The sequence below is a fragment of the Eupeodes corollae genome, chromosome 3 (assembly GCF_945859685.1).
Source record: "Eupeodes corollae chromosome 3, idEupCoro1.1, whole genome shotgun sequence".
Lineage (NCBI taxonomy): Eukaryota > Metazoa > Arthropoda > Insecta > Diptera > Syrphidae > Eupeodes > Eupeodes corollae.
The window spans coordinates 129,131,371-129,190,441 of NC_079149.1; the positions used below are offsets into that span (position 1 = coordinate 129,131,371).

At 33.9% G+C, this 59,071-nt stretch overlaps 2 protein-coding genes and 1 long non-coding RNA gene across 4 annotated transcripts in view; 2 read left to right on the forward strand and 1 right to left on the reverse strand.

Annotated features, from left to right (window-relative positions):
- The window catches only part of LOC129949428 (V-type proton ATPase catalytic subunit A), a 16,377-nt gene extending 12,501 nt beyond the window's left edge, over window positions 1-3,876 (forward strand). For both annotated transcript variants that reach the window (XM_056060882.1, XM_056060883.1), the window contains exon 4: window positions 3,116-3,876. In XM_056060882.1, the coding sequence (XP_055916857.1) occupies window positions 3,116-3,208 (93 nt within the window). In that variant the 3' untranslated portion in view covers window positions 3,209-3,876. The remainder of the gene's footprint in view (window positions 1-3,115) is intronic.
- Window positions 3,877-15,977: 12,101 nt separating this feature from the next.
- Window positions 15,978-48,237, forward strand: LOC129951839 (protein YIPF5). The gene is made up of 7 exons (XM_056064189.1): window positions 15,978-16,106; window positions 16,211-16,403; window positions 16,490-16,680; window positions 16,746-16,780; window positions 34,317-34,427; window positions 39,358-39,542; window positions 47,916-48,237. The coding sequence occupies exons 2-7, from the start codon at window positions 16,294-16,296 to the stop codon at window positions 48,076-48,078; spliced, it is 795 nt and encodes a 264-aa protein (XP_055920164.1). The 5' UTR covers window positions 15,978-16,106; window positions 16,211-16,293; the 3' UTR covers window positions 48,079-48,237.
- A 467-nt stretch (window positions 48,238-48,704) lies between these two features.
- On the reverse strand, window positions 48,705-49,607 carry LOC129951840 (uncharacterized). Its single transcript, XR_008782241.1, has 2 exons — window positions 49,353-49,607; window positions 48,705-49,291 (listed from the first exon to the last, which is right to left on the reverse strand). It is a non-coding gene; the product is annotated as an uncharacterized LOC129951840 (long non-coding RNA).
- Between the last annotated feature and the right edge of the window lie 9,464 nt (window positions 49,608-59,071).

Here is a 59,071-nt window from a genome sequence, read left to right on the forward strand (position 1 = left end):
GAGAAAGCACCCTTCTCTATCAAGATCGGAAAAAATCTCATCTATGCTTTCAATGTCAAAAAAGGTTTAAGAGAAGACGATGCACTGTCATGCGACTTATTCAACATCTTTCTGGAAAGAATTTTACAAGACTCAATCGTCAACACTAGAGGCTCAATCTTCCAAAGGTCGGATACACCGATAATATTAACATAACTGAAAGATCAAAACGTGATGTCCGTGGCCCATTTTTGAGCTTTCCAAAGGAAGCGAAGATGGATTTATTGGGCAACCTTTAAACGACGATGTATTTGACAAAACGTCACCATAGAAAGCTAGGCACCGCTGTAAATTCAGATAACGAAGAAAAGATCTTGCCAATCGATGTTTCTTTCGACTTAAAAGACAATTGAGTAATAAAGTCTTCTCTCGAGTAGCTTAAGTCATCATTTATAAGATACTCACCATCCCTGTTCTCTTTTATGGCACTGAGGCTTGGAGCTTGTCAAGGCAAAATAAGAACGTCTTAGGATGGATGCTTCGAGAGAAAAATTCTTCGTTTGACTTTTGGCCGCGGCTGCATAGATGGGGAGTGGAGGAGAATATAAAACGACGAGCTGTACGGGCTGTTAAGCGACGCCGATCTAATCACACAAAAAAAAATCCAACGACTTAGATGGCTGCGTCATGTTGATCGAATGGATATCAAAGTTCCATCCTGTAAAGTCTTTGAATTCAATGCCGATACTAGAGACATGGGACAGTAGAGGACGCCGCAGGTGGGACAAAACCTCAGCTAACTTAGCGTGCGAAACGGAAGGCAGCTAAATAGAAACACATGTTGAATAAAGACCAAGCGCGTCCCGGTACGCCACATAAGGTGAATTCAACAATACGTCAATAACCAAAACTGTCATAGTTGGAATGATAAAAAACCTTAAGTGTAGGGTGACGTTGAGACACCCTTCCATCCGCACAAACAGTTCTTTCTGGGTTCGTGGAGCAGATGTTCCCTTGTAAAAACGATGCTCGCCGCTATAGAGTTATGATTACTGACTTTTTCGTTCATCAATTAAAAACTATGATATGCGGAAGCTTTGCTTTCTAAGAGACAGCGCGGCGCACCATTTCACACAGCTCGTTCCACAATTGATTTATGAAACGTTTGATTAACGCATAGTTACACTTACACGTTAGGGAGCCGTTAATTTGCCTCAAGCTTTGTGTGGCTCAACGCCTCCGCTTGACTTTTTTCTGTGGGGATATTAGTCGCTAGTCTACGAAACTACTGTCGTTATTTTTTTTATAATTTACATGCACCTAAGGGGTTATTAGTACCCTTTTCATGTTTATATATTTAAACACAGTGGGAGCGTTTGGAAAATAGGGAAGGATTTAAAAGGAGGTACCGGAGCACATTGGTCATAAAGTTCTGAACATCAAAATGGAAGGGAAAACAGAGTTGGCCAAAGCATTTCACATTCTCGATGTGCGATTTAAGAAAGAATCTCTATACTTGAAAATACGCCCGAAATTGAGCTCAAGGGTAAACTGATGAGCACTCCTGAAAGTGCGAGTATTACTGCAGAATCGTTTAAGGGATGGAATGCAACTGGCATTGGACAGAACGTTGTTTTAAAAAATTCGATAAAACAACAAAAGGCATGAAACATTGCAGCGGTGTTCTAGCGATGTACATGTTTCGGTTATAGTTCTGTCGCCTATCATTTTTAAAGCCCTTTTTTGAATTCTATCTAAGAGATTTAATCTTGTTTTAGGGGCACCTGCCCAGATATGCGAATTATATTCAAGCTTTGGACAGATGAAGACTTTGTAAATAACATCCAGATCGGAAGGGGTGAAAAATTTTTTGCACAGTCGGAGAAATCCTAAGCACCTGGTAGAATTTTTGGCAATATCAGATATGTGATCATTCCCTAAAAGGTGATCTGTGATACACTTACCAAGTACTGATAGTTGATTGGTTTCCTAGATATAAGTGCCACTCACAGATAGTGGCATCGGGAGTGTGTTTCGCTTTAACGCTTTGAGTTTTCGAAGCATTAAATTCAACACGGTTTTTGATTCCCCATTGTACAATGCTGTCGAAATCAGAATTTAATGAGCTTACCATACGCTGCCGTTTAAGTTCCACATCCGAAGGACAAGGATGTGAATCAAGAAACGAGTATGAGAAGCTGAGGGTACTGTCGTCGGTGAAACAGTTTAATGGATTAGAAGTGACAGACATAAGATCATTTATGAATACAAGGAAGAGAACCGGAGACAAAGCGGAACCCTGGGGGACACCAGCATTTATTTTATGAATTTCAGACTTGAAACCATCCAATACAACTTATATTGAACGGTTAGAAAGGTAATTTCTTATCCAACGAAAAAGATATTCATCAATACCAAAAGGCCGCATTTTCAATAAGAGAGCTAGGTGCCAAACCTTATCAAACGCTTTTGAAATATCAAGTTCAACAATCTAACTTTCTCTAAAACGATGTAAAGATTTCTTCCACTGTTTGGTGAGTTGAACCATGAGATAACCAGTGGACCTATTGCTACGAAAGCCACACTGTCAATCATTAAGAAGCTTCCGTTCTTGAAGATATTTCTTGCGCTGATAATTAATCCGTGTTTTCATGACCTTGGAAAGAAGGGACGTAAATGCTATTGGACGATAGTTAGAGGGAGAGGAGGATTCGGCTTTTTTTGGGACAGGCTGGAGAAATGCTATTTTCCATCCGCTCGGAAAGAGACCTATAGACTAGCAAAAAACGTTTGACTATTTGGAGGACAATATTTGAGACTACAAATGTTAGAAAGAAATTGATCCTCCAGAAAAGACTACGTCCGCGCCAGCCGTGAAGGTCATATGCCATATTTCATATTTAAATTATAATGGAAGAAGATTATTTTTCGAATGAAGTAACTTTGATGTCAATTTAAAAAAATCATCTTTCTCTTTTACATTTTCGAGACCTAAATTCTATCATCTTTGTAGGCAACTTGTAGGGACTTATAGATTCAATCGTATTTAGATCAAAGCATCCCCAAATCGTTTATTTTTTCACTAAATTAATTTAAATTCTAAACTTTCTGTTTTTCTATGTTTTTTTAATTTCAGGATCCAGTTAAGGATGGTGAAGCTAAAATCAAAGCGGACTTCGACCAACTTCACGAAGATCTACAACAAGCTTTCAGGAATTTGGAAGATTAAGCTCTCTAGCCGCGACGCAGCTCTCTAACCATCCCAGTTTACGTTAATCGTTACTTAGTTTTAATTGAAAAACCAAAAAAACAAACAAAAATCTCTCTACCATTAATACAAATAATTGTTCATTTAACAAAACAACAAAAATGAATGAGCCCATTAAATCCCTACCTACCTATCTAGACAAAGCCATATATAAACAAATACTGCAGCTGTATGTAATAACTATTTTATGTGTAAATTTTAAGATGTTTTACAATAATATAAAATAAAACAAAAACAAAAACAAAAAAATAGAAAATACAAATTGAAGAATCCTCATCAACGACACGACGCGACGTGAAATAAAAAGGAAGACGAAACAATAATATGGTAACACTAAAGATGTAAAAATAAAATGAATGAAATTATAAATATCTACAATTTACATACATATAAATACATAGTATATCAAAAATTTGATCGTTTTAAACGTAAAATTAATCATAATATGAGTAATATGTATAATTTAAAAATTGCATTCTTCTTCGATTGAGATTAGTTTTGTTCTATAGTTGTTGTTGTTGTTACCGACACGTGCTTGGAAATAAATAATAATAATTTAAATTATTTAATTTTATTTTGTTTGTTGTAAAGTATTATTGTAAAAAATAAAACTATTAAATTATTATCTATATATGTATCTATTACAAAAACACACAAAAATATATTGATGATAGTTAAAAAAAAAGAAAAAGAGTAGAAATTGTTGTAATACCGTAGACATTTTTCGTCGTTGTAGTCACATTTTGATTTGAAGGTTGAAGAAATTCTGCTCATTTATATCTGCTAAAGAAAATTAACAAAGCGCTAACTACATCTAGAAATCATTTTTTGAAACATTCCTTAGACGCAGTTCTTTTCAGTAGGTAACTGTCGTTTCTAGAATAATACATTGGGCTTCAAGACTAACTTTTTCTTTCTCATTTGTATTCACTTTAAATTTTAAAAAGAAGACAAAGCGGTTACTTGCTTTACTTTAGTTGGCGCTACAGCACCATTGTTCGCCTGGGCCTCAAGTAACAACTTTCGCCAACTTACTCGATCTCTAGCTTGCTGCCTCCAGGTTTGACTACAAAGTTGACGTGCGTCGGTCTCAACTTGATCACTCCACCGGAAATGAGGTCATTCCTCTGCTTCTTGTTCTCAGGCTTGGCGTTGAATATCTTACGGGCTGGAGCTTCGATTTTCATTCCCTTTACATGCCCTAGCCATCTTAAGCGTTGTACACGCAGTTTTTTTACCAGTGGCAAGTCGCTGTACAGCTAGTATAACTCTTGTTAAATCTTCTCCGCCATATGTTACTTTGCCTGTAGACACAAACCGGACCATAGATCGTACGCAGAACCTTCCTCTCGAAGATAGATACCAAGAGATCCTTCATCCGCCTGGGAGAGGGTCCATGCTTCTGCACCATACAGCAAGAGTGGGATGATTAAAGTTTTGTACAGTGTCTCTTTGGTACTTCGCGATAGGGCCTTATTCCTCAACTGCTTACTTAGGCCAAAGAAACAGCGATTAGCAAGGGTAATTCTACGTTTGATCTCCGCGCTGATGTCATTTGCAGAATTAACAGGGGTGCCAGCACGTAACTTGATACAACCGAGTTTAGTCGACACAATCGAGCATTGGAAGCACACATTTTGGTTCAATCGAGTGTCCCATATATGGTGTGTCTATGGTCCTCGATAGTCGATTGTTTCGCCAGATTTTGCAGCACACAAACTTCACATTGAAGTTTGAAACAAAAGTTTTCACTCGACAAAAATTATCGATATCGTCGGGAGTGATTTTTGTGTTAGAAAAGTGGAAAAACAAAATAATATGTTAATAAATAAAAAACAGACTGAGATTTTGACCAATTTTATGAGTTCCCACGTTGATTTAGAGAGGGGAATTCTTAAAACTGTCCAAGGAAGGAAAAATATGAGTACCATCAACGCAGCCCACCATTCCCGGTAGTTTAAATTTCCTATAGTAATACTCCTCCAAATTTAGAGCTATTAAATTTAATCCATTGCGGACAAAACTTATTTTCCACGAGACTCAACGTTCGGCAAAAGAACTTGGAAACTGTTGTGTGTGCCATACTTAGCAACAAAATTGTTCCAACATAGGTTTGGTAACTCCCACTGGCTAGGAGATTTGATGTGCAGTGCCCAGATAAATACATTTATTTATCACCTCGAAGTTGTACCTGTCAATTGTCACATTTTGACCATGTCTACAGTGTGAATCGACTCTATTTGACGACAGTAAATACTTCGTTTTGTCCTCGTTAATGTCAAGACACATTTTCTTTGCCTCAGACTCGACATAAGAGAAAGCGACCGTCACTGCTCGTTTGGTTCTTCCCATAATATCGATGTCATCTGCATATTCAAGTTATTGTGTGGATTTTTGAAAGATAGTGCCACTTGTATTGGCGATGGTATTGCGCACCACTCTTTCAAGAACAACAAGACAGCGCATAGCCATGTCGAAGTTCTCTGGTGGTTTCGGTCAAGGCTCTTCCAATTTTGACGCAGCAACGAGCATTTTCCAGCGTCTTCCTAATAAGTCGTATCAGTTTGGTTGGGTTACCAAAACTCAACATGGTCCGGTATAGTTCGTTCCTGTCTACACTGCCATAAGCTGCTTTAAAATCGATGAAAAGATAGTGTGTTTCGTTGTTATGTTCTTGGGTCTTTTCCAAGATTTGGCCACTGGTAAGGGCCAATTAGTTCGTCAGTAAATATCACTCTGGTCGGGTGGGTGGAACTCGTCAACCAAAAGGATTTGACGAGATCTCCGGATTTTTAGCATTGACTGCGTCTCGACTCCGCACCTACTTCCTGTTAAAACATCCCTCGATCTCCTCGACTTCACGCTGCTCATGGGCTTTTTTCTTTCTTCTGAGCAAGCGGTTCTCATCCCTTCTCTTGTCGACGTAGAGCTGTCGGGAAGATCATGTCCTCCTTTGCTGCCATAATCTGTATGCCTCCGTATTGGCTTTGTTTGCCTGAGCACATTCAGGGTCAAACCAGGGGTTCCTTGGTGGCGGCTGTGAGATACCTAACACCGCTTCTGCAGCATTCCTGATGGATTGTTTGTAAAGCTGCCAGTGGGTCCCTGGGCACATCTCGTCCATTGTAGAGTTTCTCGCAAGCTATAGAGATACTCGGTCGGCAAAGGCATTGGCGGTATCCTCCTGCTGCAATCTTCCAACGTTGAATCTTCACCTCGAGGTTGTTGTTCGCCTAGGAGCTCTCATGGATATTCGTACGCGCAGTTAGCACCAACTAGGTAGTGGTTGAAAACTATGTTGGCTGATCTGTACGTACGAACGCATAGTATGCTAGTGGATTGTCTTCCGTCAATAGCAACATGATCGATTTGGTTGCATGTTCGATCCTCGGGGGACCGCCAAATACCTTTGTGGATATCTGGGCGAGGGAATCCGGTGCTACTCAACACCATGTTTTTCTCGGCTAGGAAGTTGATAAGCCTGAGTCCGTTTCCATTCCATGACATTGCTCAAATGGTTTGACGAGGAGCTCATATAATTCTTCTTTGGCATTGTCATCCTTCTCTTCCGTCGGGGCATGCACGTTGATTAGGCTCAGGTAATGGAATTTGGCCATAATGCGGATTGTCGTCACTCTTTCGCTCACTTCCCGAAAGCTTACAACTCTGTGCCTTAGAATCTCTCTGACAGCAAAACCACATCCCATTAAGCGCTTCCTCCCATCGAGTAGACACTTCCCATGGTAGAAATCACAGCCTTCAATCTTCCTACTGCATCGCCCATTCCTCTGCTATGCTTTGCGTGGTCGGTTGTCCGTTTTTGTTTGCGGGGGGTTTGTCAACATTATCAGTCCGTTTCATTCTTTGTCTTTTCACTTTTTTTTGGGAACGTTCAATGCATTTGCGCTACACCATTGTGGGCGACCTTTGCTACATTAGTGAGCGTTTTTATTGACAGCTTATACTAAAGCGATTTTTTTAGCTACAGCTGCATCTCATTCTGTTCAAAGGGTTAAACAGAGCGAGAGACACATAAGGATCCTTCAATTCTTTAACAAATCCTTATAAAGAGTTGCATTGCTCTGTGGTGTGAGTGAATATGTAATAAATAATATCATGATGCGAGGTATATAGAGTGCTCCGATATTTTATAATCAATCGAACAAGGATAACGTTTTTAAGAGAAACTCATTGCCTGACATTTAATTTGGTTAAAGCTTAGCTCTCATTTTTTTGTACCAAATAACGATACTATTGATATCCTCTTGGAGTTGTAATTGATCGTATAGAGATTTTATGCTTTTAAAGATTTTCATATTCCGATTAGATTAAAATTTGACTCTATGAACACAAAGGGGTACATAATTGATAGCTTAAATAAAGAGTTAAGGTCCTAAATCACTACCTCCTGGCACTCCTGATTTGGCTATGAAAGAGTTAGGGAAAGAACTTCTGAATTTAACCAGATAAGACCTATTTTGAAAATAAGATGAAATCCATGTGACAAACTGAGGAGGAAACTCTGTTTCCTTAAATTTTAATGTGATGACATCATGAGAAAATTAGTCATAAGCCTTAGAATAATCGGTTTAAATATAGTCGAGCTTTTGACCGAGTTCTAAGGTATTTGAGCACTTGTGCAAAAAGTCAACTAGATTAGTAATTGCCCAAACTTTTTCGCATGTTGCTGGTTGCATAGGTATATATTTTTTTCAGTTAAAATTTAAAGTATAACAAACAACTTGTTCAAAAAGTTTGAAAATACAGGATAGTTTAGAGATTGGTCTGTAAAATAAATATCAGATTTTTGTTAACCTTTTTAAAGACTTGTGTAATATTGTTGGGAACGTGTACAACTGAGCTATGAAATAGTGCAAATATGCAAAGAAGAGGAGATGTTAATGTTGATTTACATTTTTTTCAAGACATTTGCAGCAATTTCATCTTGACCACGGGAATGATCATGTTTAAGGCAAAAAATAAGAGAGCTTTTATGAGATATTTGGCATACAACCTTAATGTTCAAGATTCTGTGGGATGTTTTTTTTTAATAAAAAAAAACTTAAATTGGGCTACGATCTACAATCTCTTACTTAAATGTTTCGTTTAAAAGTTTTTAGTATTCAAAAAAATCGAATTATATGTAAGTTCAACTTCCGTATATTAATCTCAAAATAACGCTGAAACATTTATATTAAAACGCTTCTTAACAGACAAACTCAAATGGTATAAAATGAATTTTTGGTCTTGTTACTATTCTGTAGTCTAAGGGTTATAACATCAAATTATAGAAATATATTGGAAAGAAAATACAAAAATGATTTTGAAAACTGATATTTTTGAGCTTGATTCTTAATCAGAACAAAAAATTAACTCTTAACAGAATTATTCAGATTTTTCAAAGCTTCAGATGAAGACCCTTATGTCATCTCATAACTATTGAGGAATCAAAAAATAATTATTTAATTTATTGTTATGGGGTTTTCCATGGGTAAATATAGGGTAAATTTTGTTTACAAAAAATGATTTTTGTTTTTCGTGGCGCATGTTGTTGTCATTGTATCAGAGTAACTTCGTGTACATGTTAACGAGTGTGGCAGAGCTGTCATTAACTAAACATTTTTAAAAACTGTATTACTGTACTTATTGGTACAAAGAGGTATAAATCTGCAGATTTTATCTTAAATCAAAAATAAATCAATTTATTTTGCGCCATACAATGTTACACACGGAAAATCCTATTAGAAACGTTGCTGTGCTTTACCTTAGATTCAAAAATATATTTTTGGTTGTTCTTGAAGTACTCAAAGATGCCTATTTATGAAAAACCTGATGAAATAGAAATATTGAACTTTTGTTTAGCTTGTAAGATAGAAAGTATGGCATTCCTACCTCAAGAAAATATATTAAAATACCACACTAACGAAATATTGCAAACGGGAAATATACCAACACAGTTTAAAAAAGCCATCATATATCCCATACACAAAAAAGGTAATTTAGCCGATCTACACTCTTCATATAAGTTATTCACTAGACTTATAAATTTTCGAATGACAAATTGGATCTAAAGAAATAAGGTTGATTAAGGAATGTCAAGCCGGATTTCGGAGCGGTTATGCAACCGTAGAAAATATTTTCATACACCAAAATATCACGGGTACATTTGTCGAACCAAACAAAAATTCGCCTTTTTTGTTGATTTCAAGGCAGCCTTCGACAATATCGATCGAAAAGCTTTAATATATAAGCTATATAACGCTGGAATGAGCATAAAGTCTGGAAGGGTTCTCGAAAACATCTATCAGGATAATCAATCGGTTTCTACCAGGTGGTATGGAGATAGATGGAGTTTTTATAAAGGCCCTTTTATTTGCAGACGATGTAGTTTTATTTGCGTACTCACCAGATCCTCTTTAACTTATGATTCAACCGTCTTGATTCCTTTCAACCTGGTATGGAATCTAACGTCAAAAATAATGATTTTTAAAAAGGGATCTGGCAGAGCTTACAGGTATCTTGTAGTCACGATAACTAACAATCTCAGCATGAAACCTCACTTGAAAGAAGACTAAGTAAAAGCTAAAAGTGCCATATCCGCAACCTGGAAATGATGTTTTTCAAATAACATAGTTGATCACAGTGTAAAATATAAAGTCAGTATCAATTCTGCTTATAACGTCAATGTGTATAATTTAATTGATTTTTTTTTTAAATCAATTTCTCTCATACTTAAAATATTGCAAAAAAAAATCCGAAGATATCAGTGATCCTAAAACCAATTTTAATACTAAATAACGAAAACTTAATCTAAAACCAAGAAAATTAAACAAAAACAAAACGGTTAACGTTGCGCTCTTAGATGAGTAAGACGTATTTTTCCTTCTCTAATTAGTCAAACCGATCCAAAATAACGAAGCGATTACGCAGCCTAAGCAACGAAGATCTTAGATCTTCAATCGCGAAAGTGCAAAAAAAAAATTCAATTATGTCAAAGCGAGGTGATTCATCCAGTACTAATTACTGGAAACCCTTGCAAGTGTTAAGTGCTAGTGATGACACCGGTGAGAATGATGATGACATGTCCCCGGCGGAAAATGTCACTAAAGCTATTGCCCCTCCTATTAAACTACTCCAAAAATCTACAGAGTTTGTTCATAATTTAATGAAAGAACTTAAAATAGAAAATTATTCTATAAAAAAAATATCCATTGGGATTAAAATTTTTTGTGAATGCATAACGTCCTTTAATTTAGTTTGCGCGGCATTAAAAGACAAGATGTGTCAATATTTCACTCACGACCTCAAAAGTGAAAGAGCGTTTAAAGTTGTTCTCTTTGGGTTAGACGAAGTAAAAATCGATACTCTCAAATTCGAACTATCTAAATTAGGCTTACAATGCAAAGATATTAAAATGGTTAAAAAGAACTATGACCATTATACTGAAGTGTTTTATATAGTTTTCCTTGAAAGGCAAAGTGTCAAAATTGCGGACTTAAGAAAAAATATTCGTCACGTTCTTCGTACTCAAGTTCGTTGGGAGTTTCAACGAAGACTAAAAAATAAAATTACTCAATGCCAAAATTGCCAAATGTATGGTCATGGTGAGAGAAACTGTAGTATCAAAACCTACTGTGCAAATTGCTCTCAACCCCACAAAACTACCGAGTGTACTTCTACAGGCATTTTCAAATGCGCAAATTGTAAGGGAAATCACAAATCAACTGATATCAGCTGTCCCCGTAGAGTAAAATACCTCGAGATAAGAGGTAAAACAAAATACAAGAGAAGTCCAGCAATGACTCACGCTCAGCCAAACCAGCATAGTAGAACTGTGCCTAACTACATGAGCACACATGATTTTCCTACCCTCCCAAGGCAGAATAGATCTTCTGTGCCTACAACATCAGCAACTCCAGCCGCTCTCCAAGAACGTGGACCTAAACAGCAGTGAGCCCAAAATGCAACCGTCAATGAGAGTGATCTTTTCACTCAAGACGAACTTTGCTCTCTTACTATGGACCTGATAACGAAGTTAAGTGTATGTAAAACAAAATTTGAACAATTTAATGTTATAACGCAGCTTGCGACAAAGTATTTATACAATCATGTTAAGTAAATCAAACTCTCTTAATGTTTTATGTTGGAATGCCAGGAGTATTCGTTATAAATGTACTGAGTTTTTCAATTATCTCTGTGATAATGATGTCGATATATGTCTTGTGTGTGAAACCTGGCTTAATAGTAGCATCTCTTTCTCACACAATAATTATTATTGTCATAGATTAGATCGTCATCGTACCGATGATGAGATAGGAGGTGGAGTTGCCATCGTAGTCAAAAAGAATTTAGTATATAATTTAGTACCAAACGTAAAAACTAATATTTTTGAAACAATAGGTATTGAATTAATATTGAATGATAATACTAAATTTAAAATCATTTCTATTTATTTTCCCGGGGGTGCTTCTAATGCTCAAATGATAAGCTTTTTTAAGAGTGATCTTAGAAAGCTTATCACCATTAATGACAAATTTTTACTCGGGGGTGATTTCAACTGCCGGCATCGAAATTGGGGTTGCAAAAGAGCAAAAAAGTGGGGAAATTTGCTACTGGATATCATTATGAGGTATCCAGTAAGCTTGCTCTATCCAAATGGGCCAACATACTTCCCAACCAACAAAAAGTCTTCGCCATCAACATTGGACATGATCATTACGAACTCGCCTGAAATCGTTACTCAGCCTGTGGAAATTAACGCTCTGAGTTCAGATCATATTCCAATAAACTGTGATATTCTTCTTAATAGTAAAATAAAAGATGTGCAATACCTAGATTTTAAAAATGCAAATTGGAATAGATATAGAACAAAAATCAAACAACACCTTAGAATTACACCCTGTGATATAGATAGTATAAGTAGTTCCCACCAAATTGATGAAAAAATAGATTTTTTTACAAATTCCTTACTTGAATGTGTTGAAGAGTCAATTCCTAAAAAATCAAAAACTACGAGAACATCTGTTCTTCCACAGTACATTTTAAATTTAATCAAGCTAAGAAATAGATTTAGAAGTCAGTGGAAAATATATAGACAAGTTAGTGATTTTAATGAAATGAATATATACACAAAACAAATAGCCTTCGAAATTTCTAAGTTCAGAAACAAAACATGGAATGAAAAACTTTGCAATCTCGATCCAAATTCGAAACCATTTTGGAAAATTGCAAAAGTACTTAAAAATAAAAATAAATTTGTTCCTCACTTAATACACAATAATACATTGCTAATTACTAGTGAAGAAAAGGCAGAAGTTTTTGCAGATTCTTTTGAAAACAATTTTAATAATCCGTTGATTAATGAAACTAGTTCAATTGATAACGAAGTATATGACACAATAAATGGCTTAAACCATACTAATGAATCCTTACCCACAGATGTCTTCGTTTCCAACGAAGACATAAAAGATATAATACGTAATATGCGTAATAATAAAGCACCAGGAATAGATTCTCTTAAAAATATTTACCTTAAAGAGCTACCAATCATTGGAATAACATTTGTATGCTTTATTATAAACGCTTGTATCAAGTTGCAATACTTTCCAAGTAAATGGAAAACCGCGAAAATCACACCGATTCTCAAACCAGGAAAACCACCAAATAACCCAAATAGTTATCGTCCAATAAGTCTGCTCAGTAACTTAAGCAAAATATATGAAAAGGTCATAAAAATTAAATTTCTGTATTTTCTTGACACCTCGAATGTCATACCAGACCAACAATTTGGTTTTAGACAGGGTCATAGCACCTCACACCAAGTCCTTAGAATTTGCAGACACATTAAAGAAAAAATGAGTGCAAAACAGTCTACAGGTCTTGTCCTTTTGGATGTTGAAAAGGCTTTTGATAGCATATGGCATAACGGGATACTTCATAAATTAAAGTTATTTGGTTGTCCTTTATATCTCGTAAAAATAATACAAAGTTTTCTCAGAAACAGACAATTTAAAGTAAATATGAATAACATACATTCATCATTAAAAAATATATCGTCGGGTGTACCCCAAGGATCAGTATTGGCTCCATTATTGTACATTACCTACGTAGCTGATTTTCCAGAAATTTGGAATTGCGAAATAGCAATGTTTGCCGATGACACCGCTATTTATAGCTCAAATAATTTTGGCCATGAAATTGAGAATGACTTGCAACATGGTTTAAACAAAATCTACGATTATTTTAAATCATGGTAAATTAAGCTTAATGCTGAAAAAACACAGGCCATGTTTTTCACTAGAAAAAGAAAAGCCTGTGCCTTACCACTTGGTCAGCTTAAAATTAACAATTGTGATATCCCGTGGGTTAATTCTGTCAAGTATCTAGGTGTATACTTAGACAAGACATTAACTTTCCGTGACCATATCACAAAAACCCTAAACAAGATAAGTATTACTACTAAAATGCTTTACCCCCTTATATGTAGGAAATCACCCCTGAGTAAATCAAATAAGATAATCCTCTGTAAAGTAGTTTTTCAAGCTATAATTTTGTATGGATGTCCAGTGTGGGGAACTTGTGCAAAATCGCACATTCAAAAGCTACAAATTTCACAAAACAAAACTTTGAAAATGATGGCAAATCTACCTTGGTTTTTTTCCACTCAACTCTTACATAAACAAACCGGTGTATATCCAGTTGCAAGAAAAATTGAATTTCTCAACCAAAAATTTAATTTAAGATGTAGCGATTCTAAAAATGTATTAATACAAAATTTAATAAACCAATAAATGTATATAATTTATTTATTTATAAATATACATGTATATATGTTTTTGTTGTATTATTATTTTTTTTTATTGTTTAAATTATTCATTATTTATTTATTTATTTTCTCATATGTTAATTAATTTATTTATTTATTTATATTGTCTATATATTTACTATTTATTCCCTGTTACAATTATTATTTAAAAATGCAAATATTATGCCCCATAGCCTGGCAATTCCTTTAGATCTTAAGTTTTATTTTTATTTAGTCATTTTTTCCCTTTTATATAAAACCCTGCATAAAACATATTAAATGAAGGTTTTAATCATAGTTTTCCTTCAAATGTAATTTCCAATTCAAAATATCTTTAAAATATTATAAAATTTTTCAGTTGTAAGATATAAATTAAATATCAAATCTCTGAGCAAGCTGCGTATTATAAAAACAAAAACAATAATTTGTAAAAAGCATTTATCTATGAAAATAAAATATCTATCTATCTATCTAAAATATAAAGTATTTCAAGCTGTATTTGGGTCTGTGATGTTGTATGCAGCACAATCTTGGGGGTACTACCAGTACGAAACCGTTGAGAAACTGCTAAGGTACTACGTCAAAAAATGTGTCAATCTGCCAAATACGACGCCCATCTACATGATAAACATAGAAACGTGACTACCACCACTTTTTATTAAAGCCTTAAAACTCAAGCGAAAGTTCTAGAAATGTCAGATTATTGACTTCTAAAAATAATTGCTAGAAAGACAATTGAAAGAAGAACTATTTGGTTTAAAAAACTAGAGGAGTTTGCAACGTACTGCTGAATATAATTCAATCTCGTGAAAGGAAATGGAAGGTAGGTACTGAACAGATGTTTTCCAAAACCTTATATCAAAAGTAGATGAACAATACAAAGCTGACTGTATAAGCTTAGCTACTGCATCAGTACACAGATCAACATACAGCATTTTAAATCATAATTTGTGCGAAAGAAATTATTTTCACAACGAAAATGTTCTACCTACCTATCGTCTATTTTCAAAATGAGAGGAGAGCTTATTCGTCTTAATTATATCCCCCACCGTCCAGACTTAAGCTTTATTCACATGAGCACGCCCAACGACCAACGAATGAACGAATATTCGTCGATTTTGACGTTTCATTCACATGAGAGTTTTTAATTCGTCGCGAATAAAGTTTGACTTTGACCACCGAAACTAAAAAAAGAATGATTTTTTTAGGTTAAGTACACGCGATTATTTTATTCGTTGGGAGTGTGGATAATGTGGAACGCAAATAAAGTTTGACAGTTCGTATCAACTTCAATTTTTTTCTCGACGAATAAATTTGTTTTCTTAAATTTATTAATATATGGTATTGAAAAGTAAAAGTTTGCATCATAAATCACATAGAAACTATATTGCTATCGTTTTGTTAAGGATTTGTGTTGAAAAAATACGAAGAATACTAGGAAGTAACAAATTATCAGAAGAAGAAATCTTAGCACATCTCAACTGTGAAAACAATTTAAAGCAACTTTTTTATTTTTATAAATATGCTATGGCTATGGCAATCAAATTATCAATGAAGAGTTTTAACAACATAACAAATTTGTATTTTTACCACAGTTATTTGTTTATACATGATGTTCTAGCAGATAAAAACAAACTTAATACTAAATGTTTATTTAAATGTCAATCAGGCGGACGGCAAAGCCATGCTTATCGATTTTTTGTAAAATATCAATCTAATCACTAACGAAATATTCATTCATTCAGAATATTTTTGATTTTGTTAATTTGAATATTGTATGTGAACTTCATTGGACTGGACTGAATAGAACATAATTTTCAAAGTAAAGGAACATACCTTTTGTGTGCAGCATGCCTTAAAAAAAAAACACTGTATATCCCAAACAAACAGTTCTTAGTTCATCTCCGAACCATCTGTCAAAAATGCCAACATCTGTCACTACATGACGTGGACTACCGGGAGTGTTGTCAAAATAAATTTGTTTTGCTGTTGTGTAAATTCACATTTCACTATATAATTTTTTAATTTTCGATTGAAAAAATATTTAAAAACCTGGTAAATAAGAAGAAAATCAAATAAAAACAAACAAACTTATCATCTCAATAAATATTTTATTCGAAACAAGTAGAAATATATAAAGAACTTGCGTTTATTTTCAGTGTACAATCGAAAACTGTGAACTACTTAGACCAAAACCAGATTTCCAAACAACTTAAAACTATTTCAAGATAAAACATAAACCATGGCATCACCTTATGGAGCACCACAAAACGACTATCAATGGGGAGGTGGTGGTGGTGGTCAGCCTGAACAAACCTACAATTTCGAAGTTCCCGAGTTTGGTCAAGAATTGTAAGTTCTCTTCATCTACTATAAGACTCTCAAAACCTTGATATCATCTATTTGTTGTTGCTGTTTTTCTATTTGTTGCTGTGCAGAAACTTCCAAACATTCGAAAATTCACAATCATCAGTGCCACCAAATTACAGTGCAAATTATTCAGATGTTGGCAGTGGAGTTGGGAGTTTCTATGATCCCAATGCATACGTGGATAATTCTTATGGACAGGAGAAAGCCTTCAAACCACAAGGTGGCTCAGATTTCGATGATGAACCACCACTCCTAGAAGGTAAGGAGTTTATTCAATTGTCTAGCAAACTCATAATATTAAAAAAATGTTATGTTCATTTTCAGAACTCGGAATCAATCCAAATCACATATTTCAAAAGGTAAGTAATAGTTTTATTTTAAATTTGAATTGCATTTTTAAATTCATATTTTATGTGTCTCACTGAACTTTTGCTAAAGGACTAAAGTGAATTTTATGAAATTTTATTTGTATCATGAAAGTTTTTAGAAAATGAGACAAATTCACAGTAAGAACCTTGAGAAAGAACTCGTGAATAGTAGAGTCTTTTTCCATAGCAAAAACTCATGGATATGTATTTTTATGATACTTGACTGGGAGGTCAACAAAATCAAAAAAATGCATTAGATATTTTGGAACAGTATCTTAGAGAAACAGAAGTGTGCTTTGGGTCAATTAGCAAAGGATTAGGTTAGGGTGTAGAATATTTTGTTCTACTCTTTAATGACGATAGTTTTTGTTATGATTTGTAATATGGTTAGTAAGGCTAGATTAATGTTGTTCATATCATATTCTTGTTTACTTAACCGTAATAATGTTAAAATAAATGAATGTGAAGTTAAGCAGAAAGGTACACCAAGAACCAGAAAGAAGTCAACCCAAGTAAAGTCGATCTAAGCCTTGCGAGCCTATAAATACCGTTGGCAAATCTATTTTACCAAATAAATCCTTGTAGAAATGTTGACCTATAATTTACATTACAAAATTAATGCATCCAAAAACTGTGTACGGAGTTCACTCTTTAAATGTTTTCGATTTCAGTTTCAAAAAACGAACGATTTTTTAAGGTCCTCGGGAACCATACTTCTCAGAAGGAAAAAGAGAGGGCATGAGAAGCGTGCGGGCGAAGATGTTGAGAGGTTTAAAAGCAGGAATGAATTTCGAAAGTTTTATGAACAGGTGAAACGAAATTCACAGGTAAATAAAACTAGAACCGAAGGCTGCAAAGACGAAAGTGGAAACATCATAGTGGAACCACAGTCAATGCTGAGGATTTGGAAGGACCACTTCTGCAGACTGTATAAAGCCGACGACGAACCGAATTCCGCTTTCAGGCAGGATGATCCATTCAACATAAACGACGAAAGCCAACAATCCCGTCCTCCCGACTTAGACGAAGTAAAGATTGCCATATCTAAGTTGAAGTCTAATAAAGCCGCTGGAGCGTATGGCTTGAATGCCCAGCTCTTTAAGGCAGCTGGAGATAAGTTGGTTAGGAGCATGCACCAACTTATCTGTAAGATATGGTCGGAAGAAAGCATGCCCGATGAATGGAACCTCAGTATTTTTTGCCCGATCCTGAAAAAAGGAGACCCTCTAAACTGCACCAACTATAGAGGAATCAGTCTGCTTAACATCGCCTACAAAATCTTCTCTGCCGTAATATGTGAACGTCTAAAGCCTATCGTCAACAACCTGATAGGTCCTTATCAGTGTGGTTTTAGACCAGGAAAGTCCACAGTCGATCAAATATTCACATTACTGCAGATCCTGAAAAAACCCAAGAACACCAAATCGACACTCATCATCTTTTCATCGATTTCAAGGCCGCATATGACAGCATCTACAGGGACGAGCTGTATAGAGCCATGTCTAGTTTTGGCATCCCAGGATGGCGATGGAGAATTCACGCTGCTCCATAAAGGTTGGAAACAACTTAACAGAACCTTTCGATGTCAAAAAAGGTTTTAGACAAGGTGATGCGCTGTCATGTGATTTTTTTAACATCGTGCTTGAAAGAATAGTGCAAAGCTCACATGTCAACACTAGAGGCAATATCTTTCAAAAGTCTGTCCAATTACTAGCATATGCTGATGACATTGACATAATTGGAAGAACTCAGCGTGGTGTCAATGGGGCTTTTGTGAGCATTGAGGCAGAGGCGGCAAAAATGGGTTTAACGGTTAATGAGGGCAAAACAAAGTACATGCTGTCGTCAAAAAGGACATACAACACCGACGCCTTGGTCAAAACGTCACGATCGACAGGCGTAACTTTGAGGTAGTCAAGGACTTCGTCTACCTAGGCTTCGCTGTAAACGCAGAAAACAACACCAGCGCTGAGATCAAACGCAGAATAACTCTTGCTAATCGCTGTTTCTTTGTTTGGGATAAGAAGGCAATTGAGTGGTAAAGTCCTATCTCGAAAGACCAAAGTGTCGCTATATAAGACCCTTATCATCCCCGTCCTGCTATACGGTGCAGAAGCATGGACTATGACAAAAGCGGATGAAAGCACCTTGGGTCGGTTCGAGAGAAAAGTTCTTCGTGTGATCTACGGTCCCGTATGCATCGAAGGGGAGTGAAGGAGAAGTTGGAACGACGAGCTTTACGGGCTATACAGCGACGTAGACTTAGCCAGAAGGGACTAAGATGGCTGGGTTACGTAGAGCATGGAAACCAGTGCTCCGGCCCGGAAAGTCTTCGAATCCACAACTACAGGACAGCGCAGTAGAGGAAGACCGCGGATCAGGGGGCGCACCTCAGTTTTTTCTTATACGTCCCGAAAGACATGGAATCACAAATTATAAAGTTCTTTCATGAAAAACTTTGTCATATGGGTGTTTCAAAATGTCTAGAAAAAAATGAAAGAAAAAATTGAAAAGTATGTACAAAATTGTGTTCAGTGTATAACGTTTTCTGTGCTAACACATTCTTCCAATCGCACTCTTCACCAAATTCCAAAAAGCCTTTACCATTCATGTTGATCATTTTGGACCTCTCCCGTCAATTATTTCTAAAAGAAAACACATTTTTGTCATTGTAGATGCTTTTACAAAACATGTAAAATTATATGCAGTAAATTCAACAAGTACTAAAGAAGTATGTGGTTGCCTAGATAAGTATTTTGAATATTATAGTCGACCTCGTCGAGTTATTAGTGATCGTGATGGAATTTATTTAATATTTACTTCAAAACAATATTGAACATGTTAAAATAACCACAGCCTCACCTCAAGCAAATGGCCAGGTTGAGCGTGTCAACCGCACTCTTAAGTCTACGTTAGCTAAAATTACTGAACCAATTCAACATTCCGATTGGTCAAAACTTTTGATAAGACTTGAACACGCTCTTAATAACTCTATTCATTCTACTACTTGTGTTTCCTCTTGTCAATTATTAAATGGTGTAAACCAACGTGGATGATGTTGACACACTTTCTGAATATTTAGACGAAAAACTATTTTTGACTTCTGAACATGACTTAGCTGCATTACGAATGAAAGCTTGCGATAGTATAGAGGTGCATCAACAAAAAACGTCTGAATACTATGCAAATGTGCATAAACCACACGTAACATTTTCATTTAAACAACAGCTGGTAGTAATAAGAAATTTATCCCTAAATTCCGCGGTCCATACAAAGTGCATAAAGCCCTCCCAAATGATCGATTCGTAATCAGCGATATTGAACATTGTCAGTTAACTCAAATTCCTTATAACGATGACGGTGTAATTGAAGGGATTCACATGGTTTGAATTCTAGTTCAGAAAGATATTACATTTAGATTAAGTATATCACATTATTTTAAAATAATTGTATTTTTTTTTGTTTTTATTTTATTTTTTTAAATAATTTTTAAATTTGATTGTAAAATTCTAACATTTACAATTTAATCGAGTCATTCGGAAACTCAGAGATCAAATAAAAATAACTAATATTTCTTAAGATTGATCTTTAATTCTGAAAAGGCCATAACAAAAATGTGAAATTTCTACCACCTTTACGTCAAGAATTTAACCATCAAAAAAATTCTATGCTTTAAAATTTATTCATCGAAAAAAATTTGTATTCTCTGAACTTTAATTTCGATTCATAAATTCATTTGCATCTCAAAAATAAAACCCACCGTTAATGAAAAAATGAAATGTTACGCAAAAACTTGTCCGAAATTTATTTCCAACATCGAATATATGAACACAAAAAATGTACTGTGCTTATTATATCTCGCATCGTGAGTTCTTTCGATTAAATTTGTACCTATAAATTTTGGGCACTGAAAAAATAACCCAAACTCAACAAAATAAATGGACAAACAAAAATTTTCCTCGTACACGTTTAATTTGTTGTCACAAATTAACAAAAAAAAAATAGTAAATACAAAATAAATAACAAATAAATAAATTGTTAAATATAAATAAATAACAATTTTGATAACAAACAAAAAATACAAAAAAATAACAAACATGGATGTGATAAAGGAAGGATTCTATCTATTTATTTCACATCGAATTGGCAATTTTAACAAAAAAAAAAAATAAGGAAAAAATATTTCCTTTACGCATCCTACTACCATCCGCCTGCCTCCTCTTGGTCATACATTTATTTCTGTGTTGATTTACAATTTATCAATGAATCCGTCCGTCCATGCAATCAATTATAAAGCAGCAAAAATATTTACTCCCGGAAATATCCTTTCGTTCGCACTACCTTAACTTTGTTTTACTCCCTACTAAATAAAAATATAAAAGAGTACAACAACAATTCCAGTATAGCAAACGAGTATTGAAAAAAGTATATTATCAAAGATTTATATTTATATGTGTTTTGTGAATGTTTTTGGGGAGTATAACAATTTCGTAACATACTCGCAATACCCGGGCTTACAATCGATTCAGGACACAGCCAGCTTTGGCTCTCGAATTTGAGTGCAATGAATTTAAAAATATACATTCATACATGTATTCGAACTTAAAACTCAATTCACATGGTACTGACATCTATTTTAAATCAATTTCGTTTGAATTTTAAACATTTTTATTTTTTAAGGTTTAGAAATTTGTTTTTTAAATTTATATTTATTATGTTCAGTATTCAAAAAATTGTTTGGATGACCCTAAACTTTTTGAGTGAGTAATAATTCAGGAAGTGCATTGCAATTGGAATTATTTGACTTGTTTTTTTGTTTTTAGGCTCAATCCAATCTAAAAGGCACACCATTCTTTGCTACATAAATCGTGCAGTTTGAACCCGATTGTTTTTTTGAAAATCTAATTAGGATTGGCCATTTATGGTTCACTTACGGACAAAATTAAAACTCCTCTAGCAAAATCAAACCAAAAAGAAACCAATCTTAGGTGGAACGGTCTAAGCGACTGTTTTAAAAGTATTTTACGGAGATCAAGGCCAGAAGTAGCCAGGATCACTGTGATATATACAAGACACTGGCCTATAGGCGAATATGCGACCATGTTGCGTATTCCTCATAATATCCATGACGTACTTATAAACTTACTTACTTACTTAACAGTCCGGGCGGACCTGGGCCTCAACCAACATGCGTCTCCAGCTCGGTTTCTAGCTAGTTGTCTCCAGTTTCGCACGCCAAGTCTTCACCCACCTGAGTGCGCCAATTAAGTCGCGGTCTTCCTCTACTGCGCCGTCGCTCGGGATTAGATTCGAAGACCTTCTGGGCTGGAGCGTTGATGTCCATTCGCTCTACATGACCTAGCCATCTGAGCCGATGGACTTTAATTCTTTTAACTAGGTCAGTGTCGCTGTACAGCCCATACAGCTCGTCGTTATATGTATCTTCTCCTCCATTCTCAATCTCTGCATACCGGACAAAAAATCACCCGAAAAATTTTTGTCTCGAAGCATCCTAAGACGTTCTCAACTTTCTTTGACAGGGTCCAGGCTTCAGTGCCATAAATGAGAACCGGGATGATGAGTGTCTTATAGATGGTGATTTTAGATGCTCGAGAGAGGACTTTACTTCTCAATTGCCTTCTTAGTCCAAAGAAGCAGCGATTTGCAAGAGTTATTCTTCGTTTTATTTCAGCGCTGGTGTCGTTGGCCTGTGTTAATAGCGGTGTCTAGGTAGACGAAGTCCTTAAATACCTCGAAGTTATAGCTGTCCATGGTGACGTTTTGCCCAAGACGTCGTTGTTCAATGTCCTTTTTTGATGACAGCATATACTTTGTTTTGCCCTCATTAACCGTTAAACCCATTTTTGCCGCCTCTGCCTCAATACTCACAAAAGTCCCATTGACATCAGCATATTATGCTAGAATTGGACAGACTTGAATATTTGATCGAATTCGGATTTTCCTGGTCTAAAACCACACTGATAAGGACCTATCAGGTTGTTGACGATGGGCTTAAGACGTTCACATATTACGGCAGAGAAGATTTTGTAGGCGAGGTAAAGTAGACTGATTCCGCCGTAGTTGGTGCAGTTTAGAGGGTTTCCCTTTTTCAGGATCGGGCATACAATACTCAGGTTCCATTTGTCGGCCATGCTTTCTTCCGACCATATCTTACAGATAAGTTGGTACATGTTCCCAACCAACTTATGTCCAGCTACTTTAAAGAGCTCGGCGTTCAAGCCATCCGCTCCAGCGGCTTTATTAGACTTCAGCTTAAGAGTGTGGTTCGTAGAATGATCAAAATCAAAAAGATCAATGAAGAATCGAAAAACCTTAGTATTTGTTAACACTACTGTCTACAGTTATAATATTATCAGATGTTCTTCGATACTTTGCAATTGCAATACTGAAGTGCCTTAGTTTAGCGAAATTTTAATTTAAAACTCTCACCAATTTCGTAGTTAATTTAATTTGAAGTCATTTTTAGTAATGGCGTAGTTTTTACTTTTCAAATGGTTATTTTTTAACCAAAGTTTTTTTTTAACCTCAGTAATTCTTCAATCCAGGAAATTTTTGTACTCCAACCTTGCATAGTTTCTAACTCTGGTTATTCTTTAACTTTCGTTTTTTTCAAACCCTGGTTATTTTTAAACCTTTGTAATTTTTCAATTGGTTTATTTTTCAATTAATTTTATTTTATAATCTAGGTTAACTTTAGTTATTATTTAACTCAGGTTATTTTAAAATCTAGGTTATTTTCTTAACCTGGATATTTTTTAAACTGTGTTATTTTATAACTAAGGCTATATTTTTAAACCAAGATCTCTTTTAACTCAGATTATTTTATAACCTTTATGTTTATTTTAATAACATTAAAAACCTTTGTTATTTTTAAAGGGGTTTATTTAATAACGCTGGGTTATTTCTTAAACTTCTTTTTTTGTAAGCCTGTATCATATAACATATTACCTGAGTTATTTTATGAGCTTTACTGTGTTTTTAACCCTGGTTGTTCTTTTACTCAGCTTTTGTTTAACCTCGGTTATTTTTTAATTTGAGTTGCTTTTTAACTTAACTTAACCTAGGTTATTTTTAAGTTTCATTTTTTTTTTAACCTCAGTTGTTCTTAGCCTCAGTTATTTTTCAAAGCAGGCTATTTTCTAACTCTGGTTATTTTGTAACCAAGGATATTTTTAAATTTGGCTACTGAGTCCTTAGCTTCGGTTAGTTTTTAATCTCTGATATTTTTAAATGCATGTTTTAACTTCTATTATTTTTTAACTCTGGTTATTTTTCAACATTGATTATTTTGTAACTTTAGTTATTTCTTAGTTTCGGTTATTCCTTGACCCATGTTATTTCTTTCCTTATGTTATTTTTTAATGTTGTTTATTCTTTAAATAAAGTTATTTTTTAACTCAGGTTATTTTGTAACCCATGTTTTCCTATAATGCAGGCTAGTTTTTAATCTAGGTTTTTTTTAAATCTGGTGTTATTTTTTATTTTCTAACCACTGTTATTTCTAAACCTGAGTTATTTCATAACCTGTGTTATTTTTTAACATTGGTTATTTTCTAACACGGGTTATTTTTCAACTTTGGTTATTTATTAACCGAAGTTCTTCTACCTGTCATATTTTTAAATTCAGGTTATTTTTCAACTTAGATTATTTTTGACTTTGGTTATTTCTTAACCTTGATTATTTTTTAACTCATTTTTTTTTTAAACCTAGATTATTTTGTAACCGAAATTATTTTTTAGCGCCGTATATTTTTAACGCAATTTATTTTTAACCCAGGCTGTTTTTTAAACCAGTTTATTTTTTAAACTATGTTATGTCTTAAGCCGGGTTATTTCTTAAACCAAGTTATTTTTGGAAACAGGTTTTTAAACATCTGTTATTTTTTAATGTGGGTTATTTTATAACCCTGGGTTTTTTCTAAATATCAATTTTGTACGCTGTATTATTTTACAAAAGACCTGCGTTATTTTATAACCTGGACTGTTTCTTAAATCAGGTTTTTTTGACCGTGGATATTTTATAACCAGGGTGATTTTTAAACCTCGGTTATTTTATAACTTGAATTGTGTTTTGAACTTGGTTATTTTCTAAGTCTTATTTTCTAACTCAGTTTACTTTTTGACCTAGCTTATTTTGTATTCTTGGTCATTTTTTAACTTTGACTATTTTACATTTTTGTACGTTTGTTATTTTCTAGGTTCGGTTGTTTTAAAGCCTCTTTTAACTTTAGTTGTTTTTGAAATTATGATTATTTTATAACCCTTTTTATTTCTTAACTTAGGCTATTCTTTGACCTAGGTTATTTATAATTGTTTGTTTTTTTTTTTCAACCTCGGTTGTTCTTAGCCTCGTTATTTTTTTTAACCGCGCTAGTTTCTAAATCTGGTTTCAATTTCAGTTTCAGTTTATTTATTTATATCTTATAAATTTGTGTGTTATTTTTTAACCAGGGACATTTTTGAATTGATGTATTTTTGAACCTCTGTTATTTTTTAACTTTGTTTTTTTTTTTAGATTCAGTTATTTTTTAAGTCAGGTTTATTTAAACCCGTTTTATTTTTTAAACTAGGTTTGTTCTTAGGGCGTGTTTATTTTTAACTTAGCATAGGTACTAACCTTGGTTATTTTGTAACCTGTGTTTGTTATTTTCTTGCTCTGGTCATTTTCTAACTGTTTATTTTTTGACCTAGGATCTATTTTAGCGTCGTTTTTTTTAACTTGGTTTATTTTACCTTTTGTTTTCGTTTTTAGCCTGAGATATTTTATAACCTGTATTATTTTCTATCCTGCTTTTTTTCAACCTTGGTTATTTTCTAACTCTGATTATTTTTTAACCCAGGATATTTTTTAACGGCGGTTATTTTTTAACTTGGTTTATTTTTTAAACTTGGTTTAATTCTATATCTGGTTATTTTTAAACACAGGCTATTTTTACCCAAGATTATTTATAATCAGTGTTATTTTTCGACCTGGGTTATTTTTTAACCTACTCGTATATGATTTATGTTACTTTTGTTGTTCTTTATTTTTGGTTATTCTTAGACTTTGGTTATTTTTGTGCTTGGGTTATTTTTTTAAACTGTGTTATTTCTTAATTCAGATTATTTTTAAACCAGGTAATTTTTGTACAAACCCACTTTAATTTTAAACTTTGACAATTTTATAACATTGGTTATTTTTAACCGGAGTTATTTTTTAATCTTGATTATTTCTTAGTTTCAGTTATTTTTAGCTAAAGTTGTTTTGTATCCCAAGTTACTTTTTACTTTTGTTAAATGTAATTTAAAATATTTTTTAATGGTTATTAACTGGGTTATTTTTTTTAACTTTAGTTTTTGTATAACTTGATCTATTTTGTAACCCTGATTATTTTCTAACACTGTTTATTTTTATACCCTCGTTGTTTTTTGTTTTTCAAAATGAAATCTCTTATGGAAAACCCTATACTTTATTCTTACGAAACTTTTATCCGAAATTTTGATAGTTTTAAAACATAACTTGATTAAAGTAAAAACCGAACTATTACTCTATAAATAAAAAAAAAAATTTTTTTTTCTGAAAACATGATAGTTTAGGTATGTTTGACGAAACCTCAATTTTCTGGGTGGAAACGCTTAAACACCCAACAATTTGGAAAAACACAAAAATTAATGAATAAATTAAAAATTGTTCACCATAGATACCCCCCTCGAACTCTTCTTGGCCACTTATGAAACTTTTTTAAAAAACACAATAAATAAGTGGTACATCAAAAAATCATTTTAAAAAACAAATAATAATAATGTCGATGATGATGATAACGAGCAATCAATTGAATACAAAATAATTTTCCTCTTAGTTATGGTCATTGAAACATCGAAACATCTGGCAATTAGTTCAATATTCAAATAAATACACTTTTTTGTTTTTAAATTGAATTCAATATTTTTTTATATTTACAACAAAATTACAAAAATAAAGAAAATTACTTTCGATTGCATATCAAAAACAAATAATGGGTGTGTTGGTTGTGTTCGTTTTTTCATATGTTTTTTTTTTTTAATCGAAATGGGCTCTTTTTTAAACGTGAAATAAAATCTACTGCCAAATACAATACTCTAGTATAAGTATAGAAAAAATACGAGTACGAGTACTTCTGTTCTGTGTGGAACTATTGAATATTATTATTTATTTACATTCTACATACGAGTATATGAACAAAAAAGATAAGGTTTTTGAAAAAGAGTTATTTCCTTGGAAAACATGATGTGCAACGCGAATTAATGTTTTTCTTTTGTTGTATTTAATCAAATATTTGCTTAACAAAATCAAAAACAAAAGAAAGAAAATAAAACAGAGTCTCGTGCTTAATTTAATTGATTGAAGTTTGATTGTCTATAGGTTTTAGATAGATAGGTTTGGTATTGGAATAGGTAGAATGTAAAATCCATCAATGATTTTTGAACATTTAATGAAATTATATTCATAGCTTCTATTTTTAGTCGTGAGAGCCAAAAGCATATTTTGGATATGAAGAAAATATGAGTATAAAAGATGTGATATTGAATGCATCTAATCTATTCTAAAGGCCCAACTATAATAGGAATAAGCAAACATAAGCTTATGTCAAAAACCCAACGAAAATTCACTTAAGTTTGTGAAATCACTGCGGATACCCATAATGCAATTTTGCTCACGTATCTAATGTCAGATTTTACTTATGCGGCGAGCGACTGGGATCGCTCTTGATTAAGTTTGCTTAAGTTAACGAAATTGAGAAAAATTGAACGAAACAGAGCTAGACTCGCACCATTACTTATGCGGGCATATGCTAGCTTATGCCTATTATAAACGGTGATTTTTTAAGAGCTTGAGAACTTTAAAAAAAAAAACGATTCTTTATTTGAAACGTTAGATTGGTCCATGACATTTACTTTTTGAAGATAATTTCATTTAAATGTTGACCACGGCTGCGTCTTAGGTGGTCCATTCGGAAAGTCCAATTTTGGGTAACTTTTTCGAGCATTTCGGCCGGAATAGCCCGAATTTCTTCGGAAATGTTGTCTTCCAAAGCTGGAATAGTTGCTGGCTTATTTGTATAGACTTTAGACTTGACGTAGCCCCACAAAAAATAGTCTAAAGGCGTCAAATCGAATGATCTTGGTGGCCAACTTACCGGTCCATTCCTTGAGATGAATTGTTCTCCGAAGTTTTCCCTCAAAATGGCCATAGAATCGCGAGCTGTGTGGCATGTAGCGCCATCTTGTTGAAACCACATGTCAACCAAGTTCAGTTCTTCCATTTTTGGCAACAAAAAGTTTGTTAGCATTGAACGATAGCGATCGCCATTCACCGTAACGTTGCATCCAACAGCATCTTTGAAAAAATACGGTCCAATGATTCCACCAGCGTACAAACCACACCAAACAGTGCATTTTTCGGGATGCATGGGCAGTTCTTGAACGGCTTCTGGTTGCTCTTCACTCCAAATGCGGCAATTTTGCTTATTTACGTAGCCATTCAACCAGAAATGAGCCTCATCGCTGAACAAAATTTGTCGATAAAAAAGCGGATTTTCTGCCAACTTTTCTAGGGCCCATTCACTGAAAATTCGACGTTGTGGCAGATCGTTCGGCTTCAGTTCTTGCACGAGCTGTATTTTATACGGTTTTACACCAAGATCTTTGCGTAAAATCTTCCATGTGGTCGAATAACACAAACCCAATTGCTGCGAACGGCGACGAATCGACATTTCACGGTCTTCAGCAACACTCTCAGAAACAGACGCAATATTCTCTTCTGTACGCACTGTTCGCATTCGTGTGGTTGGTTTAATGTCCAATAAAGTAAACTGAGTACGAAACTTGGTCACAATCGCATTAATTGTTTGCTCACTTGGTCGATTATGTAGACCATAAATCGGCCGTAAAGCGCAAAACACATTTCGAACCGAACACTGATTTTGGTAATAAAATTCAATGATTTGCAAGCGTTGCTCGTTAGTAAGTCTATTCATGATGAAATGTCAAAGCATACTGAGCATCTTTCTCTTTGTCTGAAATCCCGCGTGATCTGTCAAATACTAATGCATGAAAATCCTAACCTCAAAAAAATCTTCCTCTAGTTGGGCCTTAATAACCTTTCAAAAAGTTGTCCATTTAGATTAAGAGATTTTAGAATACAATTTGATTAAAAGGTTACATTTATGTAGTTTCCAAAAATTGTTTAAATCGAAGGGTTTATATTCCGACAAAGGTCAATTTTGTAGCTTTAATTATGTACGCCCAAATCTTCTCCTAAAATGTACTCCAAACTTAACGTTGAGTAAACAAAGAAGGTAATGATCTGTGTCTACACAATTGATTGATCTATGAGGTTTTCCATGTGTAAAATAAATAAGTTTATTGATATAAATATGTCAAAATACTTGTTTTTGCATTTAATGGAGCAAAATAAATTGATTTATTTTTGATTAAAGATCGAATCTGGTGATCTGGATTGAGCTAAAGATTTACCCCCCTTTCCAACAATGCTAACATAATGTTTAAAAAATGGTTAGCTAGGAATTTGACAGCTCTACCGCACTCTAACACATACACGAATTTACACTAATACAATGATAAATAAAAAAACAATTTCCAATCGTGTTCCATCCGACAAGAAAAAAATCAATTTTGAAGGAAATCTGGATTATCCCATGGAAAACCATATAAGAGAAAAACATTGAGAGTGATGTAGAATATTTACTTACAAAAGTTTAATAAAATCAAATTTGTTGTAAACTTTTATTTATCTAGACTAGATTCATTACATAACTCTCTGGACTTTGATAAAACATAATTATCTACAAAAAGTCATTTAATAAAGTTTTGTTACCATAATTTGTTCTTGAGTTAAAGTCGAAGTTAATTTTGGCTTTTGTCTGTGATATCTTAAATATCATGAACATGTGAGAAAATACGTTTCAGATCTTTCTTTCTCGCAGTTCTTCCCAATTCAGTAATTCTTAAAAATTTATCAGTACTTTATACGAAATACTTGTTTAAACTGATTTTAAGCATGTAAAAAACACTACAAAAAGGGTAAAAGCTTTATTTACAAAAGACGAAAGGCATTTGAGACACCACAGAAAAAATTAAAGTCTTCCTAACCCAATTTTGAATAAAAGATATGTTTTGACCAAACGAGTTTGACGTTTATTTTTCAGTATGTGAAATCAAAACAAAACAATGGCACTAATTTGTTTAGATATTTTGTTATTATAATAAAATGTTTATATTTCTAATATTTTTCTTTAAGATAAATGGTTTTAAATGGTTAATATTTGTGTTTATTCGTAAGTTAAAGAAAATTTGTATGTTTGAGTTAAAGAAATTAATAAAAAATCGAAGTGAATGAAGAATATGGTGTATTTTTTTTTTCATTTTTAATCGGATGCATTTTTCTCCATAGAATTACCTGATGGAAGATTGTTTAAATAGTGAAAAATGGTTAAATAAAGGATATGATGGTCTTTTTTAGTCAGTGGTTGTTCAACCTTTTATTTAATTTATAATTTTTATTTATTTTCTTTTTTGTATTGTTAGAATCTTTTCTTCTAAGTTGGACTGGTTAAACTTGGCTTTCTTCACTTCAGTGGATGTGAAATATTCTCTATCAAGCTATCATTCTTGCATTGCTGTTTAAGCAGATTTTCTTGCTCGAGCTCAATGGGATCTCCCAGCAACCCACTTACTACTTCTTTTTGCTTTTTCAGCTCCGTTCTTTTCGAGCGCTTTGATGTGTCAGGCTCAGACGCTACCGACAGTTGATTTGGGTAAACCGTAGGAACTGCATCTGTTTTCAAAATCCGATACCGTGTGAATCCTATTGATATAAATATATTTCTGATTCTTATTCTGAACAATTTTTTTTATTAACTTACCCATTTCATACTTTGTATTGTTTATAAAATCTTCTTTCAAAAAGTGCAGACTACAAATTCTTGCAGTCAGAACATTAATTTTATCCTTGCGTTTAGTGAACAAGACCCTTCGAGAGATTTAAATTTCCTTTTGGAAATTTATGAAAGCTGGGATCTTTCGTTATCTTATTTCTTTCGTTGTTGTTGCAGTCAAAAACAGAACAAACACCCATGTTTATTAATAAATGTTTTTTTTTTTGTATAAATTATGAACAATACCACTTTAAATATCTTTATTGATTTAAAAATTTTTTAAATTCACTTCCGAAAATAGATTCACAACAGAAAATAGATTGAAATTGCGCCAAATATACTAGCTCTCTTCAATTGATTGAGTGTTCGTGACGTCACGATAGTTTGACAACCAAAACCTCACATGCGCAATCTTTATAAGTTGTTCAGAGATGTAAGTTTCCGTTGTTACAAAGCCAACCCGACTGAGGAAAACCGGAATAAGTTCAAACAAGCTAGAAAGACATGTAATAGTCATATTCGTCGAACCAAATTTTTGCATGATCAGAAATTAAGGCAAAAAGTACTACAATGTCCCACAGGTACTACAAATTTCTGGTCATTTGTAAAAAACGTACGAAACACCACGTCATCCTCGGTTCCAAAGCTCGTCCACAATGACACTCCCTATGTAAGCTCGATTGATAAAGCCAATTTGCTTGCAGCACAGTTCGCTGTTAATTCGACGCTACCGGAAAGTGTCATGAGTCCTCCTGTTCTTGAAAGCGTAAATGATTCAATGGGACGAATCTTCTTTCGCACTCGTGCAGTTGGAATAGTACTGAAAGACCTTGACATACACAAATCCGCTGGCCCGGATAGTATCTCCTGAAGTATGTTCTGAAGAGGTGTTCTTCATCGTTGGCAAAACCACTGCGTAAACTTTTCCATCTTTCCTACTCTACAGGTCTCTTTCCGAGCGGATGGAAAATAGCATTTTTCCAGCCTGTCCCTAAAAAAGGCGAATCCTCCTCTCCCTCTAACTATCGTCCAATAGCACTCACGTCCCTTCTTTCCAAGGTCATGGAAACGCTGATTAATTATCAGCTCAATAAATATCTCGAAGAACGAAAGCTTCTTAATGACCGACAGTATGGTTTTCGTAGCAATAGGTCCACTGGTGATCTCATGGTTCATCTCACCGAACAGTGGAACAAATCTTTACATCGTTTTGGAGAAAGTAAGATTATTGCACTTGATATTTCAAAAGCATTTGATAGAGTTTGGCACCAAGCTCTCTTATCGAAAATGCGTGCTTTTGGTATTGATGAATCTCTTCTTCGTTGGATTAGAAATTACCTTTCTAACCGTTCAATACAAGTTGTATTGGATGGTTACAAGTCTGAAATTCATAAAATAAATGCTGGTGTTCCCCAGGGCTCCGTTTTGTCTCCGACACTCTTTCTTATATTCATAAATGATATTATGTCTGCCACTTCTAATCCAATAACCTGTTTCGCCGACGACAGTACCCTCAGCTTCTCATACTCGTTTATGGATTCACATCCTTGTCCTTCGGATGTGGAACTTCAACGGCAGCGTATGATAAGCTCATTAAATTCTGATCTTGACAGCATTGTACAATGGGGAATCAAAAACCGTGTAGAATTTAATCCTTCGAAAACTCAATGCTGTCTCCTGTCGTTAAAGCGTAACATACCCCCGATGCCACTATCTATGAGTGGCACTTGCATCCAAGAAACTAATCAACTGTCAGTATTTGGTATGTGTATCACAGATCACCTTTTATAGAACGATCATATATTTGATATTGCCAAAAATGCTGCCAGGTGCTTAGGATTTCTCAGACGGTGCAAGAAATTTTTCACCCCTTCTGATCTGGCTGTAATTTACAAAGCCTTCATCCGTCCAAAGCTTGAATATAATTCTCATATCTGGGCAGGTGCCCCCAAAATAAGTTTAAATCTCTTGGATAGAATACAAAAAAGGGCTTTAAAAATGATAGGCGATAGAACTGTAATCGAAACATTTACATCGCTAGAACACCGCCGCAATGTTTCATGCCTTTCGTTGTTTTATCGATATTTTTACAAACAATGTTCTGTTGAACTAACCAGTTGCATTCCACCCCTTAAACGATTCAGCCGTAATACTCGCTTTTCCAGGAATGTTCATCAGTTTACCCTTGAGCTCAATTTCGGGCGTACTGTCAAGTATAGAGATTCTTTCTTAAATCGCACATCGAGAATGTGGAATGCTTTAGCCAACTCTGTTTTTCCCTCCCATTTTGATGTTCAGAACTTTAAGACCAATGTGCACCGGTATCTCCTTTTTAATCCTTCCTTAGTCAATTTACACGAACACTTCTTTAATGGAAAAATCAATCAAACGCACACATTGAAGATAATATCAATTTTACAAACTCATCAGAAATCCATGACTGTGTTCAAAAAGTATAAAAATGAGAACAACGAATTTTAAAGCGCTTACCTTATTTAAAATGGCATGTTTTTTTTTTAATATTTGGATATGTATTAAATCTGATTCAGAAATCGGGGTTTATAAAGTAAATCGGAAGCGTTAAAATGTTCTGTTCCATTCTGGTGTGATTGTTTTTTTTTTTATATTATATTACTCTAAGTTTTCTGTTTTTTGATATTTCTGGAGACTTTCTAAACCAAACAAAATCTTAATTATTCAATCATTAGTTTTTTAAAATTTTGTTTGGTTTAGAAATTCTCCAAATATTTGCACTTTGCGACTCAATTTAGGGGGCAAAGGGGTTATTTGAAGTTTCGTTAACTTAGGAGCCCAACATTCCCTTATCATCAGTTTTTTGAAATAATGAACCTAAAAGTGTTGTGTTCCCAGCTTCACCACAAGTTTTATGGGGAAGATATTTTTGAACCAAGTCGGGATTAAAGCACTAAATAAGCACAAAAAGAGCCCACCTCAAAATAATATGATTTGCTGGATTTCTAGTGCTTTCACAAATTAAAATGGTTCAGTCAATCGGGTTTTTAACAATTGGAAAACCTCAACATCCTAATCACACGCATCAAATTGAGGCTCCTACTTGTATGGTCAACTTTGCCATATTCGATATAAGCACGTATGCATCTCGCAAGCGCTCCTGCTCCTACATGAACTTACTTTCGGCTTTAAGTCTATTTATCATGGACAATTTTAAAATCTAATCACGTACTGTGTCCAGTTCATGAATCTTTAAGATTTTTTTTTAACAATGTCATTCTTTGTTTTAGAATAAATTCTCTTAATCAAGAATTCAACCACGGTCAGGACAAGTTTCGAAAAATTAAAAAAAAAAAAGAAAAACCAACGACTGTCTGCAAAGTAAAATAAATGACAACCTTAGGGGAACAACAAACAACTGATGATTAGCTTTCCAATTGCTTGTGCGGTTGTGCACTAAGCCTTATTACTATAACAATTAATTGCATCCCCAACCTTTTAATATATCTTTTTTTTTTTATTTTACCTCCATATATTTGTATAGTAACATTGAACTTATTTAAGCTAAAGTTGTATATACTTATATATTTTTATTTTTTTGTTTCAAATTAATTCAGACTTTAGCCGTGCTTAATCCCCTACGTGGAGCAGATCAAAGTATTCTTCAGGACACAGACATGGCTGGACCGTTGGCATTCTGTCTAGCGCTTGGAGGATTTCTTTTATTGGTAAGTACCTACCTATATTCTCGTCCTCGTCCTCGTCCTTGTTCTCGTCGTATGCACACATATACAACTATGTACAACATCATGAAAATTAATTTCTACCCTCAGACAACACTGATTAATTTCAGTTTATTCTCATATCCATACCTAGATACACTTTTATACGTTTATACAGCTATTGCCAAAATAATAGGGACATTTTTAATTTTTTGTATATATGTTCACTTAAGTTGGGGTAGGTAATAAATGAAAATATGCTGGTTTAAGCCTACAACAGCATAGCTAGGGTAGAACTTTACAAAGCCATGAGAGAAGTCGATATTGCTATCCACTCCAATCACCATCTAAAATGGAATTTGACAAGGTGATGGTTTGGCCTGTCTTTTCAGGCTGTCGTTGGAGAAAGCAATCCAAGAAAACCGAACAAGCTGTACACGATTCCTTCATCTAGATCATCATGAAGGCGGCACAAAATCTGGAGCTGTTCTTAAGTGAAGAAAAAACAAAGTACATTGTCGCGTCGACTGCGAAAAGAATGTGTTGGTCAAACAATCAAGTTAGCAGAACATGATTTTGAAGTAGTGCAAGCTTTCAAATACTTTGGGTCAATAGTAGCAGCCGATAAAAAAATAAAAGAAGAAATATGCGGGCAGCTGCTCAAAGATAAAGTCAAAGTTATTTAAAACAAGAAACCTTAAGTCGCTGCTGTACGAGTAAAGGATTATGATGGTGTATATGAATCCGAGACCTGGGTGCTTAGTAAAAGCAAACAATTGAACAGGCCTTATCTAGGATTTTTACCTCGGAAAAAATATGCAAGCTTGGTTATTAATCCACTTAAAACAGGCCAAACCTAGTACTCTTTACAATTAGAAAAATAGTAAATAGTATAAAAAGCTCAGATAGCATTCTACTCATGCAATTGAATCTTCAGCAGAAATCGCGGACAGAATCCTTATGTCATAATTTGGATGTACACTGCAATCGTCATATCAGTGCTATGGTAACATGATATTGTCGAATAAGTTAAAGAAAGCTTTAAATCTAAAAACACTCACAAGAGTACAGAGATTGTCATGTATAGATATTACAGGAGCAATAAGGACTACTCCAAGTAATGGAAGTAATACTCAATCTTTTAAATCTGGTCTGTTAAAGTGAAGACTTACACAGCTGGTCAAAAAAATAGGTGTGAGAACATTTTTGATATCCACTCATGACTTGTTGTTGATTGGCGGTTGTTTTGAATGCAGGCAATGCAACCAAATTAAAAAAAAACGAACAGTTATTCTCTCTATGAGGATGCTAAACTTTTTGCGTTTAAGTAATGTTATGCTAAACAGATAAGTTATAAAAAAGGTGTGCTCCAACTAAAATCCAAGCTTCTTATAATATTCTTTATTTTATGGTAGAAACTCTTGAGGTGGGTTGTTTAAAATCATTTTATTAGCTTCAAAGTTTTTCATTCGTTACTGTTTGAATATGGGTTCCAATGCCAGAGGAAAGGAAATTAGTTCGTCGACTTAGAGATGAGAGCAAATTTACTGCAGATCTCAAAATTTAATAACAAATGCTCTCAAGCCCAGAGAAATACACGAAAATGGAGGCCGTCCGAAAAAAACATCAGCTACCACTGTCCGCCGCATACTATTTCTAGCTAAATCTAATCCTTTTATCTCGTCAAGGACTCAAATTGATAATGCGGTCAGAGCACGCTCGATCTGAAGAAGGCTTCAGAACTCCAATATCCAAGGAAGAATCGCCGGGAAAGTTCCATTCCTTAGGGCTAGCAATATAAGGTCCAGACAATTATTTGCCTTAAACCATGCTAATTGGAAGGAACCAGAGTGCGTATAAAAATGGCGAAATATTTTGTGGAGTGATGAAACAAAATTAAATTTGTTTTTATCGGATTCTGGGCTCGATTTAAGGCGACAAAAAGGTAGGGACTACCACCCCCGCTTTACTCCGAAAACTTTTAAACACGCAGGAGGGAATATGATAGTGTGGGGTTGTTTTTCCTGGTACGGTGTAGGTCCTATATTCCGTTTGAATAACAGTGATATTTTAAAAGATGTCATGTTACCGTTTTCTGAGGAAAAATTGCACTTTCACCAAGACAACAGTCGTAAACCTACCGCAGGTCTTGTGAAAGATTGGTTTCGAGAGTAACAAGTATCCGTTGTCCCATGGCCATGTCAATCAACTGATCTTAATCCTATTAAGAACTTGTGGAATGAGCTTAAGCGTTAGTTAGGGGGTCAATATTTCACTAATGTAAACCAAATGTGGGAAGCGGAAAACATGCGGAAAGTTAATAGTGTTAATGCCGTGTCGACTTTAAAAAGTTTTGGATAATAATGGAGCATACTCAAATTATTAAAGTAAGTAAAACAAAAATTGTGATAAGGTACAGAAATTATTGTTAAAAATGATAATATTACTAATTTAGGAAGACGCACCTACTTTTTTGTCCAAGTAAAAAAACCTCCATCTGTAGTTTTGGGGCTATATTATCTATAACTGTAATGTATTTCAAAGACTTAAAGTGCTTTTTAATAAATTAATATTGGAGATTTAAAAATATCTACGTACAATTAATATTTAACAAAAAAAAGGAATACAAAATGAATCAATACAAAAATTAATTATCACACCTATTTTTTTGACCAGCTGTGTATGTCTTCACTTCAACAGAACCTTTAACACAATCTTCCTGACAGAAATGTATAGGTGACAAAATGTTCAACAAATGAGTGAATCGTCAATTTCCATATTAACTAACGGCTTAAAAACGGAAGCTGAAATAGAATAGTTTTAAAAACTGACAAAAATTTAATTCATCGCGGAAGTAGCTTACACCGTCTATAATAACTATTGAGAATCTCTCCAAAAGCAAATGTATTTTGTTTTTTGATTTTTGTACAGCTGTTTAGCTGTCAAACAAAGCAAATGTTCAGCAAATTTGAAGTAGAGCTTCCGTGCATGCTTTGAATTCCTATGGCTGAACTCGTAAACGTCAGTCGAAGCTAACGCGTGTCTGTGTTTCAGCCATTATGGGTTATCATAGAAGAAAATTGCAAGTTACCACCGACGACATGCATAAAATACGCATTGCTGAGAAACATCTAATGAACAAGAGGACACTTTTTATGCCGCTGCTTAGCTCTATTCCATACTAGAAACAACTGGAAGAAATTCCAGGAAGCAGTCTATTAAATAAATAAATAAATTAGGTAGCGCAACAGTCCGTAAAGACCCAGGGCCTAGTGACTTTCAACTCTCAACCATTCCTGTGTGCGAGTACTGTTTTCAAGGATGAAGGGGACCTGCTTTTCATATGCTGAATCCGAACGGCTAATTGAGAAAGAACTTTTTCATGACAAAAATTACTCTTGGAGAATTTGTCAAGTCCTCGCAAGAGGCAGTACCCGTGAATAAAACTTAAGTTAGCACAGGCAGGGATCAAACCCAAAACCTCTCGCATGACAGTCCAACACACTAACCATCATGCCACTGGTACTACAGCAGTCTATTAAGGCTTCATAAATGGTTGGAACAAGACAATCCATAAATACCATAAATTTAATCAGAAGTGCACTCACTTTAAGGGAAGTTCAATAATTCAGGGTGTCAATAGATCTACATTGAGATGAGAGGGGCGATAACGTCATCAATTGCCAGCCTATCAACCTTACCTTACCTAACTAGAAACAGCAGTTTTGCTTATTGACGTATCGCTTTTTATTTTCGCATGTTAAAAAAAGGAGCATGATATTAAAAACAATTTAAAACAGCTCCGATTTATAGACTTCATGACATCAATCCATTCATGTTGAAATGTCAAAAAAATCTTAAAAATGAATCACTTGACAGCTGACAAAATGGCCGCCAGTTAAAATAGTGTTACCAATTTTAAGGGCAAAACTCAACCGTCAAAACTACAGGCACAATCTTCCAAAGGTCCATCCAATTACTCGGATACACAGATGATATTGACATAATTGGAACATCAAAGCGTGATGTCAGTGGAGCGTTTTTGAGAATTGCGACGGAAGCGAAGAAGATGGGTTAAGTGGTCAATGAGGGCAAGACCAAGTATATGCTGCCATCAAAAAAGGACACTGAACGACGACGTCTTGGACAAAACGTCACCATGGACAGCTATAACTTTAAGGTAGTTAAGGACTTTGTCTACCTGGGCACAACGACACCAGCGCTGAAATCATAGGAAGAATAACTCTTGCAAATCTTAGAATTCAATTGAGAAGTTGAGTCCTCTCTCGAGCATCTAAAATCACCATCTATAAGACACTCATCATCCCGGTTCTCATTTATAGCGCTGAGGCCTGGACCCTGTCAAAGAAAAAAGAGAGCGTCTTAGGATGCTCCGAGACAAAAATTCTTCGGGTGAATTTTGGTCCCGTACGCATAGATGGAGAATGGAGGAGAAGATATAACGACGAACTGTACGGGGAGCACAGCGAAACTGACCTGGTTAACAGAATTAAAGTCCATCGGCTTAGATGGCTAGGACATGTAGAGCGAATGGTGATCAACGCTCTAGCCCGGTAGGTCTTCGAATCCAATTCCGAGGGACGGCGTAGCAGAGGAAGACCTCGACTCACGTGGGGCATTCAGGTTGTTGAAGACCTCAACCAACTTGGCATGCGAAAATAGAGACAACTGGCTGGGGACCGAGCTGGCTGGAGACGCATGTTGGTTGAGGCCCAGGTCCGCACCGGACTGTAGCACCACCTTAAGTAAGTAAGTAAGTAAGTAATTTTAAGTTATATCTTTTAATCGAAATTTTATGTTTTTTGAAGTTTTATTCTGAAGACCCTTAAACAAGTGTTCCTATTATTTTGACCATAGCTGTTATAGTTGAAGGCTGTTTCTCTTTATATTTCATATTCTTTTGTTTCATTTACAGAGTGGCAAAGTTACATTCTCGTACATCTACAGTATCGGAGTGATAGGTTGCATTGCCTTTTACTGCCTCCTTTCGGTGATGGCTACCCAGGCTCAGGTCACATTTGGAGCTGTTATATCGGTCCTAGGCTATTGCCTGCTTCCAATGGTTGTATTGTCCGGTATTAACGTTTTAATCACCATTCAGTGAGTATTTATATGCATACACTTCTTTTGTTTTTGTTTTTGTATTTTTTTTTCAGTATGCAGTATGGTATCTTTTATTATTATTTTTGTTGTTTGTGTTTTATTTTTAATTTTGCGTTATGCTTTATGTTATTTTTTCTTTATTTTTGTTGCAATTGTTATTTTCATTATTTCACGGTGCCTCTTCCATTACGTATTCTTTTTTCCATCGCATCGCCAACGCTAACGCTCGCCAGCTCCAGCCCAATCCCAATCCCATCCACCACCAGGAGTCATTATGACCAGTATTGTACAAACAATGAATGCGTTGATTAAAAACAACAACGGGTGTTCCCACAACTTTGCAAATAGGGAGAAAAAAAAAAAATTTTATCAGTTCCTCAGTTCTTTAAGGCCCCCACCCCTCCCCAGCCTTTTCTTCTTGTTCTTTTTTTGCCTCCTTCTTTGTTTGGCTTTGAAGTATTTACAATGAAAAACCCTACCAGTAGGTATGCGTCGAGTACTTCAAATGTTTCAGTCAAGGCTATTCATAGATATTGAGGAAAATGGTAAATCCTGAACCCCCCTTCCCCGACCAACTCACTTTTCAGTTCGATTTCAATTGATTTTGTTTAGTGTTTACTTTGTTTTTCCCTATTTCAAGGGAAACATTTTATTTTGTTAATAGGGTATTGTAGTGTTGTTTCGTGGAAGAAATCCTCATAGATTTTTAAAATAATGATTCATGAGGCTTTTTTCAAGCTTTTTTTCTTTTAATTCTATAGACTTAAAGTGAGACTAGTGGCATTTTGTGCTGCAATTTAAGCTTGAAGCCTGAAGACTTATGATAAGTGGATAAATACTTTCTTCTGGTATTTTCAATTTTTGGCACAATCTTATTCATTGAAGGCTTAAAAATGTTTTATTTAAATGTAACCAAAGTTTGATGAATAGGAGATTCGAAAAACAGATCTGCAGCTAGTATATTGTTGCTATAATTTTTCTACGCGACGCGACGACGACGACGACGACCACGACTACGACCACGACAATCCCGAACAAAACCACGACGAAGACTAGAACCTAGAACGTAAAAAAGGTCTTAGAAAAATTTAGCACATTCAGCACGTATGATGCTGATATCTCCGGCCACTCAGCTTAGGGTGGGTTCAGCGAATAAATTGATATCCAATTTGAGATGATATCGTAGGTGATCAATTAAATTGATCAGAATATAAAAATGTCGCTGACCACAGGGGTGTCTATCCTGAAATTGAGAAATAGGGCGCCAGCAATTTTTTTTTATAATTAAGGAAATTGTAAACCTTCGGAGCGAGGCCGACGGTGAAAGAAGTTTCAATAAAAGATTAAGTCTTGGAATTAATTTTCAAAATATTTATTCTTAAGTAAATTGCCTGGGAAACCTTGCAATTAAGTAGGGCTAAAACCCAGGATCTTTTAAACAAAGAAACAAATCGTTATTTAAGAAAAGATAAGATGGACCGGTAACGTTTAGTCCCGAAAAAAATGTCAACGGTTTTATTTTAAGCGGGTCACGAGTTCCCGTAATTTTCGGAAATAAAGCCAAAGCCAAACGATAATTTTTTGAACAATGTCTCGACAACGAAATAATGTGATTCAACGGAAATAATTTTTAATCAAATAAACCAAACTATTATACTTAGCTTATTTCTCCTGCCAGATTTTCCTTCCTTCCTTAACCAATTTTCCTTCTTTCCCTCTCCTGTATCTCAGAGAGTATATTCCACCAAATCTTCAAAATTATTCTCCTTTTTTTCAAATTTCCAAAACACTTCCTCAAATTAAATTTTTTTTTTCAATCAAATTTGTATCTTCCAAAATTACTTTTCTTACGATCTATTCGAACTCGTAGCTTACAAAAACGTGAGTTCCCAGGCTTTTTCCAAGCCTGGATGAACCCTTTTTTTAAAAACCCAGTGCTTTCAGCAACTCAGTGACTTGGGTTTCGGTCGCGTCATTTTTTTCAGCAATGCTCAGCTTGTTTGCGCGAGTGTGCCAATGCAGTTGCAAACCCAGTAGTCTTCTCTTACTCGCACTTTAATCTCCCCAGCTTTATGCAACTCACCCCTGAATTCGCCGCGCTCTACTCTGACTTGTAGAGTACGGGAATGCAGGGGGTGCATTCAGCCACCTAACATCCCCGATTCAATTTTGAATGAAAGAAAACCTTGAAACTCAAGAAATTTGATTGTTCACACTTTGCATTTTTCCCCACCGATATTTCCCTGCAAAACAAATATAAATGTGGAAACTTGATGGAAATTAGTAAGTTTCGATTAATAACAATAACAACTGGAGTCAGACCATCCGTCTGACACTTATGGTGGTAATTATGCTCATTCTTTGGGGACTGGCTGTCACCCGTTCTTAGTATTTGACAAGACCGCCCGTCTGTCACTTTAGTTAAAGTGGAAAGCTTATCCACTTTATGTATGTAAAATCGACATCAATGATTATGTTTCTTTCCAAAGTACTGAGAGAGTGAACCGATGGCTGATGGACCATGGCTGCCCCTCTCTCTCTCAGTAGATTGTAGGAAACACCTGTAGGAATGAAGGAGGGAGGATCAAGTATTTGGATGACGGAGAGAATGGTTCTTGTCGCGGTAATTTTTACCGTGACAATATGTTATGACAAAAGTTCAAGATGGCTGCTTCTCGAGTATAATTCACAAATTCTCCAAGAGTAATTGTTATCATAAAACGTGCTTTCTCAAATCAATCTTTCGAATTCACCATAAAAACTGTAGGTACCCTGTTTGAAAATTGGAAGTCAATCGGTCCCGGTTCTCTGCGAACTGTTATTTAAAATAAGATCGATATCGAGATTAGTAAACAATATTTAACTTAACGTAATTATCATCTTTTAGAACTAAAAAGGGCTCTTATTGCCTTGGCTTCAAACATAGAATTTTGTGAAAAATCTTTAGAGGTTTTTAGACTTGATCTGTATTACATACATCTTAGAGAAAAGCTGAACAAATTATGCTAAGCCTGTTTTTTAAAAAATAGGCAAAGCATCAAGGTTTTAAAATATATACAAAATTTTGGCAATAGTTTTTTTTATGGTAAATAAATGATGGTAAAAATTGAAGTTCGAATTCGAAATCAACACTAAAAATTTACTCTAAAATTTATTTTGCGAAAGCGTGAAAGCATTTTTATGATATTAAAAATATTTATTTGAACCACATTTATTTTGTTAGTATTTCGAAAAGTATTGTGCATATACTAGAAACGGTATTGGAATCAAAATAAAGAACATTTATCTTGAATCGTAGATTGTATTTTTGTGACGAAGAAAAACGCTAATCAGGGTTAAAATCGATAATACTTGAAAAAACGATTTTTGTGGTTTTGTCGATTTTTGTCCATGTTGTGTTCAGATAAACCGAATTTAAGGAAACACTACTTGACTAAAAATAGTGAAGTAGATGTAATTGTTTTCAATTTTCTTAAAAACTAAAAAATATTTTTTGATTCGGCTTTTTTAGTAAAAAATAAAAAAACGACGGGGGCATTGATTAGAAAGAAGAGCAAGTAGAGGATGTTTCCTAGGATTTAAGAAAAAAATAAATGCACGCTGCGTCTTCAAAACATACAATGATATTTCGATTCTAGAATTCAAAACTTACAACATCCGTCTTACGATACTACCGATGTATTTGAATTTGGAATGACGACTTCGAGAAATTATTATATACATTCAATGGTATAAATGCCTCAAACGTAATGCTAATTGGAGATTTTAATGCGAGAGTAGGAACGCAGGCAGGAGTGATAAATGATTTAAGAGGTTGCGGCAGAAAATCAAAAGATCCTTGCTCTAACGCACGAGGAAAGAAACTCTTAAAGTTTTGTAATACGTTTGGTCTGCGCATACTAAATAGAACCAGTGCCGGCGACTCGTCAGGACATTTAACGTTTGTGGGTGGCCAATGGACATCAGTGGTCGATTATGATAACACAGAAGTAGATTGGGAACCATTCGTGAAAGATTTTGAGTGAAGTACCATATTCAGACCAACTTCCTGTTGTTGTGACAATACAATTTCAAACTAAGCATCATGAGGAAATAACCTTTATGCGGCTCCTGCCCAAACTGAAATGGAAAGAGGCTAAGGCTCAGGAATATCGAAGATCTCTAAACTTGTAAGTTGCAACTCCAATCACTTCAAATCGAGGACTTTTCCCTCTTAGAACAGATTGTGAAAGCCTTATACCCATAAGAAGGATTCAACCAAGAGAAAGAAAATACCAAATAAGAACCCTGGTTTGATGAAGAATGTCTAAGAACTCGTAAAACATCAAGCTCGTAAAACAAACGTGGTTAAGGATCTTCCGTAACTCCACCCAAGGATTATTTAAGGGTTTTATATAAAAGCCAATAAGAAGTTTAAAGAGCTTTGTAAGATTAAGAAAAGGATATATGCTGAAAAGCAAGCAGACCGATTAGCATCTTGTAAGAGCTCCGCTAATTTTTGGAAACTGGCTAGGGAGCTAAATGGAAAACGTTTTACTATCCCCACAAAACTGTCCTCAAATGTAATGCTTTCTTATTTCAAGGATCTTTTAAATCCTGTAATAACGCCGACAAAGTGGCGTTCTTGAGCGCTTATATAGCGAAACAAGAGCGGCTGTATGGACAGGTGAAAAACTCTCAGACTGGTTTGAAACCTTATCGGGAGTAAGACAAGGTACATTAAGCCTGCCGGGTTGAGTGTATTTCGCAGGAATGCGATTAAGGCAATTCTGTTCGCAGATGATATAGTCATGTTTGCGCAATCAGCGGAAACTCTGCAGCAGTAATTTTAATATGGATACACAAGTTGCAAGCGGACTTCTTGCTTAACTTTTTTAAATGCATGATTCACGGGTCCTGAAAAAAGTGGCCATAAAAGCCATTCGAGATTAAAGAAGTTGGAATCGAAAGTTAATTTACCCATCGAAGATTTATCAAGCGCTAAAAACATCTTTCATGAAGTCATTTTAAAGGTTGATGCGAAATGTAGAGCTGAATATATTGCTCATGGGTCTAATTCCTTGTACAGAACAACTTACAGCATATTAAATCATAACCTTGCAGAGAACAACTATTTTAAGGATTCCAATAATGTCCGTGTGATTTCTATGATGGTCAAACTACGTAGTGAACTAATAGATTTAATTTTCATTCCACACAGACCTGACTTACCCCTAGTGTGTAATATGAGCAACCTATCAGAAAGAGAGGATATTGTCCACTTCTTGGGAAAATGCCCCATTATCAGAGAAATTAGAAGAAATGTATTTAGAAAAGGCTTTTTATCGGAAGATCAAGTGATAAGTTTATTGAATGAAATGGATGTTGTCAATCTTTATGAATTTTGCAAAACTGCGTTTAGATATAGAAGTGCTATAATGAACGAAAATTTTTGATTCTGTTTTATTCACTGTTTTTGAAATTATTTGTAATCTATCATAAACTATTTTTAGTTAAACAAATATAAATACCTTTCTTAATATTTAATGTCAATGTTGCAGACGGCAATTGCCATGATATAATGATTTTTGTAAACATTTTTGGTATGTAATGTAAATTTTACTTTAATTCAACAAAATCTTAATCTATCTACATATCTTTCTATCTATCTGTTTTTTTTTTCAATAAAATATATAATGGTATTTCCAATTCCCATCGTCAATATTCAGTTTAAAAAACATTTAAAGAATTTCTTAAGCTTTTTAAAAATCTTTAAAAGTTGAAATATTTCTCCTTTCCTACATAAATCTTAAAACAGTTTTTAACAGTTAAAAACAAAATAGTTTTCAAGTATTTTTTTGTTTTTGTTACCAAACGTTTGAGCAGAATATTGAAATCGAAGTTCCGAATCAAAATCAGGGCTAAAAATTCACTCTGAAACGTATTTTTTTGAAACCATAAAAGCAATAAATTCAAGGTTCCTCAAAATGTTCCTCTTATAGAAACAAACGAAGATTCATAACGTATGAGAATTTCCAGAAACTAATTTAAATGATTTAAGAGATTTGTACTTTGCAAATTCAGAGAGAAAAAAACTAAACGAGAGAACCAACTTCGACGGTTGCTCTCTTTTTGCCTACAAGCTGCGATTTGCACATAAACTTGCATAAGTATTAACTCCATATAAAAAAAATGTGGGGAACGAATACTTATGCAAGAAGATGTGCATACTCCCCACATTAAAAAAAAATGGCGTCCACCTTCGAAAAATGGCGGATGCCATGTTGTTCAGAGGTGTTCAAAGAAAATTCAAAATTGTGGATGAACAATTTTTTGGTATTCTCATTGTGTTACTTTGGGAGTAATATCATTCGAATATGAAGTGAAATTAATTACTCTTGTTAGGTGCCAGAACAATGAAGATTTAGCAACAATTGTAAATTACGCATTTAGAGAAATATTAGTTAGTTATTTGAAGCCAGTTTTAATTATTAAGTAAAATAAATTAGGTGGTGCAACGGTGCAATGAGAATTAGGACCTAGAAACATAAAACTCTGAAAGCACTACAACTATTATTTGTTTTATTATTAGCTGCGTTTATGCGTTTATTTTTCGCTCAGACTGTTGAAAAAAAAAAAACTCAGATTTAGTTCAATTTTCAGAGTTCATCGGCTTAATTTTGGCTGCGAGAGCTGCTGGAACATTGACAACGAGAGTTAAAGAATGTAAACATGGATGATTAAAATAAAACAACGCAGAAACATTGAAACATTTTTTATATACTCATCTCTTTTTTACATTCCTATTGTATTTGTGTGTACTCGTTGTTTATTTTCTTTATGTTACCGACATTTCCAAAATGCTGAAAATAAGTGATTTGATTGTTGTTCTTCAACAAAAATTTAAGTCTTATGCATCATTTTTATAAGTTTTCCAGTTCTACTATTTATTTATATCTTATCTTTCAGTTATAGCGACAAGGAAAAATCTGTGAGGGAAAGTTCTAACTAGAGTTTTTCTGAAAGTACATTATGGGTTATTCATAGATGTTTGCTAAACTTCTTAGGCTATTCATAAATAAATGCAAATCTAAGTTAAGGGCTAAACCTGAATAACTATAAACATAGAAAGTGCTGTGTTCTAGTAATTATTATCGCAGCCAAATTTCATAATTAATTTTGTTGGTGTATAAAACAGCTGAAAGACTAATTCATGACAAATAAATGTTACGTTAACACTAAGTTCCACAAAATATCGATTGATACCGCAATTACAGAAGATATGGATATTTTATATTAATATTCCCGGTAAACTGTAGACCTTTATTATTTCCACCTATTATAATTAATTCGATGTTAAATAATTCAATGCAGTATATTGTAGATAAAACAGCAGTTAAGTTATGTTAAGGTATTACTATTGAAATAAACATAACATACATTTATAAAAAACATGTACTTGTTCATAACAAATAAAGTCTAGTCTAAAAAACCTTAACCTTGTTATACACTCTTTCTGAACACATCTTTTCTGGTTTTGGTTGTTAATGCCATCTATCTGTAACTCAAAGAAAGAGAAAAAAAAACAAATTCACCACAATCTTCCGTTTTAACGTTTACCGTAATTCATTGACAAACGAAAATTGTTTGCTAGAATTAATTTGTGAAAACCAGAGAGAGAAAGAAATATGAAATGTCTCGATTCTCTCTGCTCTTCGAGGTGAAAACATGTATACACCGATACGAATTCAACACGCTATAAAAAATGAGAGTAAGAGGTTCCAAAGGGATGGAGACGAGGAAATTTGTCTCTCTCATTTAGTTTTTTCTCTCTGGCAAATTCATCATAAGATATATTGCTAAGCTATGTTGTATTTTACCTTAGTTTGAAAAACACCGTTTTTGGGTGTCTTTAATATTCTCAAAGAGATCATAAGCTGTAAGTTTGCTTATACCTTCCGTTTGTTGTTCTTAGGATTTTAAAAAGTATCATAAAATCTCGTGTCTGCGTCGAAAGCTATGAACCGCCAAAAGCTGCGAAAATAGCTTTTTCGTAATTACCTCCGTTTCCATAGGTCCAATGGTGTTAACACACTTACTCAAATTGTCAAGCATAAAATTTGGAACCATTTTTTCATACGCTCAAACATTTTAGTGATAGAAGGCAGAAAGTGCGCACCGATTAGATTTTTTTTTAAATAAAGCAGCTAAATATTAAAAAAAAGCATTTGACAGATATCACCTATCAACCTATCATTTATAGTTTTTGCATTTTCGCTTATGTTTTGTTTTTCTTTTTCTTCTTCGTCTTTTATTCATACCAATTTATGTACATACGAGTATCTATCTGTCTGTTTTACTTAACTTTAAAATATTTATTTATCCTTGCAGGGGTCCTTTGGGTTTAATCGTAGCTGGAATCAGCATTCTCTGGTGTGCAGCATCCGCATCGAAACTCTTCGTGACTGCATATTCGATGGACCATCAACAAGTTTTGATTGCTTATCCTTGTGCCCTTCTTTATGGTGTATTTGCATTGATAACAATATTCTAAAGAAAAAATAAAAATAAAGAAACAAAGTAAACATAGTAGAAGCATGAACAAGGAACAAAGTGATGGAGAAATGAAGAGAGACATGAATATCGATACCGCAATCAGTGGCTAATGAGAGCTTGAATTGAAAATGAAATTTAAGTTTCTTTTTAATTTTAATTAATTGTAAATTGTTTATTATTTTTTTGTTTCTATCTTAATATTCTCCACATCACGTGGATTTGTTTTCGAATCAAATTCGTAATTTTTTTGTTTTTTAAAGAAAACTCAAATAAAAGAAAGATGATGATATTTTTTAAAACTTAATATAACAACAATATACAAAGTAAAATGTTTTAATACTGTTTATAATTATGAAATTTTTTGTAAGAATTCTAATATCTCAAGGAGTTGTAAATTTTCAAAAACATTTATTGCTGAAATATAAACACGCCTCAGCTTCGGCTTCGCCTGTAAAAAAGTCAACCAACAAAATACATTTGCTTTTAGAAGGATGTCCGATAAATTAAATTGTTTTCTATTTCAAAACTCATATTTTTTTATTTTGAGAAAAAATAACAGCTGCTAATGACACAAGTGTCATTTAAGAAATGTCTTATTGGAAGTGTCATTCAAAGCAACCTCGAAGCAGGGCCCTTATTATGAATTACGAAACGAACGGCAGAAAAAACGAAACTCGAAGAAACGAAAGTCATGGTGAAGAGCGATTATAAGATACGAAAATAGAAAGCAAAAAAAGTTGCCAGGCAAAAACGAAAAATGATAATTTTTTAAAGGAGCAACTAACTTCACTCCTATTAACAAATGTCAAAATATAAATAAAGTCGAGGAAGTTTCAAAAATAAATGTAATTTGCATAAATTCTATAAAATGTTTTTTCACTGCGACTATTTCCTTGAAAGCGAAGATGAATCCCAAACTAACGAAGAAGAGGAAATGCGTATATAAAGAAGAGTTTTAAGAGATTCATCGAACCCAATGAGCCTTCCAAGTTCAACGTAAGTAAAGTGAAATCCTTTCCATCTAGTATTAAAAAAAAACTCCTTAAATATTTGCCAGGTTCAAGCTTCTTTATCGGTTGAACAAGGACGCATTCAAATATGTATTAGATTTGGCTTTGTCTTGGCTCGTCGGCAAGTAATTTGTTGCTATGTTTGGATTGGTTTCCATAAAAGCTACCAGCAAATCCAACTGCTTAGCATTAGTTGTAGGCCTAGAAGGTTAGAAATAACTTATTTGTATGTTTTTGACAATTTTATTTATTATTTAGTTACATTTTTTTGCGCACTTAACAAAACAAAAACCAACCAAACAAAAAAATAAATGACATTTGACATCTACCCCCAAAACGAAAGCTGAACGAGAGCTGAAGGCACTCGTAAATAAAAATACGAGTATCGTCATTTTTACGATTCTCGTTTTTCTTAATCGCAATTTGACGATTTAGTGCCACTACAATCGTTTTTTCTAATCGCAATTTAACGAATAAGCGTTATTTTGAACGAGTTTCGTTTTTCATAATAACCCCCCAGGACCAACGTAACGCAGACGAAGCCGAAGCTGAAGCGTGTTTGGGTTTCAGCCCTATTGTGAGTTCCATGGGAACAAGATTCCACATGGAAAAATTCCCATTTCCCTTTTCCCTAATTGTGAGTTTCGGACGAAAAAATCCGCTTATTGTAAGCATTTTTTCCGTGTGAAATGTAACGTTCTCAACAGCTGAAATGTTCACTTATTTTTTTGTCGCGAACGAGAGAAGAACAAAGCGAAAAATGTAAGTTGTTTATTGTTTTTTTTGTGACCAAAAATAAAAGTGAATTTTCCCAATATTTCAGGAGCAAAACTTTAAATAAAGCCCAAAGCGAAATGCTTTTAAATAAAATGCAACAAAACCCTGAAATTGCCAAATGCTTTGTAAAACAAAGTCGCGAAAAAGTTTTGGAAGCAGCTCACATTGGAGCTTAACAGCGCAGACCTGCCCGTTAAAAATAAATGCGAGTGGAAAAAAGTAAGTTTGTTCTGTAGTTTTAATTCATTTTTTGTTTAAAATTATGTTTTGTAAATAGGTTTGGATTGACCATAAATCCACCAAAGAGGAACAGGAGGTAGACCAAATAAAACCCAAAAATGTTCACCCTCGGAAGAGACTACAATCCAACTGGTTGGAATGAGTGAAGCAGTGGAAGGAGTCCCCAAATCACGCTGCTTTGAATGATCCCTTAAAGATTTTCAAACAGCTCGTTCTTCGCGTTTTCCTTCTTCATCCAATGAAATTCGAATTCCAATCCTAAACATAATTACATATTTCAATTTCTTTTTTATCAAAATACAACTTAAATTTATTTTGTTTCGCACTTGCCTTCAAAAAAAAATTAAATATGCAATAAGACCTGTTCATTAGAAAAACATCAGTGCACATATGTTTTAAAACGAGAGGGACATTTTGTATGAGTGGTCGTTAAGTTACTTTTTTGCATATAAGTCGATGAGGATTGAATTTAAAGAGTGTTTTTGCACTCAGTGGGAACAGTTTTAGAAAGTAATTGGAGCACTACATTAAATTCTTGAATTTTTGTCATTAATAAGAAGAAATTATTTAGATTTTAGTCTCTGTTTCCATCATAGAGAAGGGAAATTTATTTAGGTCTCAGTTTTTTGAACATGTCTATTTTTCGAACTGTCATTTCGAATTCGATGTGAAATTTCATTCGAGTGAAACTCCCAATAGCTTTTGAAAGTCCATGGGAACGAAAATTTTCCCTGTGAATGGTTTTCCATGTGAAACTCACAATAAGGCTGATTAAATATTCACTTAATCCCTCATTTATTACAATAAAGAGTTAGGCTAACTAAAAGTAAAGTAAAAATATTCTGAACATAAGGAATAAAATAATGCCTTTAGTTTGATTTCAGAAAATTTGTATTTCATTGTATAGTTGTCCTAAAAACGGAAGCTGGCATAACTTTTTCAAACTTATTTTATAAATAAGGCAGTTGATATTGTCAAATCAAAACTCAAGACTCTAATTTCATTTTATCTGAAAAAGTAGCAGTTTTGTAAAAAAGACATCGAACCTAATAAGTTTTATTGTAGTACTTTTGTTCATTTTTGTATGTAAAACTTATTTTGAAGTTCTGTTTATTTCGAAAGCACGTAATTGACCAGATTCACTTTTCTCGTATGGGATAGAAAAACTTTGTGTATATTTCCATGCCAATCAATTTCTCCATTCAAAACAAAAAAGTTATATCAATATCAAAAAGCATTTGTGGTCAAATATCATTTTTATCATTTTACTCAACTTATTCAACATCCTTTCTCATACAAATGTCCTTTCCATTTCCATTTCAAATTCAATTAAAGTTCTCTCTTCGTGATTTTAGATTTTTCATATTGATTGAATTTATAGAATTATATGTGTGATTGCATATATGAACTTTATCAGACAGACAGCATTTTCGAAAAGGATATCTTAACTTTTATTATCATACTTTTAGTATGCTGAAAATTATAACGTTTGTCAGTGGACAGATGAAGAAGAATATGTTCACCACCCGTCATCATCATCAGTTGTTCCAGAATTTAATCAAAAATTGGTTATAAAAAGTTCCTTCAAAAAATATAAAAAAGGACATTATTGGGAAGATATCTCTATCATATCTCGCCCTACTTAAATATTCCAAACTATATTGATATTGATATGGATATGTGGTGTCGAATAGTCAATTTTATTATCCTCTTTCAAGGATATGATGCGCATCGGTTAGCAGCTAGTATATTCTATTCATATTTATGTAGATATCTACATGTTATGTACATAATGTAAAATTTGAATAGAAAAGGGGTTTTGAAGTGTTTGTTTAATCTCTCAATTATCGGATTAGTTTAGATCGGCATAATGGAGGACAAATATTCTTGCTTTTCATATAATTTTTGTGTGTTGTTTTTACTAAAAATGTATGTATAGCACCTCTTGAATTTGATTCTACCTAACAAAAATAAGATATATAAGAATATAGATTGAAAATTTGTAGGTTTTCATGAAGTTTTAAAAAAAAAATTAATGCAAAAAAGCAAACAATTATTCTAAAAACGGAATTTATAGTTGAAAAAATTGTAATGAAGGATAAAATACACAAATTAATTTGTACTCAAAGCAACTCTTGTATAATAAAGACGGTTTTAATGAGCGTGAAACGAAATCTGTTTCACTTTTTTACTTATGAATTATTTATAGCAGGGTTTTGTGTGTTTTTGTTTTGAAATTGATAACACGAGAGACATTTTCTTTTTTGTTAATTTTCTTTGAAATATAAATTGGGTTGAATTATATAAAATGGTACATAAAAAACCACAAAATTATCGTTTTAAAATATATTAACAATGGTCTCATTTTTAGAAGATGTCAAAAACTTTATCAGCGTTCAGGAAATGAATCCATTTTGAAACTTATTATACTAACATTGATCTTACCAACGGATTTGTTAATCTAAAAGTACTGCATTTTATTCCTTTTTGGAAATGGAAATAAATATTCGATTTAAAAAAAAATTAAATACAGGTCCGTACCTATTACTAAAAACTACTATAAGTCTTTTAAATATTGTGATTTATCCAGGCAATGAGAGAAATGCTACCAGCTACCCCAACCTGCTGCTGCTCCCGCCACTACAACTACCATCATTGCTTCAAATTTTGAAGTTTTCAATGCCGAGCAAGGAAATTTCCAGCAATAGGTCGAGAGATTCGATACTTATTGCGCATTAAAGAGCATAACCGCAGCACGAGGCATATCGGAAGATGACGTTCCTCAACTTGATTAGTCCTAACCTTCACGACAAATGCAAATGTTTAATTGATCCAAAACCATCGATGAGTCGACTTACGGCGATATTGTGACGACATTGCAAGTTCACATTGCTCCTCCAGTAAACCATGAGGGTACAGCATTTAAATGAGAATTCCGCAGAATACAGTGCTGCTCTACAAAATCTTGTGGTTGACTGCAAACTATATTGTTCTTGTGGTAAAACTTTAGCAAATTTGTTCTTAAGAGCTAAATTTTATTAGAGGTCTAAAAGACAATAACATTAGAGAACAAATGTTACAGGACAATTTAGAGTTCAATGCCCTCGTTCAAAAGCCATTGCATCAGAAACCGGCAAGCTAAATGCGCATGAAGTAGCTCAATGCCTCTCCAGATCAACCAGTGCGTCGCATACGTCTATTAATAAAATTTCAAGATCCAGACATCAGGCAGATACAAAGAAGTCAGCCAGAGGTCGTTCATTTTCAAGAGGCCGAAGTGCGTCTCACGACAGAGAGTCCAGTTACCGTGGATTTCCATCAGCGATCTGTGCATCTAGTGCGGTGAAAACAGTCATACACCCTTAGTGTGCAAAATTGCTTCACATAAACTTAAATGCTCGTCGTGTCAAAAACAAGGACATGTGTATAAAAGTTTGCATTTTGACTCTTGTAAAAAACAAGAATGCTTCGTCATCGTCGAGCCAGTCAATTTCCAGAAACATTTCAAATGTGACAGATTTTCAAGATTTCCAGTCAATGTTAAATTATGGTCAAAACGACCTCAACAAAGGTCGCCACAGACATGGCCACAAAGAAATACGAAATTGATATTTCAATCGCGAACAAAAATGTAAAATTTGAATCCGGATACACTTTGCTATCCAACAAAGAGTTCAAGCTCCTTAAAATTGAAAGCTAAGCCACAACATTTTTTTTAAATTCAGAACTTATGATTCAGGAATCGTGTCACCTTTGGGAGTCGTCAATGTACCGGTGAGATACAACAATACAGAGTCCATTCAACAACTTTACATCGTGCCTGATGGATTTTCACCTTTGTCATCTAAATATCGGCGTTCAAGAAATCGACAAAACCAGCCGGCCTATCACAAGCACTACTACAAATGTATTCCAGATAAAGTAAATCGACCAATTTGAGAAATTGCTTCCGAAAACATTCGAACAATCGGTAGGGAAAATTCCAGGCGTCAAATGCTCCTTATATCATATCTAAAAAATTTAATCTTATACGACTACAGCAGTAAAATACGTGCAAAAAATACCTTTAAATGATTTTAAGTTAATAAGGTTTTAAATATTTGTAACATTTTTCATACGAAATATGAATGAAAATAGCCAATACAAGTCCTTAATGTGAAAGGGTATTTTTTTAAACTCTAAGAAAAACTTATGTTCAAATTTTTCGCCTCCTCTCAAGAATGGTATGTGTATGGAAGTTGGCTTTAGTGTTCGATTATTCATGAGAACCGAAAAGAAGACGTTATTATTTTGAAGGTTTTTTAAGGAAGTCTAATTCAACTATTTAGTAATAAAAAGAAAGTCACGTTTGAAGAACGGTAACTTTATTTTGATTTTAAGCTTCAATGGATTTTCTTATATTTTTGTCTCAGAATTCTTTTACTTTTTGGTAGATTTATCGGAATAAGTCTAAATTAAAATGACTGACAAAATGTAGCATTACATGGAAATTATTTAATTCGAATTTACTTTTTCTGTTGCTCCTTTTTGAAATTCATTTCAATTCAGATATTTTTTTCGTTTTGATAACTTTGTTTAAAGTAAATTTAAACATAATTAAATAAACTGTTTTTAACATTTTGGCGAAGCTTTTAACCATGAAAAATCTAAGCAAATTAAGCTTGATAGCCTAGACACACCATATTGTTGTATATGGTATCTTGGATAGGTGGATTTTTAGATACCTTGTTGAACGAGTTGGTAAGCTGTATTGAGATAGCTGTTCACAAAAAGCATAGAAACATTTAAACTTCGAAGTCAAAATACTGGTAAACAAAGTATGTAAGTTAATTTTGAAGTTTAAAAAAATTACCTTCTAAAATTAGGAGGCAAATAGCTTCTTCATTGTCTATTATGTACAGAACATCCTCAAATACAACTTCAACTAAGATTTTGTATCTTTTTGTTTACCAACAAATACAAAAAGCTGAAAGCAATTTTCATGTTTCTTGAAATTTAGCCATGTGTTGAATCAGCTGTTCTATCAGATGCCTACATACCCCAGAAATGTTTATATAAGTTTGGCTTCATTTTATGACATCTCAGCTTTTATTGATCAGCTGTTATCTTACACGTAAAACATTAACAAAAACGTATCCAGATACCCTATTTGTTTGAGATTGAACGCAGCCATTGGCATCACTTAAAATGTCAATTGTTCATACTATGTGCAAAGTTCGATAGACTAATGCGCAAATATAAACAAAAAAGCATCAAGAATTTTCTTGATAAGTTGTTAATGCCGACGCGATTTCGATCAAAAATGGTGAAAAAGACAATGAAAAATAATAAATCAAATTCTAAATGGTTTTTAAATTAATAAATTTGATAAATATCAGGAAATGTTTTTTAAACGTAAAACTTTTTGTCAATCAACATCGCATCTTAATCAGCTGAGCAACGATCAGCATCGCAAAAAAGCAGTGATTTATAATCACTACCAATAAATTTGACGTTTGTGAATTTACCCCATTTCACGTTTGAATGATTGGCAGCAATCAAATATGTCGGAAGGAATTGTCATTCTTTAATGTTTCAATTGTTTTATTGAGGTGAACCGAATAAACACCGAATTACAATGAAAGTTTTTAATTTTGATTAGGGTTTCAAAACTAATATAATATCATCAATTTATTAGATGAAAGATCCTAGGTGAGGAAATTTATTTTGAGCGCATCTTTCTAAACATTCCAATTTTTCGAATTGTCAGTCGTGATACGAAATGGAATTTTATTCCGTCAAAACTCAAAACAACATCTAAAAATTCAGGCAAACACTAATATTTCGGGCAAAAGATTTTCCGGTCAAAATATTGTTTGTTAGTTTTGTTTGATCTCGTGAAATTGATTCTAAAATCTATTATATGTACCGTGCCGCCCAAAAATTGCACATCTACTCAAAGGCTCTAGTCTCCAATACGTTTTCAAATTTTATATTCACTAGAATTTGAATTAATAGAATTGACCATATCATCGATATATCAAATATATGCACCATACGTATAAAAGGTATGCACAAATTTACACCAGAAGTTTTGAATATTCATGAGCTGAGCTGAGCAGGTTTTACTAGCTTTTGATGTGTTTCTTCATTAGGTAATTAATCTGTTTTTGTTCTACTTTACCTGACTGAACTTTTTTAATAATAACATTTAAGCCCTTTAGATATTCAAATAATGTATGTTAGGTTAACAACTTATGTTCTTATTTAAAAGTAACTCCACCCTCTTTTTCTTCAATTACATCCCCTGAAATTCACAAAAAGCTCACATAAGCAAAGTCCAGAGATCACAAACTCTGGAAAACTTGAAGTTTTTGGGGGTTAGGTTTTGATGCCTTGAAACATGATATGAGTTAGGGTGAGTTGAGTATATTGATAGTTTGAAAAGGAGAAATTATATCTACAAAAAGAAAGAAAGACATGAGTGCATCCACATCATCCAAAAGAGAGATAATATCTATATTCACATTTCATCTCATTGATGCAAGAATCAAATCGAATCCATATGCAGGTTTAGTTTCAAAATAGAAGTATCTACCAACACCAGAACTATCTATTCGTATCTATACTTGAGAAGAATAGAATAGAGAAAAGTTTCCATTGTTAATTTGCTTTTCAAAAACTGTTTGTTGGGCACTTAACTTTTATGTTTGCTATTAATGTTGGAAATAAGTGGGATATGTTCATAATATAAAACGAAGAATTTTGAATGAGAAAAATAAAAAATACGTTCCTTGCTAAAAGTTTTGTTACACTCGGATATAGTAGTAGTTCTCTTCAAACAACCACGTCACAATAGTATTTGGATTTGTATATTTGAAAAAGGCAATCGGAAAATCAATTGAAGTTTTTGAACTAACAGTGTTATAAATTGAATTGTGTTAAGAATGACGTGTAACTTTTTAAAATAAACTTCAACTTTTACTCATTGTTACCCTAGAAAGATCTTTCGGCATTTTTAGTTTCTGCTTTCTCATTAAGTGATTTTATTGTTTCTCATACATATGTATAATAGAATTGCTATATCCTGAACTTATCTAATAGCCCGATATAAAAATATTTATAGCCCGAAATTGAAGCCGAAAAAATAGCTCTATTTAACACAAATTTTGGTAGCTATTTATTATTTAATAAAAACGGAAAATAAAATACACATTTTGGGAAAGAGACATGTAGCCGAGTATTTCAAGCTGACACAAACTTGTATTAAAAAAGATCTTTTAAGAGATTCTTCCACTGGAAGTTAATTTTTGCTCGATAATATTGGGCATGGTTCAAACAACACAAGGGACTTCATTTTCAGTCAACTGCATTTTTTGAACGTACATTTTTTATCAAAGAAAACAATTTTTTCTTCAAAGGTCATAAACTTCAAACTCATAACTTTACTTCATTAAACTCTACTCAACTCTCTCAGTTAACGTGCAAAAACTTCCAAAAACCTAATTATATTAAAAACACACCTAAATCAAGTTATAAGTCCATTTCGACTTGTATTTTGTACTTTAAAGAAATATTACTTATTGCTTTTCCAATTTGAAAAGGAACCCTTTTACATGAAACATCAAATGGAATTGTGCTGAAAATAAATACATCACAGAGTAATAAAGTTTAGCTTTCAGTTGAATGATCAATGAATGATTAGCCGTCATTTTGACAGAAGTGGAATTGAATTGATAGTTAGGGTGGTTTTTCTTAATAAACTGTCCAGTCAACTTTCCAGTAAAGTTGCCTTATTGGAAAAACATTTTTTGGCAGCTGGCCAATCTGATACAAGAAATTTGCTTACTTTCATTTTTTCCATTTTAAATCTCAGAGGGAACTGAGCTGTCAAAATAGAGCGCTAAGGTTCTGTTTCTTTTTTTTAACCAAGACGATCCTTGAACTCTAAATGAACTGACCAAAAACTAATTGAGTGAAGTTAGCTGTGATTGGATTTAATCTCAGCACAGTTAACTTCACGTGTGTTTCATGAGGTATAACAAAGACAGATGACACATTCTGAAAACTTTGATTATATTAAAAGTTTTGATGTATTTCTACTTTATGAAACTCATGTATTAGAAGATAAAAAAACAGAAATTTGAAGGTGTATTTAATAATTATGAATTTAAATGGATTCCAGCAATGAAAGTAAATACTTTTGGTAGTGGTAGTGGTGGTGAACTGTACGGGTATCGCAAATGTATCGAAGGAGTGTCAATACACTTCAAACAGGTGGAAGAAATTGATGTCTTGGAGTTAAATATCAACTGAAGCACACATCACATTATACCAATTTATTTAAACTGCAACCACTGGATGAGTGATTACGATAATCTTTGCGATTCACTTCATTATTTAGGATCAATGAATTTGTTACTTGTTGGTGATTTCAACGCGAGGATTAATTTGTCAAAAATAATTTTTTTGAGTAGAACTGCATCAGAGATCCTCAATCCAACTCGGAAATCAAAGGATGAAATTTGTGATGGAAAGGGCGAGTTTTGAATGGGAAGTGTGGAAGTGATTCGTACTGTGAATACACTTTTATTCGAGGAACGGCATCAGTCATTAACTACTGTTTTATGTCTGGGACCTGAAATTCAATTTTGAGGAACTTCAAGGTGGCTGAGCAGACTTTTTTAGACCACATGTCACTAGAGATTTTTTGTACAGTAGCAACGTCTGAAGAAACTTCGAATTCAAAATGTCTAGCTCTCTTACCAAAGTTGTTCTGGAAAAAAAAGTTTTCAGCACATGTACTCGTATCAAAAGAATTTTTATGAGGAACTGGGTAAGCGAATGGAAGAAAAAAACCCCACATGGAAAAACTTACCGAAATTATTAGGGATTCAGTACCAGCTATAGCATTACATCAAGTCGTAAAATTAAATTTAAAGAAAAATGGTTTAATGCAGAGTGCCTTAAAGCAAGGAAAAAGTA

Bases quoted from the DNA above. Each gene is read 5' to 3' on its own strand.
- LOC129951839 (XM_056064189.1), top strand. From the start codon at position 16,294: ATGGCATCACCTTATGGAGCACCACAAAACGACTATCAATGGGGAGGT. The intron at 16,781-34,316 runs GTAAGTAATAGT...AAATTAATTCAG, and splicing joins CAAATCACATATTTCAAAAG to ACTTTAGCCGTGCTTAATCC. The intron at 34,428-39,357 runs GTAAGTACCTAC...TTTCATTTACAG, and splicing joins TTGGAGGATTTCTTTTATTG to AGTGGCAAAGTTACATTCTC.